The sequence below is a fragment of the Puccinia triticina genome, chromosome 4A (genome assembly GCF_026914185.1).
Source record: "Puccinia triticina chromosome 4A, complete sequence".
Lineage (NCBI taxonomy): Eukaryota > Fungi > Basidiomycota > Pucciniomycetes > Pucciniales > Pucciniaceae > Puccinia > Puccinia triticina.
The window spans coordinates 4,789,063-4,861,151 of NC_070561.1; the positions used below are offsets into that span (position 1 = coordinate 4,789,063).

Sequence of the window (72,089 nt, forward strand, 5' to 3'; positions counted from 1 at the left end):
ATGCGGTATCGTCGGTCGAATTACCAAAAAGAGACCAGTGTTGATGCAGGCACTTTTTGCCAACCTTAAAGCGTTGGCTAAGCCAAAAGAGATTATCGCCAAACTTCGGGACATTGGCAGACAAAAATTCTCTACGAAAAGAAAACTAGTAGAGGAATCAGAAGAAACCACGTCAACTGCTCTCGCAACCGGAACAAGTCATAGGGGCAATGGAAGGCCAAAGAGAGGTGGAGGACAAGGTCCTATCATCAGATGTAGCGGAGGAGTTCACAATCCCAAGGCGACTACTCCTGTGGAGGCTGACTGCTGGACTATTAATCCAAACTCCTGACCCGCTGATTGACCCCTTGTTGAACGACCCTTACCGGCCAAGAAGCAACGCACCTCGTACCACACAGAAGCCGATGCTGAGGAAGAAGCTCACCACACTAGCATTGCAAAACCAGCGTTCACCTATAATGTGACAAAGGCGTCCAAGCCTCTTGTTGTAGTCCGTTACGTAATGTGCCATTACGTTACGTCCTACCTGTCCAGGGTAAGTCATACTGTCATGACTTACCGTAGACATGGGACTTTCCCATGCTTTTCCTCGACTTGACAGCACTAGTCTATTACATACATACTTCATAGCATGTATATATATAACCTGTATTTCTTCCACTGTTGTATTTCTTTATTCCATTCTCTTGGTTCATTCTCTCGAAATACATACTCTCTCTCTATCAGGCTCTATTACCTCTCACCACTATACTCGATTCAGGCGCAAGCAACCATATGATCAACTCTCTTGCATACTTTGTCAACACCACTCCTGTGCAAATAAATACAATCACAGGCAGCGGAGCAGCTGAACTCATGGCTGTTGCAAAAGGAACTGCTTGTATGTGCTTAGAATCAGGGCAAATTATCACTCTACCGGATGCGCTCTATGTACCAAAATTGACAAGAAACTTAGTGTCAATGATCCAGCTGTTGAGACACCGTGCAAGTATCTATGAGTTGCAAGGCAACTATGAGGTGAAAATGGATGACATGAGGCCGTTTCGAGTAGATGTCTCGCATGATCTACTTGAAATCGTTGGAGTATCGCCCCCATCTCAAGAATCAGCGATAACCCTGAATACTCTCACCACGCCTAAACATAGCGACTACGAGAAGTGGCACAAAAGGCTTGGTCATGCTAGCTCGGGTAGAATACAACAGATAGTTCCGCACAAGCTAGATGTAGTCAAATCGCATGCGTGTGCTGCATGTATGCAAGGAAAATTGACCCGGATCCCCTTCAAAGACCACTTCAAGGCAGTCGACGAACCCTTAGCGGTTGGACCAATCACTCCACCCACTAACGGAGGTGCAAGATACTTTCTAACTTTGGTGGATCAATTCACCGGCTACATTCACACCAAAATTCTGAAGGAGAAAAGTCAATCTACTCAGTCCATCAAGAACTTCAGGATCTTCTTCAAAAAGCAGACCGGGCATACATTAAAGAAACTAATCACGGACGGGGGAGGAGAGTTTGTTAACGGTACTCTCAGCGACATGCTCAAATCCGAAGGCATTCAACACAATGTAGCCCTGGCGTACACTCCGCAAAATAACGGACTAGCTGAACGGGCCAATCGTACAATCATTGATATGACCCAATGCCTAATGATGCAGGCAAATTTGGCACCTGAATGGTGGGCGGAAGCGGTGAAGACAGCTACCGCCACAACAAACTGTCTACCATCACTGTCAAAAAGCAGGATGACACCGGTAGAAATCCTCTTCAAGCTAAAGCCAAATGTCAATTTCTTTTGACCTTTTGGATGCCGTGTCTGGATTGTCAAGCCAAAACAGAAACAAGAGACTAAGTTTGGGGCAATCTTGTGGGAAGGGATTCTACTCGGATACAAAAATGATTACTCTTCCTACAGAGTTCTATGTACTGAGGATCGAGCGGTGGTTACGGTGAAGCATGTGCACTTTGATGAGCACACCTTTCCTGACTGTCCTGCACTGAACAGAGGCCACACCGTTTTAGGAGAAAACAAGCTTCCAAGCTTTAATGCAGAAGAACCATTTCCGTTTGGGGAGGAAGAAAGCATTGGCGAAGATCAGATCCAAGAACTCGAAGCTGAAGAACATGAGATTTCCAAAATCGTGAGGGATCTTTGATCGCAAAGTCTGCAAGCCCAAGATAGTCAAGAAGGATCAGCGTCGTCACGATCACATCCAGAATCGTCGGATACTTGTTGCTACGCATGGAAAACAGATCCGCTTCCGCAAGAGGTAACAAGCGCAATTGATCCCAGCAATATTCTGGAAGGCAAGCGAAGACGTCAAGCTTATCTTATTGAGATTGAAATCGATCCGAAGACTCATTGTCAAGCCATGAGTAGCAAAGATCGGGCTCAATGGCTGGAAGCAGAAGTAAAAGAGATCACGAACATGCTCTGACATGAGGTATGGATGGTTCGATCAAGGCAAAGCCACAATGAACCTATCTCAACCACGTGGGCGTATAGGAGAAAGCTAGGTTCTAATAACAAGGTGATAGAATTCAAGGCACGCATATGTGCGCAGGGATTCAAGCAGATACACGGGTGCAACTTCAATATCACCTACGCACCAACCGGAAAAGCAGCCTCTCTTCGATTTCTAATTTCTTTTGTGGTGAACAATGGGCTGAAGATTCACCAGCTAGACGTCAGAAGCACGTTCTTGACATGTCCGCTGGAAGATACCGTCACACTCCTACCCCCGCAAGGATACAACTGTCCGGCTAACTCGGTTCTAGAACTTAAAAAGGCCATATATGGTCTAAAGCAAGCTCCTCTGGTATGGTACAAGAGACTCATGGCATACCTCAAGGTGCTGGACTTCAACATATCAGTCTCCAATCCGTGTGTATTTTGGCAAAGGGAGTCCAAAGGTTGACCAGCAACATGGCTGTTTGCACATGTGGACAACATTGTCATCATCAGCGATAACCCAGAGGTCTTCAAGATAGAAATGGAAAAAGAATTTGACATCAAATACCCGGGGGAGGCCGAGTTTCTGCTAGGGATGAATATCAAAAGGTTCACAGACGGCCTCCAGATCAATCAGACGCAATATGTCGAGAGAAAACTCGTGGAATTCGGACTTGACAAGGAGCACCCAGCAACTTGTCCACTCAATCCAAGGGAGCGCATGAAGAGAGCGACACAACAAGAGATTGAAGCATTCGGCAAATTGAACGTCAATTATCGAGGGCTGGTGGGTTCTCTAAATTACTTGAATATCCTAACCAGGCCCGACATTTCGTACGCCGTCAGTCAACTTTTGCAATACCTAGAGAATCCAGGTATCAAGCACTACCATGCAGCAGTGCAGGTCTTTCGATATCTCTTGGGAACCCGTCACGTAGGTCTAACTTTCAAGAAGTCCGAACACTTCAAGCTAGCAGCCTATGCAGACGCAGACTGGGGAAACTGCTTGGATACTAGACGATCGACAACAGGCTTTGTGTTAACCGTTGGGACGCATCTGCTCAACTGGAAGTCTAGCAAACAACCCACCGTCTCTCTCTCAACAGCGGAGGCGGAATACAAGGCCCTCTCGGATCTTGGCAGGGATCTTGCATGGTTTGCTAGTTTAATCAAAGAGTTAGAAATACAAGATAAAGTAGAAGACATCAAAGTATCAGTCAAAAATCAAGGCACAATCGATCTCGCCAACAGTGAAACATCACAAAATAGCTTCAGAACGAAGCATATCGACATTTGTCTACACTTTGTACAAGAACTCATTGCCTTCCACCTCATCAGACTCAAGCACGTCAAAACAACGACGAATGCGGCGGATTTTCTCACCAAGGCCCTCGGAAGATCAGTTATCCGGCGATCCTTGGCCCAAATAGGAGTGATCCAGATCTCAGAGGCTGCTTCTAATCTAACGACTAGAAGCATGGCAGGCTGTAGGAATACAGACCTAGACCACGCAGCAACCCCCGCGGAAGCTAGCGCGGCCAGACCCAAGCCAAAGCCCAGCTGCAATGAGAGGTAAGCCCCCTCGCAGTCCAGACCCCAAAACCCTAACCCAGATAGCCGCTGACGAGCCTGACTCTGACGCCAGCAGACGCCAGAACCTTATTGGTCAGCGCAACAGAAAGACGACAGCCAAAGCACGCCTCCGGGTAAGTCAGCAGGAAGAAAGAAGAGATTAAAGTTGAAGCAAAAGCTAACCAACTTTATCTCAACAGAAACCTCGCCGATCGCATCGCAGACCAGACCAGAAATACCCTCCTCAACAGGATTACGGACAGCACCAATAAACAAGGTGAGCAGTTCTCTCCCTTGAGATTCAAGAGAGAGAAACAAAGATAGAGCTGACTCGAGTGAATAACATTCAACGAGCAGATCTCCCAGAACCAGCACACCCGTATAGACAGGATAAGACCAGGTTATTCAGATAACCGGTCCCTGCATCGACTCGACCAAACCCTGTCGCACATTGCAAGACGCATAGTGCCATAGCTCAGCAACTTTACCAGAAGAACCCCAAGCTCAGCATCATCTCGTGCTGCTTTCAGGTAAACTCAAAGCCCTAGCTTTTCTTTATTTTAAGTCTAAATTTGTAAATACAAGACATTAAAATAAAGAAATAAAATTTTCAGTTGCTTGAAAACTTTTAAAACTTAAATGGTTGGGTACCCAGCCCCTCGAAAAGAAAGTTTGAGGGGCAGCAGCTCCGGGCCTGGCTATCCCCCAGCCGCCGTGCCGATGGCCGGCACAGGCCATCGAGCGGAGTTGAACACTCCCCCAATGACCGGCCAGCACATGCGTGCATGTGGCACAAATTACCGGTCATCAAGGGGATTATGTACTCCTCTTGATGGCCAATCTATCCCGGTCATCGAGTGGAGTACATACTTCCCTTGATGACCGGGTCCGTTCCGGTCATCGAGGGGAGTGTTCACTCCTCTCAATGGCCAATCTATCCCGGTCATTGAGGGGAGTGTTCACTCCTCTCGATGACCGGAGCGATTGGGTCAGGGGAGTATGTACTCCTCTTGATGACCGGGTCCATGCTGGTCATCGAGAGGAGTACATCCTTCCCTTGATGACCGGGTCCGTTCCGGTCATCGAGAGGAATGTTCACTCCTCTCGACGACCGGAGTGGTCGGGTCACCGAGGGGAGTGTACTCCTCTTGATGGTCGGAACAAAGCGTCCATCGAGAGGAGTACATCCTTCCCTTGATGACCGAGTCCGTTCCGGTCATCGAGGGGAGTGTTCACTCCTCTCGCCAACCGGAGCAACCAGGTCACCAAGCTCCGGTCGTCAAGAGGAGTGAACATTCCTCTTGATGACCGGAACGGACCCGGTCATCGAGGGAAGGATGTACTCCTCTCAATGACCGGCATGGACCCGGTCATCGAGAGGAGTACGTACTCCCCTCGATGACCCAATTGCTCCGGTCATCGAGGGAAGTATGTACTCCACTCAATGACCGGGACAGAGTGCCCATCAAGAGGAGTACACAATCCCCTCGATGACCGGTAAGTAGTGCTAGATGCACACATGTGTATTTTTAATATGTATAACTTTTTTGTTCCACGTACTAGAGAAATAAAAATTTGAGATCACAGAGATTTATGCATAAATTTTACCCCCTGAATTTTCTAGCAATATTGTGTCATCAGAACATGAGATATAAGGGGTGCGCGTAGGGCTTAGTAGGAAAATGACCGCCAGCCACATAACTTTTTTGTTACACACCCAAACATTCCAAAACTTTCAGGAATGTTTACATGATGCATATATTTTGTGCTATCAAATTATTAGCAATAATGTTCCATTTTAGAATGACATATAAGGGGTGCGCGTAGGGCTTAGTAGGAAAATGACCGCCAACAATGTAACTTTTTTGTTACACACCCAAACAGTCCAAAAATTTCAGGAATCTTTCCATGATGCATATATTTTGTGCTATCAAATTATTAGCAATATTTTTCCATTGTAGAGTGACATATAATGTCAGGGCGCGTCTCTAAAGTGGCGACGCCCTGAATGGAAATGAACAGGTTGTGAGTTCCTAAATAGGAAAACACGCTCGACTCAACCGGGATACGGGAGGAGAAAGCCGCGCCTCCGTTGGAGGGGCTGGTAGAGCTAAGTCGTACCGGAACCTAAGAAGGTTCACAAGCTCAAGCTTACCTAGTAGGGTAGCAAGCGGAAAGAACCGTTAAGACGAGGAAGTGTGAACTGCAAAGGTGAAGGCGGTGAAAGGGATTCGGAGGCGGAGGCGGAGTCGAGGAGTAAGGATTATTCAAAGATATAAGAAAGGATGAGATGTAACTAGATGAAAGCCCCGGTCGTTTTGTATCAAACAAGGATGACGGGCTTGGTAATCTAAAGAATAATCTGAGGAACCCTTTGTGGGGCGGAGGCCCCAGGTATTTTATACTCGACTGTGATGGCCACACTTAGGAGTCAGGCCTCCACAACGTTCTACTAGACCCACGCGTGACAACTTCGCGTGGATTGTTCTCACTCGAGTTTGACATACCATGCCCACGCGTAGAACACTCGCGTGGAATGTGCTCACTCGAGCTCGACAACCCGTGAGCGTTGTGGAGCTCTACTTAGTCGCGCTTGCTCGCGCACTCGCTGTCCTCGGCGCGTACTGTGCCTGGAGCGGCACTATGCGCGCACAGCTCTTCTGCTGCGCGTGCAGTGTCAGCTTTGGCGCTGTCTGGACTAGCCAAGGGCTGACATTCGCCCCCAAAAAAAAGCACGGCTCTAATGGGAGTTGTGCCGGGGTTCCTACGTTTTGTAGCGCGAAATTTGCGTAGCAAGGTATCGGCATTAGCTATAGCCTCTTTCTTAATCCACTTGTCATGGTCCGCTGACAGGCCCTTGAACCTGGTCAGATAGATTCGACAATCCTGACCTTGAACCCTTGACAGCTTTTTGTCCAGGATTCTATATGCAACCTGTTTGGTATCAAGGTCGGGCAAAGTTTCCGGCACTACTGGCGGGGGAGGCTCGCGCTTATCGCCAGGCGCCACATATTTTTTAAGCAGACTGACGGGGAACATGGGATGTTTGAGATCATAGCCCTCAGTCAAAACAACCTTGACCGCATTACGCCTGTGTAGTGCTTTAACAAAAAACGGACCAACGAACAGATCCTTAAGTTTCCTGTTGCCTCCTAGGTTCTGAAAATTTACCGTCGAAATTAACACGCGGTCCCCGACTTTGATGTCATGATCCCGATGGTTTTTATCCCAACGCTCCTTATTGTATGCGACAGCCTCCGTCAGACACGCGCTTGCTTGTTGCTCAGCTTTGACCATCATCTCCTGGAACCTCTCGGCCGAGGGATGCAACGTTACCGCCTTGCTCAGTACGAGGTCGCGCGGCATATGCGGGATCCATCCGCGTTCAAGTTCAAACGGGGTTTTCCCTGTGCTAGAGTGTATGCTCGAGTTGTACGCATACTCCAACGCTGGCAACAAAGAGACCCAGTCATGCGAGTAGCCTTCCCCGTCCTTGAACTGAAGGCCAAACGCGCAATACCTGCGGATCATGTCCTCCAAGGTCTGGATCATACGCTCCGCAAGCCCATCCGTCTGGGGATGGTAAGCTGTCGAAAAGGATAGCTTCGTACCCATCAGTTGAAACAAGTTCTGCCAGAACTCGGAGGTAAATTTGGGATCCCGATTGGTAATGATTACCCTGGGGCAACCTACATCGTTGACGATGGAATTCCAAAACAGCAGGGCTACGTCTAACGCAGTGTTGTCCTTATAGCAAGGGAGAAAGCGGGCTCTCTTTGAAAAGCGGTCAACGACAACAAGGACCGCATTATAGCTATCCTTCCCTCCGGGAGGCAGAGCGGTGACGAAGTCCATGTTAATGACTTCCCACCGCTGCTTGGGCTCCTCGATGGATTGCAGGAGCCCGAAACGCTTACCCGTTGCCTGGTTGGCCTTCTGGCATCGGTCACAACTTGCGCAGTATTGCTCAACTCTAACAATCCATCCTGGCCACCAGGCCAACACGCGTAGATGCTCGACCGTACGGTCTTTGGAAAAATGTCCAGCTGCTATATTATCGTGACATTCCTGTAGCATAGCCAGAATGTGGTCTTCTTCCACTAACACCAGCGCGCAATGGTTGCCAGTACGATGGTAGAGGAGGCCGTCCAGAAGAATGAACCTGCCTGCGCTGAAATTTGTTTTCCATGGCTCCTCCAATTGAGCAACCAGGTCTGGCTGCGAGTGCTTCGAGCGGAGAATACCAACCAGTGCTGCCGTGTTACGGTTATTAGTGTAACTGGTTTCCACCGAATCCCAAAATTCAGTGGACAACCCACTTATACTGATTGCCATGATGGGAACCTCCCGGGATGTTTCCTCCTCGTTGGAGGCAGGATTATCCTTGTCGTTGGGAAGTGCCCACTGTGACAGCCCATCAGCGTTTTTATGTATGAGACCATCACGATGGACAATGGTCATTGACCCACGCCATTCCTGGATTGAGATCTGCCATTGCATCATGTGACGGCTAGGCGTTTTCATATTCAAGAGAGATTTCAGGGCAACACAATCAGTAATCACCGTGAACACACAGCCGTCGAGATAATAGTAAAGCTTTTCCAAAGCCCATACTAAACAGAGACACTCTAACTGAGATGCGCCGTACTTCTTCTCGGAATCCTTCAGCTGTCGTGAGATGAAGCAGATGGGTCCTTCCTGCTCTTTGTCCCCAATCATCTGAATCTGATGAAGCGCGGCGCCAATACCCTCCATACACGCATCTACATAAAGCAAGAAAGGCCTAGTAGGGTCTGGATGGAAGAGCAAGGGGGCCGTTGTCAACGCTACCCTCAAGGACTTGTAAGCCGCGACACGTTCGAGGGTCATTTCGAACCCAACGTTAGGGCTACAAATCTTGTATAAACAAGACGCCATCATGTTAAAATCACGTATGTGCAGCCGGTAGTAACCAGCGAAGCCAAGAAACGACTGTAACTCCTTCACAGTTGTGGGGATGGGTTTCAGTAGCACCGCTGCTACTCTGTTCTGGTCAATGCCTAGGGAGAGGCCGTTGACAATGTGGCCCAGGGCTTTCAGCTCGGAAAACCCAAAGGAACATTTAGTTAAGGATATCTTCATTCCCATAGCGATGACCTTCTGCAAAACAATCCTCAATTTGACCAGGTGATCTTCCCAGTTGTCTGTGAAGATTATGATATCATCAATGTAGATGATCAACCAGAGCTTGCTTAACTCCAGCCTAAATTCCGTGTCCATCATGCGCTGGAAATGGGACGGGGCGTTTTTTATGCCGAAAGGCATGCGGAGATATTCATGGACTCCCATATGCGAAATTATGCGCAGAAATTGCCGGCTATCTTTGCTGACAGTATTCTGGTGGAATCCCTTAAGCACGTCCATGCAGGTGATATATTTTGCCCCGTGAAGTTTAGTCAGGGACTCGGTAATCTTCGGCATTGGGTACCTATCCGGAGTCGTGTACGTGTTTAGGGCACGGAAATCACCGACCAGTCGAGATTTTTCCTTGTTCCAGGCTATGATCACGGGCGTCGTGATTGCAACCCCTTCGTTGGAGCCTACCTTCCGAAGAATACCCATCTTCATGAGCAAGGTAATATGTTCCTCTATCGCAGTCCGTGTACGAGGACTCGCTGGGTACGGGGATTTGCGCAAAGCCAGCGGATAGGGCTTGTTGACGGTCAGGGTAATCTCGACCTCGTGTCCTTTGATGGAGCCAAATGGTTGGTCAACTGTAGCAAACGCTGCCTTGTTGTCGGACAACGCGCAGACCAGTTCCGCACGCTGAGCTGCGGTTATATCTCCGTTGATCTTTGAGTCTCGTACCACTTCTTCCTCAAAGGTAGGCTCGCTTGCCGCACCGGCTAGGACCGCGTTGATTGACTCATCAAAGTCGAATTTTTGTCTCCCGATAGTAAACTGCCTTTTTCCTGCATTAAGCAGGGATATTTTGTAATGAAGCAAGTAATCATTACCCATGATGAAGTACCTGGCCGACATATTGTCCATGACGACAAATTTGATGACCATTCGTATGTTACGGAAGATTAGCCGGACATTTACTACTCCGAGCGAAACAAGGGCGCCAGTCGCGCTATGGAACTTCCCTGCTTCCATGGGCAGGATGAATTTCTCCCAACCTGGGCAGAACCGCGAAAGATAACCTTTCCCCACCACCGACCTCACGGCCCCGCTGTCCAAGAGCACCATGCATTCTTTATCGCAGCACGACATCTGTACGAGGTTATTTCTACCCCTAGACGTGCTTACGACATCAGTGCTGCCAGATATAGCGCCTATGATGGATTCTCCGTCCTCCTCTGGTTCGCTGCCCACCTCATTGCCCTTGCTGTCGTCTTCCTTTTCCCCAACGTTATTAACGTTCTTAGGGCAATTACGGGCCGTATGCCCCGTCTCTTTACACGAGTAACACTTAATATCCGATGCCGGGGTCCTATTCTTCTCCGCGGCGGCGGGAGGAGCTTTGCTAGGCGTAGGGGGAGGGGGTTTCGGCGTGAAACGGCGCCTGCCCAGACGAGTTTTGTCACAGATATCCTCCAATATACTAATGAAGCAGCTAAGGTCTGCGTCCGGTTGCTTCATAGCATTCTTAGCTGCATACTCGACCTCATTGTCCATGAGGTTTAACAGTTTGAAGTTAATGGATTCCTGATCTATACCAGGCTCAAAACACTGCAATCTGTTGTACTGGCGGGTCACCCACTGCGCCGGCGCGGTTTCGCCTGGGACAAATTTATCTGCGGTGAAAGCATCCTGTTTCTTCCGCTTCCAAGCGGAGTGGCCAAACTTTTTACAAATCTCAGCCCTCCAGAAAGCCCAGCTAGGGTTTTGGTGCATGAGGCGCATGGTTTCATACCACGACAATGCCGTACCTGTAAGCATAGTGAGGAGTTTGAGGACAATGACCTCATCATCCACGTGACTGTCGCTTTTCGCGGTATCTATCCATCGGACGAACCGGAGATGATCGTATTCCCCGTCCCCAGAGAACGTCGGCCAATCCGATTTGGCAATCGCATTGTTAAGCCGTTTCTTCAGCTCAGGGTCAATCCTCTCCGGTGCGTACCGCGGAGTTTGATGCTCAGGCTGAGGGAAATGAGGCGGCGTCTGCCTGCTATGATTGGATTGGCGCAGATTAGAAACTGCAGCAGTAAGTGCGGCCATTTCTTCCCGAAGCCGAGCTCCTTTGGAACGGTATTGACTCATCATACGGTCAATCTTATCACTAAGTTTGAGAAAATTAGCACGCTGATTCTTGCTCTGCTCCTCCAGCTTTTGCTCAACCTCCGCGCTAACGCTGGAGGCGCCCGAAGAGACGTGAGGAGTCGGCATGGTAGCCGTAAGACTTCCAACCAGCCGTAGTTTGGCGAACTTCTGGTCAATATGGGTAGACAGAGTCTCAGACAACGTCGAAGCTATGCTATCGAGCATCAGGGTTTCCCTGGAAAATTCAATCTCCCGGAGAATAGTTCTATTCTGATCCGACACAGAGTGTAGGCGGGCGCTGACTTCCTGTACCACCTGTATGACCTTACTATTGTCTGGTAGGCCACTAATGACCTGGGCTACCGCGGTGTCAACACACGTCTGAATGAAGTTTTTCATTTCGTCCTCATTCTTCTTGTTTTCCTCCGGGCGCAAGGCCTGGACCATATCCTCCACCGTGCGGACTTTAGCCGCCAGGCGGTCGAGTACCTCAGTCATGTAAGTGGAACTAGAAGAGACTGTATTGCAAGTAGTATGTATACCAGTCAATGAAAATTTAACGCCTTTAAATTGTTTGTTGACAACGTCTTTAACAATCTGAACATTATTGGAAATAGGGGAAGATATATCCTTAAGCAAAGACTTCGATAGGGACGTCAAAGACAAGTCTATGCGGTCTTTAATGAAACGCGAATTCCCATCAATAATCTTCTCCAGCTCCTTAAACATACGGTTCAAGACGGCACTCACTTCCAAAAGGGTCAGTTGTTGTATCCTTGGTTCCTGGAGCGCGACTGATCTATGGCTTGATAGCCTCCTTGGATCGTCCTGCCCATGCGAAACAACTCCGCGTAGATCGACGCCTTGTAATTCTGGCGTCCCCTCATTCGGCTCGGACGGTTGCTTTGATTCTGGGATGGCTGGGCTGGCCTGTCGGTTTGCTGGCCCGCTGGATTTGCTCCGTTGTTGGGGCGTACATAGGCTTGATGGCGGTTTTGGCCGCGGTTTCTGGAATTCTGGGATCTCGCCGATCGGGGGTTTGGGCGCGTGGATGGAGGCGTCCAACCCTCGGTGAGAACCAGAAGGGTCTCGCGTCCGATCAACTACTCCAACTTTTGGTGAGTTGCGGTCGCCTGATCCCCTAGGATCCTCATCGCCTCTTGGTTCGTCCCGGCGAGGGCTTCCAGATACGCTTGCTTGTATCGGAGATGGGTCTGAAACACCAGCTCGGTCGTTGGGCTCCAGTTTTGGCGTACTTCCGCCGCGTTTAAATTCGCCCGGGGGAACGAGGGCTGGTTGGGAGGACCTAGTGGAGGATGCACGAGAAATGGGTTTACTAATCGTTTTCTTGGGAGGAGTCATGATGGATGGGACTGGACAAACCTTCACCAATGGTGATGATATCTATGCTAGCAATGGACTCAGATCGCGGCCGTTCTTGATTCAGATTGTCGGACCCAACGCGAGGATTATTGCCAACCAGCTGTCGTTCTATAGCTGCGGATGAGGCTCCCGGAGATGGCCTGGAACGGACGTCGTCTATGAGACGCTGGACGACGGAGCTAGCCCGGAGAACCGAGTTCCCGTTAGAACCGGTAGACGAAGACGCCGAGTTGCGCAACTGGATCGGAGCTCCTAGAGCCGGAGCAGTAGCTGCGCGAGTACTGTTGCAAGCAGTGGCACCTGTGGGATGAAAGAGCCGATCAAAGAGGTCTCCAACACCGTTGTTAACTTGGCTCCCGGCGGGAACTTCTGGGTCTGGGTTGTTAGCAACTCCGGGAGGAGCCAAGGTTCTGTTTGAGCGGTTAGAAACCGTTGGATTGCCGCTACGCTCGGCCTGAAAGAAATTAAGAAGAGACGTCTGACGAGTCGACACTACAAGTATACGTATCAGTTGCTGCTTCGACTAAATGAGTCTCCCAGCGAGGTAGACTGCTTACTAATGATACTGAGCGGTAGTTAACCGTTGACGTTTGCAAAAAAAGTTGTTTCGAACTGGGTTTCTGTCAAAGAAACTAACAATGTAAAAGGACGAGTATCAGTATTTGAATACTCGTAGGGTCTGGGAAAAATTTCCCGATGAGGCCCCCAAATGTCAGGGTGCGTCTCTAAAGTGGCGACGCCCTGAATGGAAATGAACAGGTTGTGAGTTCCTTTTAGGAAAACACGCTTGACTCAACCGGGATACGGGAGGAGAAAGCCGCGCCTCCGTTGGAGGGGCTGGTAGAGCTAAGTTGTACCGGAACCTAAGAAGGTTCACAAGCTCAAGCTTACCTAGTAGGGTAGCAAGCGGAAAGAACCGTTAAGACGAGGAAGTGTGAACTGCGAAGGTGAAGGCGGTGAAAGGGATTCGGAGGCGGAGGCGGAGTCGAGGAGTAAGGAGTATTCGAAGATATAAGAAAGGATGAGATGTAACTAGATGAAAGCCCCGGTCGTTTTGTATCAAACAAGGATGACGGGCTTGGTAATCTAAAGAATAATCTGAGGAACCCTTTGTGGGGCGGAGGCCCCAGGTATTTTATACTCGACTGTGATGGCCACACTTAGGAGTCAGGCCTCCACAACGTTCTACTAGACCCACGCGTGACAACTTCGCGTGGATTGTTCTCACTCGAGTTTGACATACCATGCCCACGCGTAGAACACTCGCGTGGAATGTGCTCACTCGAGCTCGACAACCCGTGAGCGTTGTGGAGCTCTACTTAGTCGCGCTTGCTCGCGCACTCGCTGTCCTCGGCGCGTACTGTGCCTGGAGCGGCACTATGCGCGCACAGCTCTTCTGCTGCGCGTGCAGTGTCAGCTTTGGCGCTGTCTGGACTAGCCAAGGGCTGACATATAAGGGGTGCGCGTAGGGCTTACTAGGAAAATGACCTCCAACCTTATATCTTTTTTGTTACAGACCCAAACAGTCTAAAAGTTTCAGGAAACTTTCAATGTAGCATATTAAGTTTTCTATGAAATTATTAGCCATGGGGTGTAATCAAAATAGGAGATATAAGGTGTACACGGATAAAGCCCGCCGTGCACACCCCATATCTCCTATTTTTATCAAAACAAGTTGCTAAGAATATCATATCACAAATGATAGGCTACATGAAAGAGTTCCTGAAATTCTTGGACTGTTTGGGTCTGTAACAAAAAAGCTATAAGGTTGGCGGTCATTTTCCTACTAAGCCCTTGGCGCACCCCTTATAGGTCATTCTACAATGGCACACTATTGCTAATAATTTAATAGCACAAAATATATGCATCATGGAAAGATTCCTGAAATTTTGGGCTATTTGGGTGTGTAACAAAAAAGTTACATTGTTGGCGGTCATTTTCCTACTAAGCCCTACGCGCACCCCTTATATGTCATTCTACAATGGAACACTATTGCTAATAATTTGATAGCACAAAATATATGCATCATGTAAACATTCCTGAAAGTTTTGGAATGTTTGGGTGTGTAACAAAAAAGTTATATGGCTGGCGGTCATTTTCCTACTAAGCCCTACACGCACCCCTTATATCTCACACAATATTGCTAGGAAATTCAGGGGGTACAATTTATGCATAAATCTCTGTGATCTCAAATTTTTATGTCTCTAGTACATGGAACAAAAAATTTATACATATTAAAAATAATAAAAAATAATATGAAAAATTAGCACGCTTAACAACTCCCAAAATTTTTCCATTTTAGGGAACGACTCCCAAAAAGTCCGTACCCCAAAAAAGGGCCTAGGTGGACGTCGGGAGTCGGTCGAAATTCGGTCCCGGCGATGTATGGGAGTTGCTTTCCCAACTTTTGGGAGTCGGTTTTCCGCTCCCCGGGTATGCAATACGGCACTCCACCCCAGTAGCTCATGCGAGGGAGCCCTGATGACAACCCGTAACGACGAGCTGCGAGCCTAACTGTGCTAGTCTCAACAATCTCTCTGAAGTCTTTCATTCAGATTCAACAGCAAGTTGATGAACAGCTCAATGGATTGCTTGACTGGTTGAGAGAGACAGGGAGGGATAAAGAATGTGACTGGTGTTCAATGAGAGGACTCATCGCCAGAAGAGCAATATTCACAAGAAGAGCAATATCTAGAAGAGAGTTATTGACAATGCAAGTCTAGAAGAGAGTTATTCACAATGCAGGGAGAGCAATATTCACAGTGAACAAAGATGAAAATCGATGCAAATGATTTATGGCGGGTGAGTATCTCGGAGAAATTCACAAAATATGGCGCTCTTCTTCAATCAGGTGCTGTGCTGAGGTATTTGTTGTGGCTGAGGAATGTTCTTGGCGAAGAAAGACGACCGTCTATGCTCAGCGGTTCTGTTGGCGCAGAGGAGAAGAATTAATAACTGTCAGCTTGGAGCTAGTCTTCGGGAATGAGGGTACAAAAGGGAGTCGAAGGAGAAGGGAAAACCCACTGAACCCGTCCCGGTCTGTGGTAGGTTGCGAAAATGAGCATTGGATCAAAACACATGAATTCTGATAATGTAAAACAGCTCGTACCATTTAGGATTGACGAACGAGTGGGCCGCTTATCCTCCCCATGTCTAATCATTGGAATAACAGAAACAATCGATGTGAGTATTGAGTCGATCCACTTAACTGTGAACGAAGAAAAACTCATTTACCGATTTTTGCAGCCTCACTGAGTTTTGCGCCACTCTCTTTGACTTTTCCGAAGCAGCAGCAGATAAAGTCCCAACAACCTGCAGGTGCAGCACTAAAACCGGAGTACAAGCAAGACAGCTGGACGACAAGGACGAGGAGCACGTTGATGGAAGTAGCAAGCTTCATTGTGTAAATCTGAAGTTGGTTGAGGTTGGTTAAAGAGGTGATTAACGAAGGTGGGTGCAGACAATGAGATATCTGGGGGGATTGGATGGTGGGATGGTGCATCCACGCGGCAGACACAGTCGTCTTTTATAAGCCTGACCCATCGGCGTGTTTGATCTTTCATTGATGAATCGCGTGGCCCACGCTGCCGTGTATGTATGTACATGTACCGGTTGCACGGATTGTCCGGCCGTGTAGAGGTTTCATGAGTGCACCCGAGCGTTCCTGGGACATATGTACATTCATAGCAGCCGGTCAGAGCCGGTCCTAATTGGGTGGAATCTCTGACGAAACCCGAGACGTTTCTGACATTCACCACTATTCCTTGCATTCCAGTGGTGGTGCACTGTAATCTGTGCGATTTCATTCGCTTGCAGACCTCCCTGGTGGGTCCGATATGGTGTTCATACCGGTCTATTGTCTTGCGCCCTTCGGGTGTGCCTGCTCGTCACTTAATTGTGGGCTAATAGCCCGGTGAGTGGTCGTGCCAACTCGCGGAGCGTATTATCGCGGTCCCTGCCTCGCTGGAATATGGCGGGTAATTAAGCCGTGGGCGCCGTTTCTATTTTCCCGGCAGGGATTCGTCTCGGCCTGCGTTTCATTGGTGCATCCATTGACAAAAATATGTATATGTCATGCACAGTATGTAAACATGTACATGTCTCCGGCCGGAAACGAAAGCATGGTGTCAGGTGTGAAGGCCAACCTACTCAACTTATCTCAATCGGCAAGATAGCCTAGCATAAGTGAGAAGTGGAAAGGTTATTCTCGTAGAAACTCTAATGAGAATAGCCTTTATACAATTATGGTGTTCAAAGTTGGTTTGCATAATTTTATGCATGCATAAATCATAAAATCATAAAATCTTTTTTGGAGGGGATATGACTGTCTAATTATGTAATACAAAAATTCCTCACCAAAATATTTTTATGATTTTATGATTTATGCATGCATAAAATTATGCAAACCAACTTTGAACACCATAAATAAGGGATTTATAGAATGTTTTCTTTTATTGATAATAACTAGAGGCCAAGGCGGCTGCGCCGCTGCAGGGGAAAAAGGCCCAAAATTGCCCCCAATGACCACCGCATCCTCAAAAAATCATGAAAATGTTGGCTTTACTTTTAGTAGTCACACCAGAGTGACACAAACTGGAACATTTCTCATTGGAATCACTTCAAGCTACACATCATCACAAGTTATTCCAGTCATCATCTTAAAACTTTCAATCTACTCACAAGGCTGCTCCACCACTGAACATAAAATGGATACTCCCGACCAAAAGGAGGTGTATCAACATACTTTGCCAAAAACAGATTTATTTCTTTGAGGCCACCAATAGAATCACACTATGATTGATTGCAAAATAATTTTGGTCAATGTGCTGAAAGGTAAAAAGATACAAGCCAATACATCACAATTGCTGTCATTTTTTGCAGTGCTCATCAGGCCCACTCACCTTGGCATGGTAGTGCCATATTAAAACTCTCTTTGCTTATAGTTCCACAGATCCTAAATTAATGTATTGAAATACGAATCCATTTTGTCAAACTGTGGCATGTAGTCTTGTTTCAGTAGTGTTTCTTGTTTGGATCCCTCAAAAATAAAATATGGAAATCCATTAGAATGATAGATCACTTTGTGATTTTGGGAATTATGTGCCCATGACCATGATTTAACTTTATAAGTAAAAACCATGTAGATATATTCATAAAAAATCAGAATACCATCAGATCACATCTATGGCTGATAGTTATTATAAATTTGACATTTTCATTTATGTGGGTCTAATTTAACATCTTCAAGGGTACCAGACGGTCTAGGAAGTCTTTGAATGTGCTGAATAATGAACAATTCAAAAGCTGGTAATCACAAAGAAGAATCAGCCAAAAAGAAATCTGGTCCATTTTCAAACAACACAGCACAACAAAAAATTTGAATTGTTCTTGTTCTTCTTAATATAGGGAAGCATGTTTGGCAATGCCATTGACAGCTTATCAGCAAGTTTCTAAATCTGGAAGGCCGCCTCCAGTCTAAATAAATTATGTGTGTGACAAAAGGCTGCCAAACATCCATTACGAATATGATGCACTGGGACCCACCCCCAATGGGGATTGATGGGATGGGAGAGAATTCAGTGAATCTTTGATGGCCAGTGGACAGGACTCCCTGCAGCTTCGCAGAGAAAGAGGGGGATGACTGGGTGTGCAGCTTAAGGATAGCAGCGTCTGGGAGGGACAAAACAATTAAAAGAGCTGGGTAACAGGATGGGCACCGGAGTTGAGTGGGGAGATGTAAGGCGGGGTGGTTGAGTCACTTGAGGAGCAAGCATACATACATACATCCAACCGGCAGCTGATTGCAGCAAATCAATTGGCGAGCTAAGCAACTCACAAAACTGCCCGCTTCCGGCACCAAGCTTGAGGGAATACCATGCACCCAAGGTGTGGGAGCGATTCCTTAGCGCAGAATTTCTCTTGGCGACGCTAACCATGACGCTTTCACCAAAATCATGGGATGATCCAAAGACCCACCAAAAATCATATCTAGAGGAACGAGGTCCATCAATTAGTTGCATGCTTGACTCGGAAAAAAAAGGGGGAAATGACTGACATGAACAGACCAGCAAGTAAGATGGTACCAGTCTTGAAGCTATCAAGCTTCAATAGCGTGATAGCATTGAAGGCAAAGCTGAGAGCAAACAAGTTGGAAAGCATCCATTGTTTTGTGTACCATTTGACCGCGGAGAGGATGACAGAGATGGCGATGAAGCCAATGTACCAGTTGGTGAACCGGAGACTGAACAAGACATCTGCCGTGTTCCGGGTCAATCTGAACTTGTATTTTGTCTGTCTCGCCCAGGTCATCGGGCCGAGATTTGTCTTGGTGATTGTCACCAACATTGTTGCTAGCGCTCCCAAGCCCATCAGCAAGAAATATCCGGCAAACAGGACATTGATGAGGTCTTTGTTCAGGTACTTGAACACAAGATACAATCCTAATAACTCTCCCAAGCCCCTGATCATCAAATTTCAGATGTAAATAGATATGCAGGAAATAAGTTGGATTGGTGGAAGGAGTGGATAGCCTGGGATGTGCGAAATGACTTACAAGACTGAGACCAGTAAGCGTCTTCACTGGTCATTTGCTTGATAGCTTCCTCTTCCTCATTGGAAGATTCAGTGGAATCAAGAGAATTTTTTCCTCCCTTTTTCTTCAACACAATTGGAGCCCAAGTCAAAGCAGAATGATGAGATCAGCTTGGTCTGTTTTTTTTGTTGTTGCTCTTGCTGTTGGGCGGAGTCAAAGGTTAGTTTGCAGGGCTCGCTGGAGCTCTCAATCGATGCTTGGCCACCGGCGAAGGCAGCTGGGACAAGCTTGGGGTGTTGAAGAGAAGCAGGGAGCAAGAGGCATAGCGCTCCTTCTGCTTCAGGTCCTCCATTGTTGTGTCGTCGCATGACGGGAGCGAGTACATAGATCAACAGACGGTGGCGCAGGTTTGGGCCTCTTCCCTGGGCGCCACGCAGCGCGTTGGGATGCGGATCATTGTTGATTGCTGGCAGGTTGGGGTTGTACTTGGAGGAGGGCGAGGGGAGTGGGCTATGGTTGTGGTGCTTGGTTGGCGGCGATGGAGTGGTCGTCATCCCTGTTGTTGCTGCGGTTGTTGTTGTTGGTGGATCTCGAGCCAATGCGGAAGAGCTTATTCCACGACCGTTGCAAGCCGCCTGAGCTGGTTGTATCGATGGACAAGCAAATCTGGACGGTATTTACATTGAGTTTGCTTTGCGTGGCGTTGGTTTGCGGTATGTATGTACATACATGAAGGTGGCGTTGATGGTGTGGGTCAGGTAGAGTCTGTTGCCTGTAGCGAGGATGTTGGCAGATGGGCGTGGTCTGAATTTGTTAGGGGGCGGGGTGCAGACAATTATAAAAGGAAGAGAGTCGGAGGCCAAAATGTTTCCTCAGGCGACTCTTGGGCTGTACTTCCAGCTTGAGGGTTGTCTCACCCCCGTCTGCTGTTGCATTTGCGCAGTCCGGCGGGGGATATTCGTGGACCCCCTGTGCTTCCGGGCTGGGGGTCTTCTTCCCAACGCTTTTTGACCCTGCTAGACAGGGATGGGCGTTGGGCCACGGTGCGTCAGCTTGCTGCGCTGGGTGGCTGGTTGTGGGTTGCAGATATTTTTTTGCCTGCACCAGGAAAAAACAATGATAACTTGTCTGCAAGTGACATCAAAAAGTACAAAGGCCCCTTTGTACTTTGCTATGTCACTTGTTGGCAAGTGATCATTCTTTTTTCCTGGTGCTGTAGACTGTTTTTTTGGTGTGTGCATGTTTTTTGTAGGCAAAACCGCGGTTTTTTGGCTTGTTGTATTAAAAAAAGGGAAAACCTTTCTTTTTTTCGTAATTTTGGCCTTTTGTAAGGGGAAATGTGAGCCTGAGTCTCTATAGTGACAGCAGGACACAAGAAATGGGGGGGCAATAGTTGGATTTCTTGGGATAAAGAAAATACAACTATGAGAGAAAGAGAGAAAGAGAGAGAGAGAAACTTAGCAGGATCAAGATGAAGAGAAGTACTAGGTTATTCTAGTGGGAATGCACGTCCACTGGCAATGCTACTCTTCAGAAGAGTGCTGCTAATCTGTGCTAGAAAGAGCTACAGCTTCCTCTCAGGAGGGTATCTGGATTAGATAAGTTTAATCCAGCCACAATTTTTTAGCTTCCTTCTGGATAGTCAAGGTTCTTAAAGGGAAACCTGAGGGACAGCCCTGTAACCTAGATTTGAGGCAAAGGCCAACTGATAATGAGGGACAGCCCTGTGATCAAGATTGAGGCAAAGGCCAGTAGATTTGGAGGGACAGCCCTATGATCAAGAAGGAGACAAAACCAGCAGAAAGAGCAGATCAAGCAAGACACAGAGTTGTACCTCTGAGATAAACAAGGTTCAGTGAAAGAGGTTACTTACTGTCAATATCCTAGGCGCCTGTGACGGTAGGTATACTGGGAGTGTTGTAAGCTCTTTGGTGGTGATCCTGGGGTTATCTGGGTGGTGGTTCTGGTGTGCTGAAGTCTGTAGATCCGCCTCAGGAAAGGGGGATCCTGACTACGAAAATTTTCACAGTTTGCTTATGTAATCTACATATGTACATGTGGTTTGGCGCGCCTGGTAGCGCTGACACGTCACAACTGCGCATGCGCGCCACAACTCAATAACTCAGGGAAGGAGTATAGTTACAAAGAGTTGGTAAGTTGTAACTAGGGTTAAAATTATGTGAGGAAACAGAATATGAAGTCATAACAAGGTTATCTCTTAAGATGAAAAAGATATAAAGTAATTTATATGTAACAAAGGTAGAACAGGCAGCTTTTAGGTCAGCTGTGATGACTCTAAGGCTGACAGGAAACCCTTGAATTTTTTTTCTACAAACCTGAGGCTTTAATATAATTGGATGTAAAGGACAAGAATATTGAGATGATGAAAAGAGGAAAGAGGAACAAAAGAAAGAAAGCAACCAGAATATAACAACAAATCCAAGATCATGTTTACAAACCAACTGAGTATTAATCTAAGTTCACTAAAACCTGTAACTCATTGAACTTTGGTTCCAGGGTTTCCCCTCATCAAAACCAAAAAAACCATGAGTTTTAACTCAGTAGGGCTGGCGCAAATCCCGCTAACCAGTACCCTAAGCCCCCATTGCCTTTGACACTCCCCTGTGGCTTTAAAGTGCCTAGGTGGGGGAGCGTGGGGGAAAACCGTTGGTGAAAATGGAGGCCCTATTTATATTCTTTTCTACTGGAGGGTCTTCCTTCCAGTTGGTAGGGTTTACAGCCCTTTTGACCGGAAGGGATTCCCTCCAGTCAGATAGGCTGTAGAGCCTCTTCGCCTGAAATTATTTAATTCCGGTCAAAGAAGCTGTAGAGCCCCTTCAACCGGAAGGGAATCCTTCCAGTCAAAGAGGCTGTAGAGCTCCTTTGACCGGAAGGGAATCCTTCCAGTCGAAGAGGCTGTATAGCCCCTTTGACCGGAAGGGAATCCTTCCAGTCAAAGAGGCTGTAGAGCCCCTTTGACCGGAAGGGAATCCTTCCAGTCGAAGAGGCTGTATAGCCCCTTTGACCGGAAGGGAATCCTTCCAGTCAAAGAGGCTGTAGAGCCCCTTTGACCGGAAGGGAATCCTTCCAGTCGAAGAGGCTGTATAGCCCCTTTGACCGGAAGGGAATCCTTCCAGTCGAAGAGGCTGTATAGCCCCTTTGACCGGAAGGGAATCCTTCCAGTCGAAGAGGCTGTATAGCCCCTTTGACCGGAAGGGAATCCTTCCAGTCGAAGAGGCTGTATAGCCCCTTCGACCGGAAGGGAATCCTTCCAGTCAAAGAGGCTGTAGAGCCCCTTTGACCGGAAGGGAATCCTGTGAGATTTCACAGAACTAAGAGATTTAATTTCATTGTGAGAAAGAGGTCTATCTGTCAGGCACAGAGACTTAGGTAAGAAAAGGAAACAACTATTACCTAAGAGCAGATTGGAGGCCGACTCTGGTAATGAGATATGAGGAAAGTTGAAATGCAAAGGGCTCCAAAGCAGCTTGGACCACGCGTAGGCGGCTGAAGACAGATGTGTCCGTAGGGTGGATTGGTCACTGCGAGAGTCGTCAGTGACTGGGCTTCCTGAGGGTAAGCTTAGGAGATTTTTCTCTTACAGGGACTCGGTAGGCGTTGCGCTCAACACTAGCCAATCCAAGCTGAGAGATTGCAGGAGCTGCCAATTTCTATGTCCAAGTGACAGCGGTCAGCTTCTGGCAATCCTGACTTGGCACTGCAGCGCAGGAATTACCTCCTCTTGAGGGGCTGGTGATCCTGTTGCTGAGGCTTGAACCGGAACGGTCTGGGTTGGCGTCGGAAGCTGGCGTGCTGTATCATAGAGAGGACTCTTGTCAGCATTGCTGTCCTAGCTTTGACGATCCCAGCTTACCTACTCACCTTGAGAAGGTTTGGGTTTGCTTGGGTCGCTTGGGCGCTTCGTCTGTTGATGACGTGGCTAGAGGGGAGCAGAGGATTCAGTGTTAGCTTGATCCTACTGCCTGAGAGGAGCATCATGCATATGCATGCGCCTGAGGGTCGCGCAGACTCAGAGCATCCACCACCGTCTAGGTAAATCTTTAGGTAGCCAGCAAGTCCCGCGAGGCTTGGTTGCTTAGCTAAAGAAATAATCCACCCTCGCCAGCCGGTATTGGCTCGGTAGGCAACGTTGATTTAGATAACGACACCAACTAGCAGCAACTCCACCCTTGTGTTTATGTATGTACATACATACACCCCTCGGTAAGGAACACAACACCGCTGATGACACCCTCCAGTCATACAATTGGTGGCCGGTCGACTTATCGACTGGTCATACTATTGGTGACCGGTCATTGTACCATCAATGACCGGCCATCAAATCGTCTGACCGGTCATCCAATTGAATGACCGGTCATCCAATTGAATGACCGGTCATCCAATTGAATGACCTGTCATCCAGTCGACTGACCGGTCATCCAATTGAATGACCGGTCATCCAGTCAACTGAGCGGTCATCCAATTGATTGACTGGTCATCCAATCAAATGACCGGCCATCTAATCGGATGACCAGCTATCAAATCGTATGACCGTGACCGGTCATCCAGTTGACTGACCGGTCATCCAGTCGACTGACCGGTCATCCAATTGGATCAACGGTTATCTAGTCGAATGACCGGTCGTCCAGTATCCAATTGATGAATGAGATGAATGACCGGTCATCCAGTCAAATGACCGGTCATACTATCAATGGCCGTTCAAACGGCAGTCTTTCAAGTGCAGTGTGGTGGTCTTAATATTTGACCGGTCAACCTATTGAATGACCGGTCATGACTGGCCGTTATGAGGACTGGTCATCCTATCATGACCGGTTGATTGATGACCGGTCATCCCATTGATGACCAGTTGATCGATGACCGGTTGAGGGGTGGAGAGCTACTGGCATGTATGTATTTATCTGCTGTGTATGTACATGTGCTGGGTCTTGTGGCGAGGGCAGTTGGCAGGCTTGCTAGAATGGTCTTACAGAGGCTCTGTAGCCGTTGGTAAATCTAGCGAGCCTTAAAGATTGACCAAACAACTATTTAGCTAAAGAGCCCTAAAGAGGGCACGGGGGTAGAAAATTGCTTACATACTCGGTAAATATGCCTTACCAAGCGGGTTTACAGAGACGGTGGTGGATGCTCTCACCAATCCCCCTTGCGGGGTTAGGTTTCAGTTCCTTGCGCTTCCTTTGCTCAGGGCCTGGGCCCGAGTCTTGAACTTGCTCTGGGCCTTGGCCCGAGTCTTGACAAATCCTTCCAGTCGAAGAGGCTGTAGAGCCCCTTCGACCGGAAGGGAATCCTTCCAGTCGAAGAGGCTGTAGAGCCCCTTCGGCCGGAAGGGAATCCTTCCAGTAGAAGAGGCTGCAAAGCCCCTTCGACCGGAAGGGAATCCTTCCAGTCGAAGAGGCTGTAGAGCCCCTTCGACCGGAAGGGAATCCTTCAAGTCGCAGAGGCTGTAGAGCCCCTTCGACTGGAAGGGAATCCTTCCAGTAGAAGAGGCTGTAGAGCCCCTTCGACCGGAAGGGAATCCTTCCAGTAGAAGAGGCTGCAAAGCCCCTTCGACCGGAAGGGAATCCTTCCAGTTGAAGAGGCTGTAGAGCCCCCTCGACCGGAAAGGAATCATTCCAGTCAAAGAGGCTGCAGAGCCCCTTCGACTGGTAGGGAATTCTTCCAGTCGAAGAGGCTGTAGAGCCCCTTCGACTGGTAGGGAATCCTTCCTGTCGAAGAGGCTGCAGAGCCCCTTCGACCGGAAGGGAATCCTTCCAGTCGAAGAGGCTGCAGAGCCCCTTCGACCGGAAGGGAATCCTTCCAGTCGAAGAGGCTGCAGAGCCCCTTTAACCGGAAGGGAATCCTTCCAGTCGAAGAGGCTGCAGAGCCCCTTCAACCGGAAGGGAATCCTTCCAGTCGAAGAGGCTGCAGAGCCCCTTCGACTGGAAGGCAATCCTTCCAGTCGAAGGCTGCAGCAATGGTGAAAGGCTGCGCTGCGCTACAAAAAGCGCCCGTTTTAGCGCAGCGCAGCGGGCGCCCGCTACGTGCCCGCCCCAAAAAGCTGTAGCGCAGCCATAAACCGCTGCGCTACGGCTAAATTTAGCTCACTTGCGCTATTCCCCAGGTGAACAAGCGCAAGCGCAGCGGGAAAAGCTGCGCTTTTGAGCTAATATAGTGCAGCGCAGCTGAAAAAAGCTTTTTGGCGCTAAAGTTGCGCTGCATGCGCTTTTCTGCTGTGAAAGCGCAATAGCACAGCAGCTCTGATTTGTTTCGAGGCGGCAGCATAGCCCACAGTTGAGGTCTTGGATATGATGGATCCCAAGACCTCTGCTGTGCGCTGCAAGAGACTCCGGAGAGGGTGGCCGCTGGCTTTGCAAATACCCCTTGGCTCCTCCAATTCATACATCCCGCTGTGGTTTGGTACCTCAAGCTCTACTTCCCTCCCCTTCCTCAGTCTGTCGCCCCCATCATCTGTTCTTTCAGAGTTTTTGCTTCCCAATTTGTTTAGTTATGGCTGCCAAAGACAAACACCCCAGACAATCAACCCCTCCAAAAAATCCCGACCTCGCCAGTGATCAACATCAATCAAACCGCAGAGAATCTTCCCGTATGCGCACCCCAATTACTTGCGACTGTCTTGCTTGTCCTGCGAGCTCTGCTTTGGTCAAACAAACATTCTATGGCGCAGCAAAGGTGTGCTCATCAGGTCGGTCTATTCTTTTGGTCCAAAAAATCAAGCACTGCATTAGCAGCCACATGGGGCTGTGAAACAATGTTATGTATACTTTTCCTCAACACTGATTCATTGTTTATTTCAAAATCATCTGATGTCCCCAAATGAAATGGTTTCACTTATTAAATTATATTTCTTCAGGGGCTGTGAGGGAGACTTTGCAATGTTGTCTGAATTAAACCTGATCTTAATGCACAGTCTGAGACAAGCAGCGGCGAAGCCGCCCTAAAAGTCTAGTTCGATATAAAAGACTTATAATCATTAATGACGCTTTACCAGAAACAAAAGCGCATGACTCAACAATCAAAATGACATCCTTCTTATCACTTACCTAAACTTCTATTAACATAGTCCTAATAACAGCAAAAAATAAGTCAGTTGTTACAAATTAGACTGACCTTATACTTGTAACTCTTGCAAACCCTTGTCAGCAACTTTACCCTTCTTTCTTTTACCTAAACTGTCAGCCGGCAAGCAAAACCAAGTTACCCTCAACTTGCCAACTTTCTGTTTTGCTATACTGTCTGCAATTATTACTAGTTTCACACTCATTTCACTTGTTTCTTCATATTTCACACTATTTGATTTTATTATTGACATAGCTTATGTATGCTTGTATCTAGTAAAACTCAAGAAGCCTGATACATAACTTGTACTCCTCGAACTCTATTGTTCCCTAGACTTTCAGAAGAGACAATAATAAAACTTCATTTTATTTACTCGTTCCTCTTGAGCTTGAAGATACATCAACCAATCACTACTTCAAGTTTGCTCAACCCTCTCAAATCAACAGATCACTGTCTGGATTCCTGAGCCTGAATTTCTCAAATCATCAACGGCTGGGTGTAAACTTTTTGGATCGGATACAACCTCCTCTACGACTCGGAGCCACTGGTCAATCCCAGTAAACTTCCATTGAGTGGATTCACATCTTCTCCCAAGTAACCCACCCCAGGACTCGAACCTGGAATCTCCTGCTTCAGTGACCCACCGCTGACATAAACCAAATAATTTGCCATGAGATTCACAAAACCTTTCAATTAAAGGTCTCAGCCGCTCTGGAATATGAGATTCAGTAATCCAAGTATCCTCTCCTGGCGTTGTGTTCTTCCAAGAAACCAAGTACTCATACTTACCTTTCCTAAATTCCCGTGCATCCAAAATTGTCTTCATAGCACTCCAATCTACAACTTGATCATCAGTATAATATTTATCCTTAATGCCTTCATTCAAACCTCTATTCAATAAACTATTTGGACCAAAATATTTAACTATCAATGAAACATTAAATACCAGATGCAACTTTGGATACTCCTTCTGTATATCCAACTGAACCGCATTAGTTCCGACCATTTTCTCTACTTGAAAAGGTCCGATATAGCGGTAATCCAATTTGGAATTCAATTGTCAAGTCTTTATGAACTTCCTTAACAACAATACCCATTCACCCTTCTTGTATACCGGCGCCGGCTTCTGCTTTAGATTGTAATACTTGCCTGTTTTTTCCTCGCCAGATCCAAACATTCCATTGCCTTCTCCTGCGTTTCTTGTAAATCCGTAATAAAATTATCTAAATCCTTGCAGCCTCGAGACTCAGTCAAGATATTAAACTTGGGATGATGACCATAAGTGAAAAAGAATGGAGAAACTTTCAAACTTGCCAAATCCAAATTATTTATAGCAAATTCAAGCATATCTAACGCTTTATCCCAATTATCCTGATAATAGGAACAGTAGTGACGCAAGTAGTCTTCCAACACTTGATTCATTCTTTAAGTTTGATTGTCCGTTTGCAGATGATAAGCCGTGGACAACGCACTCCTAATATTCAACGAAGTCATCAAAGATTTCCAAAATTCACTCACAAATGTAGCACCTCTGTCCGACACAATGCGTTCTGGTAAACCATGTAACTTGAAAATATTCTTCCAAAACAAAGCTGCTAACACCGCCAAAGAGGAAGCCTCCTTGCATGGAATAAAATGTGTCAATTTACTTAACAAATCAATTACCACTAATATAGAATCAAAACCTCCTGAAAGAGGCAATTTAGTAATCATGTCCATTGCGTCCGCCACCAATGACAAAAGATTTCTGTCTCCCGGTTGCCCCCGAGCCTTCACCCTCTGACAAGAATTGCAAGATTTAACGTAGTCAATAACTGACGCCTTAACCCGTGGCCAAGCAAAAGTTTGCGTAAGAATGGACAGCGTCCGCGCTATTCCCGGATGGCCCACAGTTGGTGCGTTGTGATACATACCTAATATTCTGACACATAAAGGCAATGGAACCAAGATTTGATCGTAATACCAAACTATTCCGTCTACAACCAAAACTACCTTTAAAATTAAATCTTCATCAGTATAATGTTTCTCAAAATAGTCCAACAATTGTTGATTCGGGTGTTGAAAACCCATATCATGAATACCATGAAACCCTACCCTTGACCCTTCATCATCCAAATCCATCTCTTGGCACAATAATAACTTCTTTGAAATTGTATCAGACTCCAGAATAAGTGACCGCGATCCTACAAAATCTTCACGTCTACTGGGCCCATCAGCCGGATTCTTTGAGCCTGCAATATGATAAATCAACATATTGAACCCATCTAAAAAACCCGCCCAACGCGCTTGCTTTGGCAAAAGATATTTAGCGGTTTTGAAATGTAGAAGATTTGAATGATCTGAAAATACTTGCACTGGTTCCACCGTACCCATCAACCAAGCCCTCCAGTCCTCAAACGCCGCCACAATTGCCAGCAACTCTATATCAAAAATTGGCCAAGATCTCTCCCTGTCAGTTAGCTTTCTAGAAAAATAACTGACTGGAAATACATTTCCATTTGAATCCTGTTGACTCAAAACCGCAGCAATGGCGAAACCTGAGGCATCACAATGTTCTATACGCAACTTATCAAAATTAAAATGTCAAAGCAATGGCTCATCCATAAACAAGGCTTTTACATTTTCAAAAGCTTTTACTGAATCAATAGTTTTAAAACCTACACTTTCCCTCACCTTCACTTGTGTCAATGTTGTAAGAGGTCCTGCAACTCAGGAAAAGTTTGGAATAAACTTCCTGTAGAAATTTGTAAAACCTAAAAACTTGCGTAATCCCTTCAAATTAGTTGGACACAGCCAGTCTTTAATAGTGTCCAATTTCTTTCTGTTCATCTTCAATCCTTCTGCTGTAATGTCAAAACCTAAAAATGTTACTTGTGAGCAGAAAAACTCACACTTTGATAACAAAGCCTTTAATGAATATTCTCTTAATTTGGACAAAATCTTCCTCAAATCTTCAAAATGTTGCTGTTCTGTTTGAGAAAAAATCAGTATATTGTCAATTTAAACAAAACAACATACGTCCAAGTATTCCCGCAACACGTGTTGAATAAAACACTGAAATGTTGCTGGAGTGTTTGCCAAACCAAACGGTGTAAAGCTCAAAAGTGTTCCTGAGAACCTTTTGCTGAGTGCGGAAAGGGATGAATGAGGTTACCTCTGCCTTTCCTGGGTCACTAGACACTAAAACAAGCCCCCCAATCTATGATTGGAAGGTTTATGTAGTGATAGTGGAGGTGTATCAAAAGATCGCCTACTTTGAGCAGGTGGCTTAAGGGTTATGGTGATGTAGCTGATGTGTAAGTGTTGTAATGAGGTTTTAATTTATATGTAAGGGTGTAAAACCACAATATAGAGTGGGGCTAATACTGTAGAGTGAGCAAGTATTGTACTGTTATGTGGTAAGCTGAGTGCAAGTAGTTTGCTGAGAGAAATTACAACTGGGGGGAGGAGAGCCTCCTTAAATAGAAAAGAGTGAGACATTTTAGCTCCAGGGGAACAAGAGAATGAGGGGTTTTAGCTGCCCTGAAGACTACAATGAGTTATTTTGGCTGGTGGTTGACAGGTCACATGAGGTCATGATGTCATATGAGGGAATTTAGCTAGTGAGAAATAGGAGGTGAGATGTTTTAGCTGGCCTGGCCTGTCAAATGATGTCATCCGCAAGCTGCATGAGGGGTTTTTGCTATCTTGACACCTGCATGATGTCATCTGTCAACTGTCAGACTGCAGCCCCTATAACACTAGTCTGCATGCACCTGCTTAGGACTGCATAAGCCTGCATCAAGTGTGCATAACACTGCATGACACTGCATGACATGTGCATAGAACAATGAAATGACTTCAGCTGATGAGGTAAAGGTTATGTGAAGGGTAGGAAATGACTGCAGCTGAGGAGGTAAAGGATATGTGAAGGGTAGACAAACTGTCAGGGTGGTCCATGTAACGGATTACATGTCCTGGGTAAGTGTGGTTCATGTAACGGATTACATGACCTGAGTATGGTGTTTGTGTGTGTGAAACTGGCTGATGGTGTCTTGAAGGGGTTGTATCTTCTGATCCAGAGGGGTGTAAGGTGTGTTGTCCATGGTGTCCTGTGTAGCTTTGGCCGTAGAATCCAGTGGTGTCGCCGTATTGGTTGATTTGAGAATGTACATATGAGAAAAAAAGGAAATTTTGAAATGGGCTAGATGAGTAACCATAAAGCATACCACATCCTCCCCCAACTTATTGTCTGTCCCCAGACAATTCTGTTTTGATTGTTGTTGTTATCCAAATTGTAGAGTTGTGTCTTGATGTCTTGAAGTTGTCTTGATATTGTTTGTTGTCCGTGTATGAGTTTTTAATTCTAGTATTGAGGTTTGATGGAAGAGAGAAAGGGAAAAGAAAGAAGAGAAAAAAGTTGTGGATTATTTATGTGTTTTTAACTTGCGAATGTATTTTATTTTAATTATTTTATTGTATTTTCTTATTTTTTCTTATTGTTTTGTCTTTTTATTTGTTTGTTTCTTGTTTTTATTGGGAGTTACTGGCGCGCAGCAGAAGGGGCTAAGGTCCATGCTAGGCGCCCCAAAGCAGCTAGGTGGACTCTCATACAAAAACTCGAGACCGGACACCTAGCCGAACTACAAACTACAATACGCGCACATACAACCAGGCGGAGTTACGCGATATGGGCCCTGGACCGAGGACCGCAGACAAACCCACACACGGACTAGAGGACCGACCGCAGAGACGCCCAAGGGCGCTCACAGGTAGACGGGTGAGTATTTAAGCCACTGGTATGTCCAGCGGCGTCCAACCCACCAGTCCCTCTCAGTCCTTCGTTCCCGTCTCAGAGCGCGTATCGCTCATTGCCGTTCCCCTTTCTTTCGTTTTATCATTCTCCATCAGAAAGTCAACTGCTATCCTTTGAAATCAAAACTTTGCTATCCCACTCATTTCCACTTCAGAAACTCGACTCCATCACTTTTCCCTTTAAAACTTCATCAGAAACACTACCCGATTCTCTCAAACCCCCTCTTTCCACCGACTTCAATCACGTACCAAGCTATGTCCGAATCCATTTCCAAGAATTCAGTTCCTAAGGCTCCAGCAGACAAGCTGTCAGACCTCCCTACCCTTGCCGGAGGGACGGCGAATTCAACGGCTACGGCCATGACTCAACCCCTACCTACCGGTGATAATTTACCTCTCACGTCTGCTGGGGAGGCTTCGCAGGTAGAAGCACAGAGTATCGAAGAATCTCTTGTACCCCAAGGTAAGCTAACTTCTTAAGACTAGAATCCGCTCCCTTACCGGTCGGATAGTCATTGACATAAGACTGCATATCAGATATTCCAGCAGTTGAACCCGTAACCGGTCCTGCTAAGAACACCTGGGCTAAAGCAAATCCGGCGGCGAAGCAGAAGAAGTCGGCAAAGAAGCAGCTAGATCAGTCTGAGAAGCAAGCTGCCCCGAAGGCCCCCAGGCTCCCTGCCGACGACCTAGTTGACGATCCGGAGCAAGAGATCTTGGAGTTGCTCGGTGATAAGGATTTTCAGATCGTCACTTTTCCTTCCCCAGTTGCAGAAACCCCTCCAGTTGAGAAGACGGTCACCTCGAATGACAACAGAGATGCGATATGGCTCAAGGCTAATGAAGCGGATAATGACGGCGACGTAGAACGAGCCAATTTCTTCTACAATATGTACGCGTCTATTGTTAACAATAGCAAGATCACAACCCAATCAGCTATCATCAACGGCACATCCACCCGACCATCCCCCCTGTCAAGCCTCATTGCAGTAGACCCATCCCCTGTCCCAGCCCCTCCACCAACCACTTCCGAACAAGTCTCGGTAGGACAGTCAGAAGCCAAGTCGAAGCAGAAGGGCCTCTCCTTCAAGATCGGATGTGAAAATCAGCACGTTAGCGTTGGATTCACTCCATTCTTTGACAAGAATCTCAAAGAGCTCAAGGCCCCAATCCCTCTGACTTAGAGATGGCAAACGGGTACTCACTGCCGGGTACCCGGTACCCGTTGGCAGGTACCCGTTTGGCCCTACAGGTACCCGCCGGCGGGTGCCGGGTGCGGGTGCGGGTGTCCAGAATTCTGGTGAGAAGGACGGCGGGTACCTGGACGGGTACCCGCCGGTCAGCCGGTCATCGAAGAGGATACTCTCGATGACCGACTGAACCGGTCATCAAAGAGGATAAAAGCTCACGATAACCGTTCAGCCGGTCATCAAAGAGCCTACAACCTCTTGATGACCGCTCAGCCGGTCATCGAAGAGTCTACACTCTTGATGACCGGCTGAGCCGGCCATCAAGGAGGATAAAACCTCTCGATGACCGTTCAGCCGGTCATTGAAGAGCCTACAATCTCTCGATGACCGTTCAGCCGGTCATCGAAGAGCCTACAATCTCTCAATGACCGTTCAGCCGGTCATTGAAGAGCCTACAATCTCTCGATGACCGGCTGACCGGTCATCAAAAGGGATACAACCTCTTGATGGCCGGCTGACCGGTCATTGAACAGGATAAAAGCTCTCAATGAACGTTCAGCCAATCATCAAAGAGCCTCCAACCTCTCGATGACCGGTCGGCCGGTCATCGAGGAGGCTACACTCTTGATGACCGGTCGGCCGGTCATTGAGGAGGCTACACTCTTGATGACCGGCTGACCGGTCATCGAAGAGGCTACACTCTCAATGACCGGCTGACCGGTCATCAAAAGGGATACAACCTCTTGATGACCGGCTGACCGGTCATCGAAAAGGATAAAGGCTCTCAATGACCGATCAGCCAGCCATCGAGGAGGATAAAATCTCTCAATGACCGGTCAGCCAGTCATTGAAGGCGCTACAACACCTCTCAGCCGGCCACCAAAGGTGATACCCGGGTACCTGTGCCTGGCACCCGGGTACCTCCCCCTCTGCACCCGGGTACCTCCCATGGCGGGTGCCGGGTGCGGGTGCGGGTGTGAGGAATTTGTGAAAAAACAGGGGGGTACCCGCACCCGCCACAGGTACCCGGGTGCCATATGCCATCTCTACTCTGACTATCTTCAACCGCAAGTGGCAAGCCGATGCGATGTCCTATTATGCCGTCAACAGATCCAGATCAGAAGAGAATAGCTCTGAGAAAGGGCTAAGATATTTTGGTCTTCCTTATCCAAGTGAATGGTCATTATCCTTGGGCGCTTGGACGGTTGCGCACAGGGAGTTTCACGTTTGCATTCGGGACGTATATGGTTTCAAAATCTTTGCCGAGTGGCTGTCAGCTCACAAAGCTAATTGCGACAGGATTCACTTGAATGTATGTTTTCTTGCGGCCCTCCGCTATGACATCCAAATGCGGGCCAACACTTTTTCCCATCACATTACCGTTGGAGATGAAACTTTTGTTCCCGACATCTCCGTCTTCCGTCAAGACATCGCCGACCAGTGCTACGATGATGTGAGAAAGAAGACCAAGCTAGGTTTTGAAGACAACCCGTACATTGCTGGAGGAGAACGTGGCGGATGGGACCCCGCGACAGGCGCTCTGAAGGGGCGACCGGACTTCACCCAGTCGAGTTCAGCTCAAGGCCCATCCCGTGAAAGTTTTTCAAGACAGAGAGGTGGACGATCGAGAGGCTATTTCGGAGGAGACTGGGCTTTCTACAACCCTTCAGGTGGAAGATCCATCCCCACCACGAATTTCAGAGGTCGGCGAGGCGGTCCTGCCCAGAACAACCCAGCCCCATTGTAGGGCCACTTAGTTTCCTTTTTTGCCTACATGTTTTCGTCACGTACACGCGTTGCATGCCATATTGTGATATTATATGTTGCACATGAACTCCCCCCTTTCTTCCCACCCCTTCCTGGTCTCTCTCCCACAAATCCTAATAATCTTTTCTTACACCTATTTGTTCTCGTCCGCTTACGCATGTCACTGTTTCTCATGTATGATATTGTATGGAATTATCCGTTTAATAAAAACATGACAGGCCCGTTCCACTTATCGAAGAGTGTCCCACCCAATGCAGTGAGAGTGCCCCTAAGAGTAAGAGAATAGATGTTAAGGTCATGGAGAAGAGGGAAGAAGAACACCTCGGTAAGTCTTAAAAAAAAAAAAAAAAAAAAAAAAAAAAAAAAAAGAAGAAAAGGAGGCACGATCTGCCACAGTTTCTCCTTTGACAATGAATTGGAACATTACTGAGATAGGATAACCCCAATTTGTTCTAGAACCACTATGGCCCGCAGAAGTGTTGTGTGAAATGAACATTCCGCAGTGGGAAGTTGCCTTGGCTAATGCAGGCCTTCTGCCCGAATTTGAGGATGTCATAGCAGGGTTCAAGTATGGCTTCGACCAGGGAATTCCCCCGCACCGCCTAGAGGACAACCTACATTGGTATACCCCACCTAACCACTTGTCATCCTTGTTGGCTCGAGAGAAGATAGAGAGGTCTTTCAAACTAGAACTCGAGTGCGGTCGGATGCACGGGCCCTATACCCATCAGCAGGTCGCGGAACGATTCCCATTCTTCCGGACCAGTCCGCTGGGAGCAGTGGTAAACGGTGATGGATCAGTAAGACCAATCAACGACCTATCTTTCCCAAAACACGACCCCCGAGTTCCTTCTGTAAATTCTTTTGTTGATAAGGCCGACTTCACCACGACATGGGACGATTTCAAGGTGGTATCAGCCTTCCTCCGCGCACGGGATAAACCTTGTGAACTCGCCCTCTTCGATTGGGAGAAGGCGTACTGACAAATCCCAACAAGACCAGATCAATGGCCTTATCTCCTAACGTTGACATTCGACGATAAGCTCCTCCTGGATACCAGAATCACCTTTGGTGGTGTTGCTGGATGCGGATCCTTTGGCAGGCCAGCCGATGGATGGAAGCGCATCATGCTACACGAGTTCGATCTCACCGCGATCTTTAGGTGGGTTGATGATAACTTATTCGTGAAAGAACCAGAATCCTCAGTGAGTATGGACGATGTTGCGAGAAGATCAGCTACACTTGGCGTCCTGACGAACAGGTCCAAGTACTCGCCCTTCGCGGACGAGCAGAAATTCCTTGGGTTCATTTGGAATGGCAGAGACAAGACCGTTCGCCTACCCGACGCGAAGGTAGAACTCCGACTCTCCCAAATGAGAATTTTCCTCGATAAATCCCGGCCGTTCACTTACGACAAAGTTGAGATCATGGCGGGACGTCTGGGTCACGCGGCGTACATCTTCCCGCAAATGAGGTGCTATATCAACGGTTTCTATTGGTGGATGAATAACTGGATCTTCCGACACCACCCCCAATGCCCACCTTCATACGTGGTCAACAACGTAGAACGTTGGGTACACACCCTGACCACCCAACGGCTTACCAGGATTATCGCCAGCCCTCACCCGACCGATGTAGGCTGGGTAGGTGACGCCTCAATTTCATTCGGCATAGGCGTAATTGTGTCAGGGCGGTGGGCCCAGTTTAAGGTGACGCCAGGCTGGAATCAAGATCCAGAAACGCCAAGGGACATCTCCTGGCTAGAAACGGTGGCGGTACGGTTGGGCTTGATCATCCTCTTGTCAATGAAGGCCAGGCCCGGGAAAGTTTTCTTCGTGGAGACGGACAACTCGTCCACGAAGTCCGTCATTCAGAAACGCCGCGCAGGAAATGTGGCCGTAAACGAAGAGTGGAAGGTAATCCAAGACCTCCTGATATCGCAAGATATTGACTTGATGGCACGGACGGTCACTTCTGCCAACAATCGTGCAGACGGTTTGTCGCGAGGGGACCGCGCAGGCTTGCAGGCGAAACACCAAATCCGGGTTCTAGTCCCCCTAGACTTGTCCCCCTTTGTGACGGAGGTGTTGTAAGAGTTATCTTTGTTGTATTTAATGCACAAGGCTCGCAGGCCTCCACCTGTTCCCTCTTCCCTTAACATTGTGTTCACCTCCCTTCCATAAATTCAACTCTCCGCTCACTCTCCGTTATACTCTTCTCGCCATCTAGCAAGCATGCCTACCCAGTACCACCTTCCAGCTATCGCTGCGTTCCTTTCCGACGGAGTGAATGCGAAGACCCCCTCAGCCTTAGATTTGCACACCCTTTTGGGGTGGAGATGGAACACACTGCTCCTATACAATGCAGGCGTAAAGAAGTACATCAGATTCAAACGAGAGACTTCCCCCGCCTGCTCATTGTTACCCGCCTCACCCTCCGACATCTATCTTTTTTGCTGGTGGGCTGGCCGAGCGGTGGGGAAGCAAACGCCGAGGGGGGTGACGGCGCGGACCATCTCGCGATACCTCTTCGGCCTGAAGGCCTGGCACATATACCACGACAAGAGGTACCCATACGAGTCAGCAGCGAAGGTAGTCGTGATCCTCCGGTCCTCAGCCTGGTTGGATGCCGCCTCTCCCGCCCGACCACCCAAGACGGCAATACAACTCCACCACCTCCTCTACGTGGCAAGCCGTTTAAGAGGAGGTTCCCCTCTCAACTCGGCACTTTTCGACCTAGCGGTGGTGGCGTTCTGGGGGATGGCTCGACTAGCCGAGCTTACATATACCGCAGGTGGGGGACAACCCCCCGCAGCGGCTTCCCTCTTGGCACGGGACGCGACGCTCCACACGTCACCGATGTCCAGTCTCCCGACTCGGGTGACCCTCATCGTATGAGCAGCGAAGACAGCCAAACCAGGGGAGGTCCAAATAATTCACCTAAAGCACTTGAGTGGGCCACTCTGCCCGGTAGCGGCAGTCCAGAGACGGTTGGCAGACGCGCAGTCACCAGACGACGCCCTTTTTGGCTACTCCGACGGTTCTAACCGCCATAACCTGACGCGCCCCACCACGGTACAGGCTTTCCAAGCCCTCTTGCAAGCAGGAGGTTTCCACGGCCTCTCGGGCCACTCGTTTCGGGTTGGAGGCGCGTCTCTCAGGCACGCTCTGGGGGTCCCCGTACCCCAGATCTGCCGGCTAGGCAGGTGGACGTCCAGCTGCTACGAACTGTACATCCGACACTACTCCGCGGCAGAAAAGGCTTCCGCCTTGTCCATCTTGAACAGCTCTCTCCTCTAAAAATGTTGTGTGTGGTTGAGATTATCCCGTTTCCCCTGTCCTGTGGAGAGCTTTTGTTTAGTCACCTTCTTAGAGTAATGGGCCTACCTGATGTCTCAGGCTCTCAGAAGCCGAGGTTTGGGGCTTACATTAGGCCCTCCTCAAAGAAGCCTCCGGCTAAGCGCTCAAGCTGTCTCGCGGAGGACTGGCCACTCGCCGCCTGACGCGCAATGTGCGCACAGACGCGCTGGGCAGAAAGCTATGGGAACCCCACGCTTCTGACCAGCCTCGAGGGGCCGCCTCACGCAGTCGACCCACACATCGGGCGACTTGGAGCTACACACGGCAACGTGACGCTTGGGTCGCCCTAGGAGGACAAGCCTAGGGAACCCCCCGCGGCTTGTCACTCCGAAGAATGTACAGCTAGGCGCCGCTCTCATGGATTGGGAGTTACTGGCGCGCAGCAGAAGGGGCTAAGGTCCATGCTAGGCGCCCCACCCCCACTAAGCAGCTAGGTGGACTCTCATGCGAACACTCGAGACCGGACACCTAGCCGAACTACAAACTAGGATACGCGCACATACGACCAGGCGGAGTTACGCGATATGGGCCCTGGACCGAGGACCGCAGACGAACCCACACGCGGACTAGAGGACCGACCGCAGAGACGCCTAAGGGCGCTCACAGGTAGACGGGTGAGTATTTAAGCCACTGGTATGTCCAGCGGCGTCCAACCCACCAGTCCCTCTCAGTCCCTCGTTCCCGTCTCAGAGCGCGTATCGCTCATCGCCGTTCCCCTTTCTTTCAACCTCCCACCCTCCCTTCAAATAAGGAGAAAGGGGAGTAGACCCCTCCGGTCTTAGGGAGGAGAGGGCCAGTGGGGGGGCTTAAATTAGGCCCTCCTCAAAGAAGCCTCCGGCTAAGCGCTCAAGCTGTCTCGCGGAGGACTGGCCACTCGCCGCCTGACGCGCAATGTGCGCACAGACGCGCTGGGCAGAAAGCTATGGGAACCCCATGCTTCTGCCCAGCCTCGAGGGGCCGCCTCACGCAGTCGACCCACACATCGGGCGACTTGGAGCTACACACGGCAACGTGACGCTCGGGTCGCCCTAGGAGGACAAGCCTAGGGAACCCCCCGCGGCTTGTCACTCCGAAGAATGTACAGCTAGGCGCCACTCTCATGGATGTATGTACTAGAGGCCAAGGCGGCTTCGCCGCAGCACCTTTAGTGGTTCAAAGTAATTTCCCTAGCAAGAATCACCATCAAAAAATCTTAAAAACAGCTTGGAAACCAACAAAAAGATTTGAAACCATTTTTGTGGAATTTTAGCAAAATTTGGGCTTGCCACCCATTCCTATCTGCATCCTGTACGCTGGATGCTTGAACTTTGCCAGAAATTTGAATCATTTTTCAGCATAACAGTTTTTTTTATAAAGAGTGTCAACCAATATCATTGTCCCTCTTATTTTCAGCCAGCTGCTAGACAAATAAAATAACATAAAAACACATAAAAGTTTGAGTATAAAAGGAAAAGGAGCACAAGCATAAAAAGCAGTCTGAAAAGGAGCCAGAGCATAACCAGTAGTCTGAAAGGGAGCACAAGCATAACAAGTATTCTGTTAAACATGTTTACAAAAAGCCCAAGCATGAATCAAAAGATTAAAGTTTGAATACATAAAAGACCTTGCAACTGCCACTTGCAATACTTCAAAGAATCTTGGGACTGAGTTACGCTGACCTTGCCACAGCTAGTTGCAATAAGTAGAGGAAGCTGGGACTACACACCTGCACAAAGTAGCCCTGACTTCGCCGCAGCCAGTGTTAGTGCCTGTTATGTCAAGTCTGGCCAAGGGGTGGGTGGTGTGAGTGCAAAGTCGGGGTTTGGCCACCGGCAGAAATTCAAAGGGGGAGCAACTTGTGAGGTTAGGCGCAGTCAAGGGCGTTGATAAACGCACACCCTCACCCTTGAAAAAAGGGTGTGCGGCCAAACACTCCCTTAAAACAAGGTGTGCGGCCAAACACACCCACTTTTGGGTGTGTTTCGGTTTTTATGTACACGGCATTATTTGGCAACCCTTGCCAAGCGGGTGTGCAAGGTTTCACACCCTTGTTTTGGGTGTGCAGCTTGGCTGAAAAGGGTGTGTGGGGCCGCACGCCTTCCTCCCCCCTCTCACTGGTCAAAGAAGAGGGCCCTTGCTCCTCTTCAACCGGTGAGAGTAGAGACCTCCCCTCTGTCCGGCGAGATGAGAGAGGGAGTGAGGGCATTGCATCCTTCCCTGTTCAAGCGGGGAGGATTTTGACACAGCTACTGTTTTGGAAAGAAGGATACATATGTATCCTCATCGCCGGGAGGTCTCCCTCAGAAAGCCTAGATTATGTGTCCTGACTCACCAGGGAAACCTCTTGGCGAGCCTGGATACAATCTAGGCTCGCCAGGAGTTCCTCTTTGACCGGCGAGATGGGAGAGGGAGTGCGGGCCTTCCCTCCTGCCCTTTTCACGCCTGGAGCAGGGGTGATATGGCTCAAACTTGTCAAAGTCCGCGTCCCTGCTGCGGCACTTTTGGCCGGTCGAGATGTGTAGCACTGCGATCTCTCCTACAGGGAGAGGACTTGTGACTAAGCAAGAAATTTGGCTTGACAGGATCTCCAAGCTTTGGTGGTGGAGGATGTTTTTCCCTCATAACTTCATCACCACCAACCTAGCTGCTTCTCAATTCTGATAGTTTGTTCCCCTGCATCTTGCCGTAATTTCCATCAACTCAAAATTTGAAAATCCATTTTCATGACATATGTATAATTTTTTCAAAAGCTTGGATTGGCAGAATTGGTTGGTAAGTCATAAACCCATGACCTTACCGAAGCCTGTTTTTCTTCATCAAACTCCTCTTTTTTTATATCCGCTTCATATCGCCGTTGATCACCAATCACTTCCCCCCTCTTTTTGCATACATCGACCTTTAACGCATTCCCTCAACACCTAATCACGACAATGGATCCGGATCCAACAAAAAAGAAAACCATCCGGTCGCAGGAGTCAAAACTACGCTCCATTTGCAATCTCATCGACGATCTCGACCTTACCCCAAAGCAATTCCTCACCGCCTTCTTGACCAGCAACAACATGTCGATGCAAAAGTATGTCGTTGTCGGACTAGGCTCATCACGGCATCGACCTGGACGGTCTTGGGAGGCTCGTTTTCGGGGTAGCACGGCAAGCAGTCATCAATGATTGCATCACGCAGGTCAGCGTCGTCCATTTCAAGCAAATGTTTCGTTAGGGTAATTTTCTTTGACGGTCCCTTTTTTTCTTTCGTCTTTGTGACGGCATCTTCGCGGTCGTAAACGGTGAGACAACTGCTTCAAAGGGTTGAACTAGTCTGGGGTGGCTATTGCGACTCAAAGAAGGCTTGTATCGACTTAACGGAAGACGGAGGATTTAATTGTTGTATCCTTTTTGATTTCCTTACTCCGCTGGCGATCCCTTCCAATCTCTTTAAGTTTAGTGAAATCAGTATGGCATTGATCGTGAATGCCAAGAGGTCCAAGCGAGCTTTTAATTGTCGTGAAAACAATACTGTTAAAGCTCAATCGGACCCAAGGATTGTATTTATTTCAAAAAATTATACTGTACATACAAAAAAAGATGAGAGAAAATGGAGGGGATGGAGTGATAGCCAGGAAGCCAGCGCTTCATGAAGGTAGGTTGGAATTTAGTGGGAAGTGGGGGTTGATTTTTGAAATAACATGCAAACAAAACTACGGTTCCAAGTGAGATCCTGTCACGCGAGGCTCTGCTTGTTAGGCATAAGCCCCGCTTGCACTTCGTGCTTGCGGGCTTTGTTACGCTCGGATATGGCTATATCTTACGCCGGGAGGATCCCTTGTTCCCTTTCAGCAAGCAGGATACATATGTATCCTCAAAACCTCTTGTTGGTAAGGATACATATGTATCCTACCCTCCGGGAGGAAACCTCTTAGCAAGCCTGGATTATGTATCCTACGCGCCGGGCGTCCATTCTACGTACCTACCGCAACGTAGGCCCCTCAAGGGCCTTGGTTGTGGTGGTATCGTGGGGGCCTCTCTTTGCTTGAATGCTGGAGAGGGGTTCCCACTCTTTTCTCACTCTTCTTTTTACAGGTTCAGGGAGACGCGGTGAGTTTGCTACCGCGCTCCCCTAGGCCGGCCTGAACCCCTTTGGGGGGGTTCCAAGCCGGCCGTGTGTGGGTCAGGGGGGGCTTTCAAGTCTCTCGAGCTTCCGACAACTCTCCAGATCCTACTCTGTGTCTCGGTGGCTCGAGAGGGGTGAAAAACCCCCCGGAGCAAAAGAAAAAGGAGCACGCTCTTGGGGGATCGGTGCTAGACCCTCCGTTGGCTAGCACTCGTCCCTCTGTGTGCGGTTAGTCTGGGTGGGTGGGTGGTGCTAAAAAGGAAAAGGGGATGGAAACGTGGAATGGTGCTCGGTGCGATGGGAGAAGTGACGAGAGCTGGGGCCACAGGAAAGGGCGTGAACAGCGCTCCTTTTATGCCTTCCCGGCTCTGTACTCCCATCGGGGCCTGCCCTTGGGCCACTCATTCTTCCACGCGATTCCGAGGCGCCAAACGCCCCAGTCGCCGTATCAACGGCTGTCTAGGTGTTTGGAAGAAACTTGGGCGTTTCCCTCGCCAGCTGAGGCTTCGTTCTTCCTAGGGAATGGAGGGCGTGGAAGGTTTCGGAGTTGTGTCCCAAGGATCGTTGCTATGGGTTTCAGCCCATGGACAACGGGACCTCGCTGCACTTTGCTGCGCTCCGGTTCCCTCCCATCCATTCTACGTACCTACCGCAACGTAGGCCCCTCAAGGGCCTTGGTTGTGGTGGTATTGTGGGGGCCTCTCTTTGCTTGAATGCTGGAGAGGGGTTCCCACTCTTTTCTCACTCTTCTTTTTACAGGTTCAGGGAGACGCGGTGAGTTTGCTACCGCGCTCCCCTAGGCCGGCCTGAACCCCTTTGGGGGGGTTCCAAGCCGGCCGTGTGTGGGTCAGGGGGGGCTTTCAAGTCTCTCGAGCTTCCGACGACTCTCCAGATCCTACTCTGTGTCTCGGTGGCTCGAGAGGGGTGAAAAACCCCCCGGAGCAGAAGAAAAAGGAGCACGCTCTTGGGGGATCGGTGCTAGACCCATCAACTCTGGCGATGACCAGAAGCCTGAGCCTTGCTCGATACCCCAAACCTTACGGTCTTTGACTGAGTTGTGTGCTTTAACTTCCATTCTCCCACTTCTCCTGTAGGTCTGACAACAGTGTGAGGGTGTCTTTGATCTGGGTTGGCGTGTACTGTCTTATGTACAATTTGTAGCAATCTGATTTCCAACGCCCGAGTGATTGTATCTCTTTGACGTTGATTCCCATCGCCATCCGTAAAGACGCTCCTCCGACTCTGAAGGAGTGCCCTGAGAGTTTATGATATCCTCCTCTCTCCCAGATTCTTGTGAGGATCGAGATTACCGCTGATCTGGTTAAATGACGGCGTGTCCCTTCGACGTTGTAGCCAAAAAGCGAGGTCTCTCCGTTGCGTGCCTCATCTAAACGTCGTTTGACCGCTAGTACTGGGCATAGTGCGTTCGGCAGGCTTGGCAGTTTGATCAATTGAGTCTCTCCTGGTTTGCATGTCTTCGCGCTACGGAGTGTTAGGATGGTTTGCTCTGGGTCCTCCCTTGATACATCCGAGGTGAGTAGTTTTAAGGATTTCTTTAACGTTCCTTCTCCTTTGTCGTACGTGTGTTCGGCTAAGCGTGCCATGCCCCAGAAAGCTACAAGTGCTAGGTCTAAAACTGCTTGTTCCTCCGCTGTGCCGCAAATCAATTCTTCCGCTAAGAAGACCATCTGGTGTAAGTGGATCGCCTCTTTCCGTGGTTTGTTTGGTGTGACAGCGTCCGCCTTTGCTGATGACTTCAGGAAGACTTCAATTCTTCCCTCCCATGTGTTGGGGTACGGTTTCTTGTGGTATAGGTGCCAAGCTTTCAAACCCGAGAGGTATTTCACTAGTGTGGTAGACGCTACATCCTGACTCTCTGGTTTATCCGCGTCTCGTCCAGCCCAACAACAGAACGTCTCGATGTCGTCTTCCGTGAGGGGGAGCTCGAAACCGTGCGGGTATTTTTGGGCAAGACATTTCTTGAGTTTCTTCACTGCCGCATTGTACCCTTTCAGTGTATTCCAAGCGTACCCCTTAAGGTAGCGCAACTCCTGTTCGGAAGGCGTGAGTTTTGTAGTCCCGTTTGAGGTGAAATCAGAGATTTTCTCTACCTCCATGGCTAGTGGTAGGTTTACGGGTGCGGTGGTAATGGGTCGGTGGGAGGGTTCTTTGAAAACTCCTCCCCCTCAACTTCGGCGACATAAATTGCGTCCTGCCTACAAGTTCTGACACCTGCTTCATTTCTGAGTCTTATCTAAAACAAATGTTTACACGCTACACGTATCGACACAATTGGTCTCAGTTGGGTTATTAATACTGCCAGAAGAAAGAGTCTAAATCTAACGGCAACATCAAAAGAACTCGGTCCCGTGCCTCTAGACCCGAGCTGTCTCCTCTTGAGAGGTTGTCTGCTTTGTTTTGGGCTGAAACTACTCTTTTGCCGATGATGTCGACCTGTAGATCTACTAGGAGTTTTTGTATGGCCTTCCATTCTTCGTTCACATGCGGATCGTTTGATCTTCTGTTTCGGATAGCAGCCTCTGTTGTGGTATTGTCTGTCCATACTATGAATGTTTTCCCTTCTCGGACACCCAGTTTCTGGAGCATGCATAGTCCGACTCGAATCGCGACGGTCTCCACCCAAGCAATATTTCTCTTTGGCTTTGTCGTGCCTTCCCAGCCCTCCGCCAACCGCAATCGGGTCCAATGGCGGCCAATCAGTACACCGATGCCATAACTTGTCGACGCATCTCCCACCCATCCGATTTCAGTTGGTTCTGGGTTGGGGATCATTCTGGTCTCCTTAAAAGAGCAGAGTGTGAGTATCCAGTGTTCCAGGTCTAACTGTACTGTGGTTGTAACCGGGCGTTTGGCTTTCTTGTTCCTCCAGCTCTTTAACCACGCGTATAGCCCGCAGAGGTAACATCGCAGCTGGGGTAAAAGGTAAGAGACGTGGTTGAGTCTGCCCGCCAGGACTTCGACTTCGTTGTAAGAGAATTTCTTCTTCGGGGTTTGAAATTCGCGAATCTGAGTTATTCTGTTCTGCAATTTCCCGGGTGGGAGGCGTACTGTCTTCCGTGTACCGTTCCAGACGAAACCGATGAACTTTTGCTCCTCGGCAAAATTACAGAATTTCTCTTCATTTGTTTTCACGCCTAGCTGCGCGGATCTTTCGACTACCTCTAACATGTCTACTTGCGCGTCGAGTTCCTTGACAAAGAGGTTGTCATCGACCCATCTGAAAACGGTGACTAGGTCAAATTCCTTCATCATCAAATTTTTCCATGCATCTGCCGGGCGGCCAAAAGAGCCGCAGCCGGCAACACCACCAAAGGTTATCCTTGTGTCGAGATATAGGTTGTCCTCGAAGTCTTGTACCAATAAATATGGCCATTGGTCTTGGGCTGTGGGAATCTGGCGGTACGCCTTTTCCCAGTCGAACAGAGCTAGTAGGCATGGCGCTGTTTGTCCCCTGAAAAAACTGGCGACGTGGTTAAAATTGTCCCAGGTTGTGGGAAAATTATCGGCGTCAACGAAAGAGTTTACGGACGGGACAATTGGATTGTTTCTTGGAAAAGATAGATCGTTAATTGGTCTTAAGGACCCATCACCGTTGATGACCGCTCCCAGGGGGTTAGATCGGAAGAACGGGAAATGTTTGTGGACTTCCTTGTGGGTGTATGGTCCATACATCCTATTCGCCGCTACCTCTTTCCGGATTGACTCCTTTATCTTGTCTCTGGCTAAAAGAGCCGACGCGTGATTCGGAGGGGTGAAATGTTTGATTCCTTCTATTGTATGCTGCGGAATCCCTTGAGGAAATCCATGTTTAAAACCATCTAATACATCCTGGAATTCAGGGAGTAGATTGGCTTTCGAGAGCGCGTCTTCCCATTCTGGGATAATCATCTCACACTTTACTGCCTCTGGCCAAGACTTGATGGTAAAACTGCTGCTTGTTACCCCGTGGGGTTGAGAGGCTGTGTTATTTCCGCATATGAGAGAATCAAAGGTTCTATGTACAAAAATAGATGCAGGAACATGGAGATTAGAAAACAACTCCTTTGCCGCTTGGTTTTCGTGTCGCCCTCAGGTTTGCTTCCTGTTGTGCCCGAAAAATAGGAGTTTCCCTTGCCTTTAGATACTTTGTAGGCTGGGTTCACGGGGGTGCTCTGGGGTGTAGCTAACAGAAAAGTGGCCACTTACGGCGTGCTGTCTTGACCCTTAGCGGTGTTACCCCCTCCTCCGTTTCCGGTAGCGGCCTTTTGTTCCTTGTATTTGGGGTTGAAGTTCTTCCCCTTATACCCGCTGGTCCTCTGGCTCTTCGCTCCTGGTTGGTTCGGCTGATCGCCGTCCTCGGGAGCCCGCGTATAGCCCTGTTTCTGGTTGTAGGCCTTTTGCGGTTTTTGGGCGCCTGTCAGCGGGTCCCATCCTGCTCTGGTCCCATTCTCGGCGTAAGGATTATCAGTCATGCCGATTTCACCAAAGTTTCTCGCGTCCGAGTAGGTCTCCTCTGCAATGTCTTGCCTGAAAACTGATATGTCTGCCACGGATGGCCTACCGTTTACCATTACCCGGTGTGCAAATACCGTCCACCTCACGTTGACGTCGTACCGCAGGGCTGCCATGAAACCGTGTCGAGCCAGGATTTTGTCGCAGTGGCTCTTGTGCACCAAAACCCAGCCCGCGAATGTGCGGAAGTGGTAGACGTCCCGCAAGGCGATGTAAAGGCCTTGGTGGTTTGTGGTCCACTCGCTAAACGTTTGGGTCCATTCCGAGGGGTATGGGAGGCCCGTGTAGCGATTGCGGTTTTCCGATCTGCAGTTTGCTCTGGTTAGTTTCTGCGTGTGGTTGTAACACTCATTATCTCATCGCACTAACCCGGTTTCCTCGCTCTTAGGTCTTTTCTCCACCCAGTGGATTATTGCCTTGTCCTGCCATTTCTTGTTGAAGATGGTCAGTGGGATGGGCGCTCGAAGTTCTTTCAGGTTTTTGTCGAAATAAGGCGTAAAGCCTACATCCTTATGGGAGTTGATTTCATTGACGGCTGTCGGACAAGACACGCTAGGGTCTATGCGACCTGAGAGAAGATTTTTGGTTTGAAGGATGCTTACCAAAATCGAGCTCTCCCTCTTGTAGTACCACTACTTCTCTTTGTTCCCGCCGCGATGCAGGTTGGTCTATGGACTGCTCGAGCAACTCCACAGACTCCTCCCGAGCGTGCTTGGATGGCACGATCTTGCTGGGCTCCATTGAGGCGGTCGTGATCGAGAGGTATACATCCCACAACATGGTGGCCTTCTCCTTTTCGCCCGCCTTGGTCGCTGCCATCGCTTCAGCCAGGATGGTAGCTCGATCGCTAGTCCTTTCGGCTTTGTTGGTCGATCGGCTTTTCTCTTTATTCGCTGATCATGACAGTTGTACGTATCAGTTAACCGTTTAGGTTTTGAATGAAGGTATCATGCCGTGTTGGGCTTACCGTTCTTGTCTCCTAGGAGGGAGATAGTCTCCGGTAGTCCATAGATCGGTTTGTTGGCATTGGTTTTGCCTTTTGTCGCCGCACCGGCGTTTGCCGTTTCTGGTTCGTCGTTGTCAGGGACTACCCCTATCTTGGCTGCACTACGTGTTTGTACGCCTCCTTTTTTCGAGCTTGGTGCTTTCGCCGTGGCTGACGCCTGGTTCCCTTGCGGGCCTTCGGCTTGTCTTGGATCGCTGGCAAGCTCCTGGGAGCTTGCCGATGGGTCTCCTTGACTGGTCGCTGTCGGGGTGCTCGCTGTTGCTTGTGCCTCGTCCACTGGTGGAGCGGCGCCAGAGGCGGCTGCTCGGACTCGGTTAGCAAGTTGGGATAGGCGGTCGGACATTTTTGGACGTGTATAGCGAGAAGGTTATCACTAAAATGGTACGTAGCTTTAGTTTTGCTAAAAAGGAAAAGGGGATGGAAACGTGGAATGGTGCTCGGTGCGATGGGAGAAGTGACGAGAGCTGGGGCCACAGGAAAGGGCGTGAACAGCGCTCCTTTTATGCCTTCCCGGCTCTGTACTCCCATCGGGGCCTGCCCTTGGGCCACTCATTCTTCCACGCGATTCCGAGGCGCCAAACGCCCCAGTCGCCGTATCAACGGCTGTCTAGGTGTTTGGAAGAAACTTGGGCGTTTCCCTCGCCAGCTGAGGCTTCGTTCTTCCTAGGGAATGGAGGGCGTGGAAGGTTTCGGAGTTGTGTCCCAAGGATCGTTGCTATGGGTTTCAGCCCATGGACAACGGGACCTCGCTGCGCTTTGCTGCGCTCCGGTTCCCTCCCAGAAACCTGTCGGCGAGCCTGGATACATGTTATGCAGGCTCGTCGAGAGGTTTCCTCCAGGCGAGTAGGACACATATGTATGTCACCTGCTCGCGCCGAGGAGATCGAGGCTTGCACACTGTTTTATAGCAAGCCTTGCTATGTGCCGGTCATTCAGAGGAGAATGAGTCCCCTCAATGACCGGCACATACCGGTCATCAAGGGGAGACCTGAGTCCTCTCGATGACCGGCACAGACCGGTCATCAAGAGGAGACCTGATTCCCCTCGATGACCGGCACAGAATGGTCATCGAGAGGAGACCTGATTCCCCTCGATGACCGGCACAGAATGGTCATCGAGAGGAGACCTGATTCCCCTCGATGACCGGCGCAGACCAGTCATCGAGAGGAGACCTGATTCCCCTCGATGACCGGCACAGACCTGTCATCAAAGTGAGAATTCAATGGACTAAGAGCAAGGGTAACAAAGCTAAGGATGTTTAAGAGACAAAAAAGAGATGTAAAGGAAATGATTGATGAGGCTCAAGAATTGGGGAGGATAACAGGCTATGACAACGGGAGTGCGCTTGCTGCGATAGTAAGAAGAATGCCAATGAGCGGGCCAAATTGAAAGCTAGATGGCTCGTTGGATTTAGTGAGAGCAGGCGAAATGTAGCTTAAGGATTCAAGAGTAAGAAGTGGAAATGTGTTAAAATGGGGATGGACAATTTTGTTTGTTTTCAAGTATTGAGTTTTTTGGTAAAGGATGACTTGTGAACCTCAGACTGATGGAATGTGCGCGGATGAAGAAGGCAGTTCAGCAGGAACATGGCCATCTTTTATAGCCAAGATTCTTCTGTGCTTACAGGCAGTGCGCTGGCCGAAGCGATTCCTTTCTCACTGAGAAGTTCAGGGGGTTCAGGATCAAACTGAGTCACACCTGGTGAGACGTCAGGGTGAGTGGCTGAAACATCGCCGGATAAACCTGCGGTATAAGGAGTACAAGAGATGTATTAGATCTGGCCCTGGGCTGGTTGAAGGTCTATCCACAGCTTTGGTCTCCAGCTTACAGTTTAGGAATTTCTCTGCAAACAAAATCTGACAATCAAGAGGAGACAGGAGGAGACATGAGCCCTCTTGATGACCGGAGGGGACCTGAGTCCCCTTGATGACCGGCAGAGACCGGTCATCAAGAGGAGACCTGAGTCCCCTCAATGACCAGCACAGACCGGTCATCAAGAAGAGACCTGAGTCCCCTCGATGACCGGCACAGACCGGTCATCAAGAGGAGACCTGAGTCCCCTTGATGACCGGCACAGACCGGTCATGAGGAGGAGATCTGAGTCCCCTCGGTGACCGCTACAGACCGGTCATTGAGAGTTGTGAGTCCCCTCAATGACCGGCACATAAATGTTTGCAAGCGGCCAAATTTCCATTATGTACCTTTGTTCACCACAAAACCCCCAAATGTAGCAGCTACAGTCTGATCAGTTTCCAAATATCACTACTTTGGTAGTTTCTGGGTGTTTCTGCCACTATATCTCATCCCAGCGTGGGAATTCTTCTGCCATATGGTTACCAAAATGTTTACAAGCCCCCAAAGTTTCATTATGTAACTTTGTTCACCACAAAACCCCCAAATGGTTTCTGTCGCTATATCTCATCCCAGCGTGGGAATTCTTCTGCCATATGGTTACCAAAATGTTTACAAGCCCCCAAAGTTTCATTATGTACCTTTGTTCACCACAAAACCCCAAATGTAGCAGCTACAGTCTGATCAGTTTCCAAATATCACTACTTTGGTAGTTTCTGGGTGTTTCTGCCACTATATCTCATCCCAGTGTGGGAATTCTTCTGCCAGAGTGTTACCAAAATGTGTGCAAGCGGCAAAATTTCCATTATGTACCTTTTTTCACCACAAAACCCCCAAATGTAGCAGCTACAGTCTGATCAGTTTCCAAATATCACTACTTTGGTAGTTTCTGGGTGTTTCTGCCACTATATCTCATCCCAGCGTGGGAATTCTTCTGCCATATGGTTACCAAAATTTTTACAAGCCCCCAAAGTTTCATTATTTAACTTTGTTCACCACAAAACCCCTAAATGTAGCAGCTACAGTCTGACCAGTTTGCAAATATCACTACTTTGGCAGTTGATGGGTGTTTCTGCCACTATATCTCATCCCAGTGTGGGAATTCTTCTGCCATATGGTTACCAAAATGTTTCCAAGCGGCCAAGATTTTATTCTGTACCTTTGTTCACCACAAAACCTCCAAATGTAGCAGCTACAGTCTGATCAGTTTCCAAATATCACTACTTTGGTAGTTTCTGGGTGTTTCTGTTGCTATACCTCATCCCAGCGTGGGAATTCTTCTGCCATATGGTTACCAAAATGTTTACAAGCGGCTAAATTTCCATTATGTACCTTTGTTCACCACAAAACCCCCAAATGTAGCAGCTATAGTCTGATCAAGTTCCAAATATTACCACTTGGGCAGTTTCTGGGTGTTTCTGCCACTATATCGCATCCCAGCGTGGGAATTCTTCTGCCAGAGTGTTACCAAAATGTTTACAAGCGGCCAAATTCCATTATGTACCTTTGTTCACCACAAAACCCCCAAATGTAGCAGCTACAGTCTGATCAGTTTCCAAATATAACTACTTTGGCAGTTTCTGGGTGTTTCTGCCACTATACCTCATCCCAGCGTGGGAATTCTTCTGCCATATGGTTACCAAAATGTTTACAAGCCCCCAAAGTTTCATTATGTAACTTTGTTCACCACAAAACCCCCAAATGTAGCAGCTACAGTCTGATCAGTTTCCAAATATTACCACTTTGGCAGTTTCTGGGTGTTTCTGCCACTATATCACATCCCAGCGTGGGAATTCTTCTGCCAGAGTGTTACCAAAATGTTTACAAGCCCCCAAAGTTTCATTATTTAACTTTACTTGAAGCTTTGCGTGGAAATATTCCTTATTAATCTGTGGTTTATAACAAAAGTAGATAAAAAAAAAGAACCAGACAAAAATATGCTAAACCATGGTAAAATAATTTCAAAAAGGCCTTCTATACATATAGCACTTCAAGTATGATGTGCAATATTTTCAGGAAGTTCAACCAACCAAATTAAAAATGTGTGCAGGATGGTATCATGAGAGAGGTCAAGGGTCAATGTTTTTCCTTTTTTGAAAAAAAGTAGATTTGGAGACTCCTGATAACATCAATTGTTGAATTTAAAAAAAAAAAAAAAAAGAAAAAAAGAAATTGAGACCCCTCAGCCACCCTGGATTAATCCCAAAACTTGCAATGTCTTTTTTTCATGAAGAATTGAATGGTGTATGTAGAAATTTATGAATGTTATCAGGCAAAAAAAAACAGATTCCTGTGGCTTGAAGCTAACACAGGGGGAAGGAGGGAGATTATAGAAGATTATTATGGAGACATGGAACACAGACAAAGGTATCAAGATGAATAAAAAAAATGATCAATATAAATTGATCAATATACAACATCACAAATTCATCCATCTTGGTAGTGGTTATGAGTTACTTTTTGTTTGTTACAACCAATGATGGGAAGTTACATACGTTACGATATCTGAAGCGATTTTTGTAACATAACTTTTTCCGTTATCTTCTCACCAGTTAAAGTTTTTTTTAACTTGAAGCAAGACCGGGCTCAGGAAACGTAACTTATGATTTTTCCTTCCTCCTGAGCCCGGCAGTAACGTAACTTTCTTTTGACAAAAAAAGTGAAATAACGCTCTGGAGCGAGCTTGCTGCCGTCAGTTCAGTGCGCCGCGGCTGTACTGTTGGATTACACGTAAACCGACAGTACGACTGCGGCGCGTACAAACCCAGCTCGCTCTGGAGCAAGCTCGCTGCCGTCAGTTCAGTGCGCCGCGGCTGTACTGGCGGATTACACGTAAACCAACAGTACAACTGCGGCGCGTACAAACCCAGCTCGCTCTAAAGCGAGCTGGCTGCCGTGAATAACATAACTTTTCTAAAAAATAAAGAATAAAAAAAACCAGATAACGTAACTCAAGTGAGAAAAAAAGAAGGAAAAATACACCTAATGCAACTTGAAAAAGTTAGAAGAAACTTCAACGATAACGTGCTTTTTTTAGTTACGTTAACGTTACTTTGCGTTATCTATAACGTAACCTCCCATCGTTGTTACAACGTTATCTTGGGGTGAAAGTTAAGATGTGGTTTTTTAATCAAACTAGAGGCCAAGGGGGCTACGCCGCTGCAAGGACTTTAGCCTTTAAGACGAAGCTATTCCTTTGGACCAAAATTTGAGTTGGGGGCCAGACAGAGGTGATAAGAAGGGCAATCTCTGGTTAATTTGAAGCAAGTGTGATGATTAAGGCCTGATCCTCATTGATATATGGCAAGGGTCATAATGCAAACTCTTGTGGCACCTGATCAGGTTTTGGTGGATGGAATTGGGTGGTATAAGTATTTTGTGTAAAATTTACATCTACACTTGCAATGTATTGCTAAATAAACAAGGCCTAAGCTTTCTGACTGTGACTGGTCCAACATAAACTTGTGATCAGACAAATGTAAACCATGTGTTATTGATTTTGATCTGATCAAATTTGATTCAAATTTCAGATTGCAAGCAGATAAACTGTTAAGAAATTATTTGGTGGCCCAGTTTGACTTGAATTTTGGTTTGAGAAGGGGAAAAGTATATATGAAATCAATAAATAACCATTTCATTTTATTCAACTTTCTATGCCACAAAGCTTAGAATGGAGCATACAAAGTTGATGTGTGGATGTATGCCATAGAGAATCATCAGCCAAATAGAATTTTTCTTGAGATTTCACATCAGAAATAAAAGTCTCCCGATTTTCATGTTATTTGTAAATTCCACAGCTTCAGAATAAGTTATTCTGTATGTATTCAGACTGCAAAGTTTGACCGGATAACCAATTGATCAATCTTTATGAATTCTTTGTCAATAATTTCACTCATAAATGTTGTGTTGGGTTCTTCCTCTGCAAACCCAGCACTCAGTCCCAGGATATTTTACTTTTATCCAGGACACCAGCCCCTAAAAATTAAGCCATCCAGACTTCAAATCTCACAAGAACTTTCCAGAATTGACAAATTTCCAAAAGCAACACTTTCGACTCAAAAAAGGTAGTAATACATGGTATCAACAAAGAAACAAAAGAGAAATGCACATCTTTGTCCATCTGAACATTTTCATGACATGCATGTTAAGAAATTTGACTCCAGAAGGTCTAGTATTTCCGTCATGTCTGTGGGGTCAGACAAAGCATATACTGGTAAACTATATGGTTTACATTGGCAGCTCAGAATTTGTATCGGGCTCTGCATTCATTTTGCCAAAAGAAAACGAGTTCGGGTCAGTCCTAATAGTAGAACTACAAGCAAATGGAAGACAGACGCAAAGGTTCTAATAATCTGAAACCAAATGCTCACAGATAAGATAATGTCATATTTCTTACAACGAACTCGTTTATCCAATGCTGATTGTCCCCGCGCTCGACCCTCATACGAAGTCTCAGATATTGTTTGATCACTACGATCGGACTTCTAGAATGTTGACAAGTGAAGTTCAACCCTTTTGGATACTTTTCTGGACTCTTATCTCCGTCTGGAGTTTTGGAGGAAGAACGACATCGCTGAAGCCTCAGATCAAATCTAAGATTCCACGGACCGGATTGGTCGGACCAGCTCGAAAGTTCAGAAATCGCATCGGCTTTTGGTGTGCTTGATGACCCATTTCCATTGGGTCTCCGAGTCGTCGGGCTCGCTTGGATATACGGAAGCAGCGGCGATCTGCTGACAAACAAATCGTCCGCTGAGATTATTGGCAGCAATGGAACATCGCTGGCCCGTAATTTTGAAACAGCAAATTTATCCTCGGCTTCTTTTTTGATGAGTGCCTGTCTGCTTATCTGCCTCTAAAGGAATCGTTGTGCGTTTGTCTAACGAGCTGGTGCTACGCGACGATGAAAATAGTGCGAAACGCTCGCGCTTAGTAATAACGAGCTTCTCGGGTTACTGGCACTGCGCGGTTGCCTTCCGCGCTCCAGTTCTAGTGGCTGTACTGAATTCTCAAATGTGAGGGCAGATATTTTTGCATTGCAATGGTCAATGGATGTGCCGGATAAAGCTTGATCCATACGGTTTGGGGTCCCAGTTCCTCGGCCATAATCCAGTTGATTGTTTTCTGTTTGGCTCAGGTGAACTGAAAATAGTGAGTGACCACGGCTCGAGCTGGGGTTCAATGAATCGCTGGAATCCGATTTGTAAGGGGGACGGGGATATGTTTTGGCTGAGATCAGACTTGCATCCGTGATGGTATATTCTTCGGCGATAAGGATTGTGCTGTTGCCGGACGGAGCCAAGGCAGCGGAATCTGGCCCGGTGGTGTGAGTGCTGCCCGAAAATTTAGGGGCAGGCTAAATCCACACCAAAAAATTACTTCATCCACTCCAAAAATGGAGTGAACAGTAGTCCACTCCAATTTTCATTGGAGTGAACCATAGTCTACTCCAAATTTTGTTGGAGTGAACAAAATTACACTCCAAAAAAGCCTGTTTTTTGGAGTGTACCCATGATGCACTCCAAAAATTTTGGAGTGAACCCAATTCCACTCCAAAAATATTTTTTCCAAAGTAAAATGATGCATTAGGGGGGTTCACAATAGGATAAAAATAAAACTTTAGAGCTAATTTTAAGACCTTTATGAACAACTTTTTAAAAAATAAAGATGTTGCTCTGATTCTCAGGGGATACCCAGTCCTGTACACCTTGCCAGATTTTTAAAAATTTGTTGATAAAGACCTTAAAATTGACTCTAAAATTTTACTTTTATCCTATTGTGAACCCCCCTATTTTTTTGGAGTGCACAGACGTTCACTCCAAATTTATTGGAGTGGTTTTCCACAATATTCTAGTGAAAGAATTCAGGGTTCTCAAAGAGGAACAAAACCTTATGTCAGCATCATATGTGTATTTAAAATACATCTAAAATGATGTATGTACAATTCTTTCAGTTTCTACAATGACTAAAACCTTCACCAGAAATAAATTAGGGGGGATTCAATTAGGTTGATTCATGTAACCTGCATACTACTGCCATAAAGTTTTCCTGGTACTGCATCTAGAGATGGCATATGGCACCCGGGTACCTGTGGCAGGTGCGGGTACCCCCCTGTTTTTTCACAAATTCCTCACACCCGCACCCGCACCCGGCACCCGCCATGGGAGGTACCCGGGTGCCAGGCACAGGTACCCGGGTATCATCTTTGGTGGCCGGCTGAGAGGTGTTGTAGCGCCTTCAATGACTGGCTGACCGGTCATTGAGAGATTTTATCCTCCTCGATGGCTGGCTGATCGGTCATTGAGAGCCTTTATCCTTTTTGATGACCGGTCAGCCGGTCATCAAGAGGTTGTATACCTTTCGATGACCGGTCAGCCGGTCATCAAGAGTGTAGCCTCCTCGATGACCGGCCGACCGGTCATCAAGAGTGTAGCCTCCTCAATGACCGGCCGACCGGTCATCGAGAGGTTGGAGGCTCTTTGATGATCGGCTGAACGTTCATCGAGAGCTTTTATCCTGTTCAATGACCGGTCAGCCGGCCATCGAGAGGTTGTATCCCTTTTGATGACCGGTCAGCCGGTCATCGAGAGATTGTAGGCTCTTCAATGACCGGCTGAACGGTCATCGAGAGATTGTAGGCTCTTCGATGACCGGCTGAACGGTCATTGAGAGGTTTTATCCTCCTCGATGGCCGGCTCAGCCGGTCATCAAGAGTGTAGACTCTTCGATGACCGGCTGAGCGGTCATCGAGAGGTTGTAGGCTCTTTGATGACCGGCTGAACGGTTATCGTGAGCTTTTATCCTCTTTGATGACCGGTTCAGTCGGTCATCGAGAGTATCCTCTTTGATGACCGGCTGACCGGCGGGTACCCGTCCAGGTACCCGCCGTCCTTCCCACCAGAATTCTGGACACCCGCACCCGCACCCGGCACCCGCCGGCGGGTACCTGTAGGGCCAAACAGGTACTGGGTACCCGGCAGCGAGTACCCGTTTGCCATCTCTAACTGCATCCCAAGAACTTGGAATATACATTTTGTAAAGTTACAAGTTTCAATTATACAGATTCCAAATTGCATTTTTTTTAAATTTGAGAAGCCTTAATCCACTCCAATAAATTTGGAGTAAACATCTGTGAACTCCAAAAAAAAATATGAAAAAATCTCCCTTGAAAAAATATTTTTGGATTGGAATTGGGTTCACTCCAAAATTTTTGGAGTGCATCATGGGTACACTCCAAAAAACAGGCTTTTTTGGAGTAGGCTATGGTTCACTCCAATGAAAGTCGGAGTGGACTACTGTTCACTCCATTTTTGGAGTGGATGAAGTAATTTTTTGGTGTGGATTTAGCCTGCCCCAAAATTTAATTGAAAGCCGGCTCAGATTGATGGCCTGTGAGACATGAAGTACCACAGTGACAAAGCCACGGATCATTGAAGTCTTTCCTGAGCTCAACTCGACCATAGGTGGAAAGCTTTCTTCGCCCTCCCCGGGAAGCTGAACGGGCACGTCGTGTCAGCCAGATGCTAGTCTAGACAGCGCAGCGACTGACAACGCCGCGACTACTAGCGGCTTATAGTCACTTGGCCCTAAGCCAAGGAGCGCGAAGGAGCGCGCAGAGACTGCGCGCAGCGAAGCAATCCTTGACAAGAGAAAGACACTCGTCAAGTACAGCTAGCCCAGAAGAGCTTGCGACTTTGACCGCGAGCTCCGCAAGTTTGTGCCGCAGCGGCGAAAGTTTTGCGCAGCTGCAGAGGCCCGTGCTCGGGGAATCCCCGGGGAGCCCGCAGGTACATAGCGCCACCGATCCCCTGCCACCCACCCCCATCACCGCCGTCGCATCCACCACCATCCAGCCACCACCGCCGTCGAATCCACCTCAGCCATCGAATCCACCACAGCCGTCGAATCCACCACAGCCGTCGAATCCACCACAGCCGTGAATCAAGGACGTTTGAAACTGTAAGTTCTTTCTCATATCATCCCATATCTCATCTTACCCTCAATGAGCACTGCAATCTGACAATATTTACCCCCCTTCAAGAACTATGTATGTCAGGTATACTGCTGCATTCAAATACATCGTCGTTCGGACGGCCCTTAATGGACAACCCCTTGCCGATATCAATATGTCAAATGGATCCGAGGTCAGCTCCGATTCCCTCAGACGCTGGCGTAGTCTCTACGAAGCAACTCGCTCCGTTGTCAACAACCCGGAAACCTATCAAAGAAGAGGTTGACCGTTAGCCCTCAGCAAAGAAGAACGTGCATTCCTCTCGGAGTTGGTCACCGATGATCCGACCATCTATCTTCAAGAGATCCAGCAGTCATTATTCGAACAATGTAACCTCCAAATCTCCCTACAAACTATATCAAACAAGCTTCACGGACGCCTCCACCTCAGTCAAAAAACCATGAATCAAGACCCAACTCAACGAGCAAAGTACGTTCTCCTGATGGCCAACTTTGACCCTGAATGGCTTGTCTTCACTGGTGGGTCATCATTTTTATCCTTTTTTCTTCTCTCTGGGTGATCCCTCCCAATCCCTTACTAACACTTCTCTTTCAAAGACAAGAGCGGGGTTTGTCTGGACGCAGTGATACGCACTCGGGGCTGGGCTCCGGTGGGCGAGAGGACCTCCCGGCTGGTTGTAACCCGAGCCACCCATTGATTCAACCTCATTCCCGCCGTGGACCTTGGCGGCCTCGTTGCAGTGATGGTGCAGCCCGAAAACGTCAGGCGCATTGATTTTGAGTGTTACTTGGAGCACGTGTTGGTGAGTCAGATATTCCTTGATCCTAACCTCAGCTTCCATCCAACACTGACCATTTGATCTTTGAAGCTTCCCAATATGAACCCATACCCAGGACCCCGAAGCATCCTAGTCATGGACAACGCCCAGATACATCACAACGGCAACATCAAACAGCTCGTCGACGACCATGGCTGTCTCCTTGTGTATCTCCCGGCCTATTCCCCCGACAAGAACCCGATTGAGAAAGCCTTCAGCGTCCTGAAGGCTTCCTTACGGCGACATGGCGTGCTTGATGGAGGTGAAAATGACGGGGAGGCCATTGAGGTATTCACCCAACTTGTCTTCACACCCGAACTTATGAGAGGCCTGTTCAAAGGCTGTGGTTACACTGAATGACCGTTCGTGCTCATCTTTTCTTTTTTCGATTGAGCTCTTCTCTTGCTTTCTTTTTCAATTGTCTTCTTTCCTTCTTTTTCTTTCTTTTTCAAATGATTTCCTTTTTCTCTTTCATCTTCACCACTCTCTTTTTATTCAGTTTCAGATAAATGTCTGTTTGTTTTACTTTCTCCTTTAACTTTCTCTTTGTATTTTAATCCTCTTCTTTCAATGACTCAAGTAAATTCAAATACATAATTTCAATTCACTGGAATTGCTTTCCATACACAAGATGGAGATGAGAAGTGATTACAAAATCAATAAGTATAACTTGAGTGAAATAACAAAAAAAAAAAGAACTTATGATTACACAGTAAGCAAGTGTGAGTGAGTGAAATAACTTATAATTACAAAGTAAGCGAGTGGAGTGTGAAAATAAAAACTAAAAACCAATTGGTGATTACAAAGAGTGTGAGGATCAGAGAGAAAACAAAAAAAATGAACTTATGATTAAAAAAATAACTTATGATTACATACAATAAGTGATTCTACTTATTGGTCGGTGATTCTACTTATTGGTCGCAACCCTCATCAAGTGATGGGAGTATTTCTTCGCAGAGGAAGCGATTGATCGAGCCGGGCCTTTGGGAATCCCTTTGCTTGCGAGCTCTTCTGCCTTGAACCATTTGAACATGGTCCAATGGGTGATGCCAAGGGCGCTCATCCCCTCGCGGACTTTGGGCGATTCCGGGTTGACGTAGGCGAATCGGAGGAATTCTTCAATGCTGCTGTCGTCGTGGGTAGGGGTTGATGGGGATAAGGCTCGGGTTGGATGATCTGGGGTGCCGGGGATGTTCTGCCTGGTGGCCATCAAGCTTGCAGGCGCCATGTGCATTGGGTTGAAAATCATGCCGTGGGGCATTGCGACTCCAAACGAGTTTGGGAATTGGAGGGCGGCCGCCGAAACAGGAGTCGGTGGTTGCGCTGGAACTGGAGGCGGCGGCGGCGGCGGTGGCATGTTGTCCTTGGTCTTGAATTGAAAGCTATCCGATTTTGGGGGAACCCTGAGGGTCACTTCGCCGGGGTTGTTCCTCTGTTACATGGGATCAGAGGCAGTAATGGTCAGTATAGAGAGCTTGAATAGTTAATAGTCTCGAATAGTCTCGATAACTTACAATAGCTTTGGCCCACAGGGCGGTTCTTTTTGGGGTCATTTGGAAGAACTTGTTGGGGTTCTCAGGATTGATGAAAACCCCCGTCTCGTGACTTCCAGTGAGGTGTTGAGCGGGTTCGTGGATACAGCTGAGCTCGGTGACCAAATCGGTGAGGGTAGCCGCTGCCTGTGCACCCGCAGAGGGCCCTTCGGATGGGTCTTCCGCCGCGCTGGGACCTGTGTGCATTAATCGGAGGTGCTTATAAGCAGACTCTTTCTGAAATTTAACACAAAATGTGGTTGATGAGCCATTCCGACTTCGTTGAGATTGAGATAGATCAGAAAAAATCACGTACCTGAGCCAAGATGGTTGGATCTTTGCGGACCAAGCGGCATATGATTTGACGGGATTCCGGAGTGCCCTCAGCAGTTAGGAGGAACTGCGTAAATGTTTCGGCCGAATCCAGTCGCTTCTTTTGGGCTGCTGCGAATGCGCGTCCATTTGGGATGATAGCATTCCAAACAATGCTGCCCTCGGATTCCAGTTCTCGGGCATATACTCCAAGACCCTTGTCTTCATCGTGTTCGATTAAGAGGATTGCGTCCGCCTTGAACCTTTCAAGATCGTAGTTGTGTGTGTCCCAGCTGAGTGTCAGCTTTCCAGGCTCTGATTCAGCCTTTTGGTACTGGGTGCCAACAGGTGCGGCTGAGGTTCGGCGTTTGCGGGAGTTGATCGGAGGTGGGCTGGGTCTGGGGACAAATAGGAGGAATTCGATTGAAATCGGAACCTCGGGGCGGCCAAAGGTGGAGACTTGACGATTGGAAGGAACCTGGCTGTGTTGTCGAGACTGAGTTGCAGTTGATTGAGAGGGAGAGGAGCCCGAATGGCTGGATTGGCTGGTGGCCGGGGAAGCTGCGAGTAAGCCAAAGAGGGATGGGTCCAGTTGCGACGCTCTTTGCTGACTTCTGATGAAGGCGTCACGGCGGCGGTTGCGCTCCGTGACCAGTTGAGCAGTCCCATCGAACGGCAGGGGTACGTGTCGGTCCGCAGGTGGCGTCAGTGGGTGGTGGAGCCATTCGCTGTAATCAGAGGGAGAAAGGGATCGTTCATTGTTATCCATCCTCAAGCTAGATAATTCACGGACGTTATCAGTAAGGCTTGCGTGCTCCCGATAGCATCAATGATAAACAGAAAATACTCACCTGCGTTGAATCGTTCCGATGGCCGGATGATTCTGTCTGGCAGCTGTGGTGGATTCGATGGCTGAGGTGGATTTGACGGCGGTGGTGGATTCGACGGCGGTGGTGGCTGGATGGTGGTGGATGCGACGGCGGTGATGGGGGTGGGTGGCAGGGGATCGGTGGCGCTATGTACCTGCGGGCTCCCCGGGGATTCCCCGAGCACGGTCTGCGCGCACGGGCCTCTGCAGCTGCGCAAAACTTTCGCCGCTGCGGCACAAACTTGCGGAGCTCGCGGTCAAAGTCGCAAGCTCTTCTGGGCTAGCTGTAAGACTGTCACAGATCGACAGATCTACTAGCATAATTACGAGGGAACCTTCCTTATCGGAGTTTTCCCTCAGATTCAATTTACCAAGCCCGCCAACATTGTAGTTCTCAACAACTTCGACAACTGCGATTGGGGCCTTCGACATCTCTTTTCTTTTCTCTCTTCCATTCCCTTTCGGTATCAGCGCTTGACCTTGCCCATCTGGTAAGTTCAAGCTCTAGTATCCTTCAAATACTATTCCCCATCAGGAGCGCTGCGAGCCTCCGGTTGACCCTTGTCAACAGCCCCTCCTATAGGAGGCGTGGTTTTATCCTCCCGCTGAAGCGGTAGAGTAGAGTTTCCGACTGATTAGTCGTACATAGCTTTTCCGCTGTATTCAGAGCGTAGTCACTTTAGAGACCCGCCCTGACATTTGGGGGCCTCATCGGGAATTGTCCCGAGATCCGAGCATTGCTTCAAGTTCAGTTTGCCACTGACTGAAGTTATTTCACCTGACCTTATCTTGTTGTGCTCGACCTTGGTCAAGTCGCATAGAGTATATTCTACTCAATCACTATCTTCAGTATCCAGGCCGATCACCCCTGCATACATAATACTCCTCATACCATTCCCCGGATTTTCAGTATCCAGGCCGATCATCCCTGCATACTGTTCCCCGGATTTTACCGTATCCTCATAACTTAGATTTACCTCTCATCCAGCTTACGTTTCTGTTTCACCAGCTGACATATTCCGGTAATCTTATTGCGTATCCCATTAAATAGACCCAGTACGATCACCTGTACTGTCCCGGGAATCGTCAGGGAAGATAAGATACCCGTTTTCTCTACGGTTAGACCAGGAGTAAGCTACTTCTTTTTACCATTACTAATCATACTGAGTTGAGTACCCTACCAGTGTCGTCCAGGCAAACTTCGATTCGAAGTTTTTTTCAGCCAGACCGCCCGAGTAACCCTCAAACTTCTATGACAGATCGAACTAGACATAACTCAGCGCCTCCAAACAACGGAGTAGCGGACCTGTTCGACAGCTTGTTTCGTCGTACAGGTAATACAGCGGATACTCGACCAGCCGCGACAGGTGCTACAGCTAGTACTAGCGCAGTCATTGGAAATCGAGCGAATCAGGCCGGTACATCCTCTACCACGCTCATAGACCCTGCCCTAGCCATTCCAAACAGCAACCCAGCGATCGATCCAGCGCTATCGGGCCCAACTCGTAGATCTCATCCAGTAGTAGCCCGTCTGATCGCAGACATTAGGTCTAGAGAATCTGTAGCTAGCGACGGAGCGTCGGCAGCCAATATCCAAAGGCGTTTGACTAGACCAGGTCCGTCCACGATTGGAGTGGAGCGAATCCTAACAGGAGACGATAGACCCGATACAGTTAACGGGGATAACGACACAGTCAGAAGACTGGACTCGTCAGACTCAGACTCAAGTATCGAGATCACCGGTACTGGTCTGTATTCCTTGATTTTTTTCTTCCTTTTGTTTTCTCTTTGTCTTTCAATATGTCTCCACCTAAGAAGGCAGAATCTAACGTAGGTTCACAATCCTCATCTACTAGGTCAGCGAAACCGTCGCTTTATCCCCCCGGCGAATTTAAACGTGGAGGAGGCAAGAAGATCGTGGGGTCAAACGACGGTGCTCATCTTGCAAACCTACCTCAACTTCAAGAGAGCTTATTTGGAAGCTCAGGCGGGGAACAACCACGCGGAGATGGAGATCCTGAGGGAGCAGGCGATCACGACTCACAACAGGCTCGAGCGGATGATCGGCCCGGAATTTTTGCGGGTGGAAACAGAGGGCTGGAACCCTCACAACATGCCCCAACGCAACCGCAGAGCTCCGCATCAGCCGGCAAACCGCCAACCAGCCCATCCACCCCGCGGGCAGCATCGGCACCAAGAGTACGCCAGACCGGCGTTGAACCAGCAAAGGGCCCCTCCAGCGAATCAGGTGCAAGATCCTCCAAGCCAACCCGGCCAGAATTTGAGGATGCGACGCCGCCAGAGCTTCAGGCAGTCGATCTACGACGAGGTGTTCAGGGTGGGCCGTACGCTTCAGGGGAGTTACCAATCGATCGAACAGTCCAGATCCCAAAATCAAGGGAACTGGAACCATTGACGCTGGCCGACGCGACTGGGATCTTACGGCGGATGTTTACCGAGATTGAAGTTATTGTGGACGGAAACTCGAAACAGATTAGGTCACAAACTGACGACTTTTGGACAGCTCTTTCTAAGTACATGCAGAAAGACCTTACAACACTGATGGCTAATAATTTTCATTTGATTAAGGACTTGATTACTGAGAATTTCAAATCTGTTAAGTTTTCTCTTACTGGGATTTCCTACGGGTTACCAGTATCTATTAGCAATGTTAAGGACAATGTTGATCGGTTGAGCGATAAGTTGCGAGCGTTGGAGAACAGTGTGAAGTTTGAGAAGCATGAGAGAAAGTCAGAGGATCAGCATGTTGAATCTGACGGCAGCCTGAAAGAGTTCATCCAGGAAGCGATAGACTTGTCCACATCTAAGCTGATGAGCATTGATCACGGGGATCCGAAGCTGGTCGCAGAAATGCAACAGCTCAGTGCCCGAGTCTTTCAACTAGAGCAGACCTTTTCTCAAAGGGGGCACCAACCGGCATCAGACTTGGATGCTGGTGCATCGGAGCGTATCGCAAATGAGTTAAACAGTCGATTGCATGATTGCTTTGCAACGTTAGAGTTAAAGATTCTTGATGAACTGAGGAATATGCGCTCCTCCTCGAAGGACTCTCAGGTCAGTGAGGAGGTAGAAGAGAAACTCGAAGAGCATAGCGAAAACCAAAGACAGGACTTCTTGAACCTTAATAATAAGATAGATCGCATGATGAGTCAGTACCGGGCGGAAGGGGCGCGATTGAGAGAAGAGATTACCGGGCTATCAGCAGCAGTTCAAGAGTTGGGACATAAAACAGGAGCGCCTCATCAGCAGATGCCTCAGTATAATGCGAGAGACAGACAACACATGGATACCGATCCAGCAGCAGCAGGAATAGACCCTGAACTCAAGAAGAGGTTGAACATGACTATTGCGAAAGCTGATTGGCCAACATTCTCCGGTGAAGGAGAATACGACCATTTGAGGTTTGTCAACTGGATAGATACCGCGAAGAAGGATGGCCAAATTGACGACGAAGTTATTGTCTTGAAGCTGCTGAATATGCTAACTGGGTCTGCGCTGTCGTGGTATGAGACGATGCGCCTGGATCATGCGGGACAGACTTGGGAGTTTTGGAGAGCCGCGCTGTGCAAAAAGTACGGGACTTCTGCTTGGAAAAGAAAGAAGCAATCGGCTTTTGAATCAGATAGGTTTGTACCGGGAGACACAGCCCCCTCACAGTGGGTTACGAGACAATATAACCGGTTGAAATGTTTTGCGCCGTCAATAGATCAAGAGTCTATAAGCTTTAAACTGCTCAGTCTAATGGAAGGAGAAGTCGAGTACGCAGCACAGTGCGCGATGAAGAATTCTAGTGCCGATCTTAGCGAATTCATCAATATCCTGGAGGATATTTGTGATAAAACACGCCTTGGGCGGCGTAGATTTCCCCCTAAAAACTCTCACCCTGCGGGAGGGAAGCTGAGCGGTGCGGTTGCGGACAAGCCTAAGACTAACGCCACTGATATTAAATGCTTTACTTGTAAGCAGACAGGGCATACCTCAAGAACCTGTCCCAAGAACGTTAACTCTGTGGACAAAGAAGACGAGTTGACGGAGGCGGGGAGCGAAGAGAACCCTGAGGAGCCAATAATAGGAGCAATCTGTAACGCGGTAGCTAGCGCCCCAGGACACAACAATCTTGTAAAGATGTCTTGTTGTAACAAGAGTTGTGTGGTTCTGCTGGACAGCGGAGCGGTGAGGTCCGTGGTAGGTGAGGCCTACTTGGAAAAATTCTGTCCTACTTGGCGTGAATTCATTTTACCCATTGTACCGGGTCGGTTTAACAGCGCGTCGGGAGCCCTGAAACCTTTAGGGGTAGTTAACATTAGGTTGTTGTTAGGGAATATAAAGCTAGTCATGAAATTTGTTGTTATGGAGAATATGCCGGTACAATACTTCATAGTAGGGAATGATTACTTGTCTAAATATAAGATTTCACTTTTAAACGACGGCAAAAGGCAGTTTACCATTGGTGAGAGGGTTTTTGACTTTGACGAGTCTATTAATGCGGTACTACATGAGGATAGGCTATCTTTTCGGGAAGAGGTGAAAAAGGACGCTAAGTTGAGCCCAGAACTAACGCCGGAGCAGTTAGAGGATTTGTTAGCAAACTTAGAAAAATTCAAAGCAGCGTTTGCGACACCAGATCAGCCTTTTGGTTCCATAAAAGGTCACGAAGTTGAAATTATGCTTACAGTAGATCATCCTTATCCATTAGCCCTGAGGAAGTCCCCTTATCCAGCGAGTCCGCGCAATAGAGCGGCTATTGAAGAGCACATTGGACTTCTAGTGAAAATGGGAATTCTAAGGAAGGTAGGATCTAATGAAGGAGTAGAAATCACTACACCGGTGATTGTTGCATGGCACAATGGTAAGTCTAGGTTAGTGGGCGATTTCCGTGCGCTGAACACGTACACAACACCAGATAAGTACCCTATGCCAAAGATCACCGAGTCTCTAACAAAACTGCACGGAGCCAAATATATTACCTGTATGGATGTGCTGAAGGGATTTCACCAGAACCAGGTGTCCGCAAACAGTAGAAAGTTTCTACGAATTATTTCGCATATGGGGATACACGAGTATCAACGAATGCCCTTTGGCATTAAGAACGCGCCTTCTCATTTCCAACGTATGATGGATAACGAGTTCAGGCGAGAACTTAGTGAGCTGTGGCTGATCATCTATATTGATGATATTATAATCTTTACTGAGACTTGGGAGGATCACGTGCTGAAGATTTCTATAGTCCTGGGCAGGATACAAGGAATGCAGATGAAGATATCTTTGACTAAGTGTTCACTTGGATTCTCGGAGCTCAAAGCACTTGGGCATATAGTTAATGGACTCTCCCTGGGGATTGATCAACACCGAGTAGCGGCGGTGCTCCTTAAGCCGATACCCATGACTATTAAAGAGTTGCAGTCCTTCTTGGGGTTCGCTGGGTACTACCGGCTGCACATCAAGGATTTTAATCTTATGGCGTCATGCCTATACAAGATATGTAGTTCCAATGTGGCGTTTGAGATGACCAGAGAAAGGGTCGACGCGTATAAAGCTTTGAGGGTGGCGTTAACTACAGCACCCTTGCTGTTTCACCCCGACCCCAGTAGACCATTTCGTCTCTATGTAGATGCTTGCATGGAGGGACTCGGCGCGGCTCTACATCAGATACAAATGATTGACGGCAGAGAGATTGAGGGCCCTATATGTTTCATCTCCAGACAGTTGAAGGATTTGGAGAAGAGATACGGAGCTTCGCAGCTTGAATGCTTGTGCCTGGTATGGGCGCTAGAAAAACTGTACTACTATCTGGACGGATGTGTCTTCGAAGTGATTACCGACTGCATAGCGTTGAAATCACTACTTAACATGAAAACACCTAGTCGACATATGATGAGGTGGCAAATATCAATCCAAGAGTGGAGAGGTGCTATGACAATTGTCCATCGGGATGGTCTCATCCATAAGAATGCGGACGGACTGTCTAGATGGGCGTTACCCAATGACAAGGACAATCCGGCGGCGGATGAGGAAGAATTCGTCCGGGAGGTGCCAAATATGGCTATTAGCGTTAGCGGCCTGTCCATTGAATTCTGGGACTCGGTAGAGAGCAGCTATGAAACTAATAGGAACACGGCAGCTTTGGTAGTGATTCTGAAGTCGAAGAATTCACAGCAAGACCTAGTAAGCCAGTTGGAAGAGCCGTGGAAAGCTAACTTTGTGGCTGGAAGGTTCATCCTCCTCGACGGGTTGCTATACCACAGGAGTGGGAATAACTGTGCTTTAGTGTTGGTATAAGACGACCACATTAACACCGTGTTACATGAGTGTCATGACAATCTAACAGCCAGTCATTTTTCTAAAGACCGTACGTTAGAGCGCATTCGAGCGTTAGCTTGGTGGCCTGGATGGACTGCCAGGGTAGAGCAGTACTGCATCAGCTGTGACCGTTGCCAGAAGGCTAACCGGTCTACGGGTAAACGGTTTGGCTTGTTGCAAGCAATTGAGGAACCCAAGCAGCGTTGGGAGGTCATTAATATGGATTTTGTAACAGCATTGCCCATAGCGGGAAAGGATAACTTCAATGCCGTACTGGTGGTAGTGGACCGCTTCTCAAAGAGAGCAAGATTCTTACCTTGTTATAAGGACAGTACGGCGCTAGACATAGCGCTACTGTTCTGGAATTCTATCATTCATGATGTGGGATGCCCTAAGGTGATCATTACAGACCGTGATCCAAAATTTACGTCGGAGTTTTGGCAGAGTTTGTTCCAATTGCTAGGGTCCAAACTGTCTTTTTCTACAGCGTACCATCCGCAGACGGATGGTTTAGCGGAAAGGATGATACAGACTTTGGAAGACATGATTAGGCGCTACTGCGCGTTTGGCCTTCAGTTCAAGGATGGGGACGGTTATACTCATGATTGGGTTTCTCTGCTACCTGCGTTGGAATACGCGTATAACTCCAGTATACACGCTACAACAGGCAAGACTCCGTTCGAACTGGAACGCGGATGGGTACCGCATATGCCACGGGACTTGCTTCTTAGCAAAGCAGTGACCCTACACCCGTCGGCGGAGAAGTTCCAGGAAATGATGTTGAAAGCCGAGCAACAAGCTAGCAAATGCTTGCAAGAGGCGGTTCAGTACAACAAAGACCGCTGGGATAAGAGCCACAGGGATCATGATATTCAGGTGGGAGACAGAGTACTTGTTTCTACGGTAAACTTTCAGAACCTTGGGGGTAACCGGAAACTTAAGGATGCATTTGTTGGACCGTTCTTTGTGAAAGCATTGCACGGCAGAAACGCGGTAGAGGTCATCTTAACAGAAGGCTATGACCTGAAACACCCTACATTCCCAGTGAGTCTCCTTAAGAAGTATGTACTTCCTGGAGATCATAGGGGAGAACCAGAACCAGTGGTTCCCGATGTGGAGGATGACCCACTGGAGGGTTTAGTAGCTTTTAGGATCCTCGATGAAAAGCTGACCAGGGTTAAAGGGCAGGATTGCCGCCTCTATCTGACGCGCTTTAAAAACAAATCACCAGACCTCAATAAGTGGTTACCAAAGGAACGAATCCAAAATGCGGAGGTACTTCTGCGTAAGTTTAGAGCTTCTAAAAGGCACCTTAGGACAACTCCTATAAGAGCCGTCCTTTTTTGGGGGGGCGAGTGTCAGCCAGATGCTAGTCTAGACAGCGCAGCGACTGACAACGCCGCGACTACTAGCGGCTTATAGTCACTTGGCCCTAAGCCAAGGATCGCGAAGGAGCGCGCAGAGACTGCGCGCAGCAAAGCAATCCTTGACAAGAGAAAGACACTTGTCAAGTAAGACTGTCACAGATCGACAGATCTACTAGTATAATTACGAGGGAACCTTCCTTATCGGAGTTTTCCCTCAGATTCGATTTACCAAGCCCGCCAACATTGTAGTTCTCGACAACTTCGACAACTGCGATTGGGGCCTTCGACATCTCTTTTCTTTTCTCTCTTCCATTCCCTTTTGGTATCAGCGCTTGACCTCGCCCATCTGGTAAGTTTGAGCTCTAGTATTCTTCAAATACTATTCCCCATCAGGAGCGCTGCGAGCCTCCGGTTGACCCTTGTCAACAGCCCCTCCTATAGGAGGCGTGGTTTTATCCTCCCGCTGAAGCGGTAGAGTAGAGTTTCCGACTGATTAGTCGTAGATAGCTTTTCCGCTTTATTCAGAGCGTAGTCACTTTAGAGACCCGCCCTGACACGTTGGCAGGGCACATATTAGAAAACTGACTGGTGGAACTGCTCAATCTTGGTCGCTGTTTTATCAGGTTGATCAGATTTGTACCAGCAGTACCAGTACCAGACGATTTCCGGATGCTGTCGCCATCATTTCAAGGCTCTGCAACTGCCTCATTGGGCGAGGCACCTTGTGCGAAGTACAATTGACTGATTTAGTGACGGTAGCACACAGCGGACCCTCATACATATCGTGGAGGTTGTGAGAGAGAGACAGCAAGAAAATAGCCTTACCGGGAGATTAGACAGGGTTCAGTCAGATGTATCTGAAGCTCTGCCATTTTGCGTTAAGCGCGCAGCCAAATGGAAGTGGGGATGGTGGTGAAGTTGAAGTTGCCAATACAGCCGTGGAGGAATTTATTTCAAGAATATAGACAATGTTGAAACAGATCAAGTGACCAAGCACAAGGAAAGTTAAAGACGCAGCGAAAAGTTGAAAACTGAAGGGGCGACGACGTGGGGAAATCCCGATGACCAGTACAGACCGGTGGTCCAGATTGGTCATAGACCATCTGTACTCATACATACTGAGCCCCCTCTACAGGCCCTCGAGCTGACCTGTAACCACTCGAATGAGTGTGTACAAGCCAGCATTGTGCCTGCCCAGGCGCAGGGCCCTGGCAACCTTCAGGGTGCAAAGCATGGAGGCCCAGGTCGTGTGCAGCTGGGTCGGATACTTAAAGGGTGTGGGGAAAGCTGTTTGTCCCCCCAGGGGATGAGGTTTTGTCCCACCCCCTCCCTGGAGCCCACTAATCACTTGATTAGGGCCTCCTTGATGACATTTTTGACCGACCTTCTTTTGCCTGTTGCTCCGGCACGGGCTGGAGGGTCAATCCGAGGCACCCTCCGGGGTGTTTGGGGATTAATTTCAACTTTTATGGGATTTTTGCTAATGAGCACAGGCAAAAACTTTGATCTTGCCTTCTGTGTTTCTGTGATTTTAATAAACTTGGATTAGTTCAGGCAAACGTTATGTGCAACCGAGATAGTTTGAATTACCACTTCAAGCGGTTTGAAAAACAAAAATGACAACCAAGAAGGTTTCAAGGAAGAAATCAACAACCGTGAACATTTTCACGTCCTGATAATGTTTTTCAAAACGTTTCTCATGACTTTTTGCAAGCCAGAGTCAGTTTGCAAAACCAATCTGGAGGGTTGTTTTTCCACCTGAAAGGTTGAGAAAACCCATGAATCCTCCAAAAAAAAAAAAAAAGTCAAAATTGACTTTGGGAAAAAAAAAGCTCCAAAATCCAATGGTACAGAGCATATATAGCATCAACAGCTCTCCTCAGATCAACAAAGGGTAGTTACGTTACGTTGCGTTATCCGCGCAATTTTGGTAACGTAACTATCCCCGTTATCCGCCCCCCCCCCCCCGTTACTTTACTAGTAACGGGGCCATTTTAGGCCCCGCGCGTAATGTAACGGGCCTCATTTTTGAGGCCCGTTATCGCGTTATCCCCCGGATAACGCAATAACAGACCGTTTAAGGCTTTTTAGCCACCTTTTTTGCCCGTTCTCAGGGGCTCCGCGCGCCCGGATAACGCAACGAGCATAAAAAAACTGGCTTAATGTGGTGCGATAACGTAATTGCACCGCCGTTACGCGTAACGCGTAGATAACGACAAAAATTCCGTTACGTTACCGTTATCTACGCGTTACGCGTAGCGTAACTACCCTTTGTTGCTCAGATATCGGCTGGTGGCTTGTGCTGTAAGCAGCCACCGGAGGGCAGTGGGATCGAGTTGATTGTCAGTTCGATCCGTGCCTGAGTACATCTTTTGCTGCTCCGACAGCTGCTGGAGAGTCGGTTGGCACTGCTCCTCAGCAGTATTTGCAAACGTTTTCCATAACGTATGGCGGTTTTTGCAAACGTTTTGGTGGTTCTCAAAAACATTTCTGTTAACGGAATAAGTTTTTAGAACCACCTCACAACCTATCTAGTTTTCATTCCGTTCCCACAGCGGAATGCCAACATTATTTTGAACGTTTGGCCAAACTTCTCAAACTGGTTTCCGTGGGGGCTTCGCCCCGACGTATCCTTCCAATTGTATTGTGAAAGTTTCAAATACCACTTCGCAACCGCTTTGAAACGTTCGGTTGCAGCCGTGGTGTAGGATCAAAGGCAGTATGTTGGGGTAATGGAAATACATATACATTTTTTCATAGTGCACAATGTCAACACAAAATGTACCTTGAGAAATAAATAAAAATCAACATGAGAACAAATGTTTCCAGAAATATTTCTTTTATCTGATCTTTGCCCCGATGTGCTCATTTAAGTTTACATGTGTATGTGGTTTTTTTTAATATGATGGGAAAGGTAAAGCATCCAAAACTTATTGCATACCTTATTGTGCTATGAAATGAGTAGCAGAATGTAAGCTCACATATCAGCCCAGTTCACATAAGGGACTTCTTGTGCGCACAGTTTAGGTGGGTTACATACTGGAATACCTGACTAACTTTCCCGAAGACTCCCATTATCTTACGGCTCATGACGGGGGCTACTTCTCATTGGAAAAACTCGGATTTCGATTTCTTCTAACTCGCATTCCCAACGCTTAGGGGGGATTTCGCTCTTGTCGATTGTTTGCCCCGCTGAAGGGGAATCATTGGAGGTTGCTGAGTTTCTAAGGGTTCCATTCAATTCGTCGTTGTATAAACCCCACTATTTGTTTTTACAGCTGCAATCAGCCTGTGGTCGGAATGTAACTCGATAAGGGTCGCATAAAGTGAGATGAAAAAACTAACACATTGCCAGGCGATCGGGAATGCCGACCATGTGCCAGCTAGAGGCGGCAGCCACGTCATGACAGCTCGCCAATAAGGGCTGAAATAGTGCATTTTTGAGTCTTCTGTGAGTCATTTTTACTGCTTCCTAAGGAGGATTCAAGGAATCATTTACGTTTGGCCAGAACCATCACGTGTTCTTATGATCCCCAAAAGACATAAAGTAATACTAGTAGCGATCGCGATGACGATGAACGACGCCCTGAGAATCAGATACGCTACAAATCCTCAATGAAGCACTCAAATAAAATCAGTATTTTCTTGACTGAGAAGATCCGGAAGGATGGTGAAAATCAGCAAACAACCCACCAAATTGCCGATTAAGTGTACCCCGATTAGAGCTACTGGATTCTTCATGGCCTGTGTTTGGAGAACTCCTGAGCTTGACCTCACTCGTGGATGTCGGATTCTTGAGTTTAAACCAGCGGCAGCGACGAAAAGTACCGGATTTAGAAGACTCGTGGCCCGATTGAACTTCCTTTCGTTGCACTTTGCGAAGGAATATCGAAAATACAATGATAAAAAGCTGGAGAAAATGACAATGCGCGAAGTGTATTGTGCGAGGCGTAGAAGCAAGTTAGACAGCGGAGTAGATGGCCCCACCCAACCCGCCTGATTTCAATCTGAATGTTTCAATGAAAATCTGATTTGCTTACCAGTATGGTTATACAGAGTTGGGCTAA

At 48.0% G+C, this 72,089-nt stretch overlaps 2 protein-coding genes across 2 annotated transcripts in view; both read right to left on the reverse strand.

Annotated features, from left to right (window-relative positions):
- Window positions 1–12,680: 12,680 nt before the first annotated feature.
- On the reverse strand, window positions 12,681–19,745 carry PtA15_4A552 (uncharacterized protein; the record flags this gene model as incomplete). Its single annotated transcript, XM_053168448.1, has 5 exons — window positions 12,681–12,713; window positions 12,811–13,113; window positions 18,440–18,647; window positions 18,715–19,079; window positions 19,323–19,745. The coding sequence occupies 5 exons, from the start codon at window positions 19,743–19,745 to the stop codon at window positions 12,681–12,683; spliced, it is 1,332 nt and encodes a 443-aa protein (XP_053019656.1).
- A 51,356-nt stretch (window positions 19,746–71,101) lies between these two features.
- Window positions 71,102–72,089, reverse strand: part of PtA15_4A553 (uncharacterized protein) — a gene marked incomplete at both ends in the record, with an annotated part of 2,178 nt that continues 1,190 nt past the window's right edge. Inside the window, 5 exons of the mRNA XM_053168449.1 lie at window positions 71,102–71,284; window positions 71,368–71,446; window positions 71,522–71,624; window positions 71,716–71,932; window positions 72,063–72,089. The exon at window positions 72,063–72,089 is cut by the window's right edge and continues 358 nt beyond it. Of these exons, the coding sequence (XP_053019657.1) occupies window positions 71,102–71,284; window positions 71,368–71,446; window positions 71,522–71,624; window positions 71,716–71,932; window positions 72,063–72,089 (609 nt within the window). The remainder of the gene's footprint in view (window positions 71,285–71,367; window positions 71,447–71,521; window positions 71,625–71,715; window positions 71,933–72,062) is intronic.